General features: G+C 41.8%; 1 protein-coding gene across 2 annotated transcripts; it reads left to right on the top strand.

The window, feature by feature from the left end:
* The first annotated feature begins 38828 nt into the window (after positions 1–38828).
* ddhd1a (DDHD domain containing 1a) lies at positions 38829–62440 on the top strand. Of its 2 annotated transcripts, XM_020638697.3 has the most exons (15): positions 38829–38941; positions 39353–40132; positions 41961–42137; positions 47453–47554; positions 50880–51008; positions 51763–51910; positions 54450–54559; positions 55321–55427; positions 55513–55775; positions 56394–56469; positions 57495–57644; positions 57944–58008; positions 58111–58283; positions 58913–59110; positions 59207–62440. In XM_020638697.3, exons 1-15 carry the CDS (start codon positions 38905–38907, stop codon positions 59392–59394), a joined length of 2703 nt encoding a protein of 900 aa, XP_020494353.1. In that variant the 5' UTR covers positions 38829–38904; the 3' UTR covers positions 59395–62440. The 2 variants fall into 2 exon arrangements, with proteins under 2 accessions (XP_020494353.1, XP_020494355.1); XM_020638699.3 differs by lacking the exon at positions 47453–47554 and having other exon boundaries at positions 38831–38941.
* Positions 62441–63529: the final 1089 nt, after the last annotated feature.

Below are 63529 nucleotides of genomic sequence, written 5' to 3'. Positions count from 1 at the left end.
CAGGGAGCAGCTTTGGTAAACAGTCCCATTAAGCTCCCGTTGTTTTAGGAGCACCTGCTACGCCATGGAGAGCGGTCAGGCTGCAGTATTTATTTGCTAAGGCACACACGCACGCACACTCACCAAAACACACGTACAGAAACATGTAAACAAATACCCACAATCGTCCTACCACTGCTCCACAATCTGGCTTGTGTTTGCTTTTCTGCATTTTTTCACGGGGTGGAAATATTTAGCCCTGATGAAACATGCATTTATCTAGCTTTACTTTCCCCCCCCCCCCTTCCACAACCACAACCTCTAAAATCAAATAAACGAGGGAGCGCTATTCTTTTTTTCTTTTTTCTCCACTCCATAAAACCCCATCAAGAGGAATGCTGGGTAATCCATGTCAACTCCTCCATCATGCCTTGTTCCTCTCATTACCAGCCACGTTGTTCCTATTACGCCTCAACATCCTCGGCCTTTATCAAGATAAATGCGCTGAGATATCATTTCATCTTCCCCAGTTTAGCTCATTGGCTGCCATTGGCTGCCCAAACACAGAGCACAGGTTCACTGCCCTGAACTAATTTGCTGCATGGTTGTGGTGTAGGAGGGTTTTTTTTCTCTCTCTCTCTCTCTCTGTGAAAGCTTTCCTGCTAACTTTCCTGGCTGCTCCAATCCTTTTTTTTTTCATCTTTAACATAAGGAGATGTTTACTTGGCTCATGTTAAAGATGGAACACAAGCTGCAGAGATTTAAATGAGACCCACTTACTCTCTCTACCTGCATGCAGGGTTAGAAAGAGTACTAAGTAGAGTAAAAAGTACAGTCAAAACAGCCTGAAGAAGGTGCAAGCTGCTACAGGTTAATGTTTTTAAAATGTTTCTAATCTTTGGAATTCAAGGCCTTAAAACCATCCTGAGTGTCTGGAGCTGGATCTTTTAAACCTATGTTTTTAGGGATTTAAGTTTTCCTCCATTTTTTAAAAAAGTAGTCCCTGTCATGAGCACTGGAGGTTAAAGGGATACCAGAAGCGCTCCTGTTTTCTCTCTTTTTCAATAAAATTTCACTCTCAAGTACATTTAAAATAATTAGTCTATGAATCTGTTCGAGCAAAAGTAAAAAGTAATTCATTCTAATTTCACTTCACTGTGTGTGTGCTGAGTTCTTATTTTTTACCTAAGGGGAGGGTGATGGGGGGGGGCGGGGTTAAAAATTAGATATATCTCTTTTCCTGTCAGTGCAATAAAGGACGAGAGGATATGAATCTCATACCAGGTCGTGATTTAAATAAATACCTTTAATACATCAAATGCAATGCCACAGCAAATGTTGGATGTAATGAGGAGTCATCTGGCAAACGGAAAAATAGTCCCTAAGTGTTACATCCATTTTTTTTCTGACCAGTTTACTCTGGACTTGCTGTGCACCTGAAGCCAAACTGGTCGCTGGTCAGAGATTCAATTTTAATGTTCTTTGAAGTTCGATTTCGACTTTTCCAGGGCTTCTAGCTCGGACTTCATTTAGGTCTGGCTATTCCTCTTCCAGCGTTCATGTTGCGATAATAGTGTGAGCATGGGTTTTCTTCTTCTCCGTCAGGTGTCTGTTCATGAAGGTCAGGTTGTAGACGTCAGCCAATCAGCAGGCCAGTTTCACACAGCGGGTAAACTTTGATTCTTTTGGCTTTTCTTTTTCTTTACAACTCAGTAACAGATGCTTTAGGCTGCAGTTAAGTAAAATAGCCAACTTGTCAAGTAAATGTAAAATGACTGAATTTAAAAACGACCAGAAAAGTTCACTTCAGTTTCTCTCTGTTCCATGCACACACCTTAAGAGACATGCTGATAGAGCTTTCTGGGCCATAGCTCTTTAAAATTTGCATTTTAAAAGATCAGTTAAAGACACACCTGTTTAAACAGGCATCTGGATAATTATCCATCATCGTTTAAGGTACTTTATTCTTAACTGTTTGTTGTAGGGTTAGGGTTAGGGTTAGGCTGTGGCTCATGTGACAGTCTTGTCTTCTCTTCATTGCTGCTGTTGTTGTTGTGGCCATTGAATTATTCTTACTATTTATATTTTCTGTATGTTGTGTCCTCGTAAGGTACTTTGTGGCTGATATCTGTGAAAAGTTCTCTATAAATAATCTTGACTTACTTCCTTTATTGACACAAAAAAAGCTCCTCACTTATAGAAACTTGTGAATATTTGTTACTTTCCACCCCTGCTTGCTCGATCATCACAAAAAAAACAAAAAAAACATCAAGGAACAGCTCAGTGTCCATGCATGTTCATGATTCTATACTAAATCTAACCCAGGATTTAGATCTGGATTAGGTATGTTTGCTTGTGTGTCTATTCTATGTTTTTTTTTTTTTTTTAAATCTACCATATTTTCTGATCTTCCACATCTGGCCTCAGGGGGGCTGCCTTCATGCTCCATCAATACATACAGTGGACACATCACTGCCGTTCTTGTGCATGGAAAAACGGACCCATACTCCTATTGCCCTTTATAAACCTTTTCTGATGCAAAGATGGAGCTGGATCTGAAGGGGAAAAAAAGGTGCAGCTTCCATGTGAGCTGGCCTTGTTACAGATATGTGTTTGGTAAAGGTTGCTAAAACAGAAAAAAATTACATAATCATCATTTTCTGTCTTTTTTTTAAATTACAGTCACTGTCTAGACAAATTAAACACCTGGATTAAACCACATCTCATCCAGTTAAGCAAGATTCTGTTGAAAGAGTTCATGTTGAATCAGATTTTCTGACTCCTCGTATAAAACCAGAGACATCCAGTTTCTCTTCAGCTTTCTGCTTTTTTTTCTAAGCTTTTTTTTTTTTTCCCTCTCCGCACAAACTGCAGACGTGAGAGAGAGGACGAGACACAAATATAGACTGAGAGGGAGAGAGAGAGAGAGAGAGTACAATTAGCCAGTGTGTGAACAAGCTCTTGTTTATTGACTTTCAGGGAGAAACTTTATTAACCTGCCCCGCGCTGAATGGGAGACACCTGCTGTTGGCACTTAGGCTGTCATTACTCTGTTGGAGAACCACAGGGAGGCTCCTCGCCATGCCCAGCGCCGCCTGCTGCTCCATTGTCCAGCACCCCATCATCCTGCAATTGAGTGCTACAACGTTTACAATGAGATTGCCCTTTGTTGGGTATCGTCACTAAGCTGACAGACCTTTTTTCCCCTCTCTTGTCAGCAATCAAATTATGTCGGACGGACCCACCGACTCAGGTTTTGTTCCTTTTGTCTGACGGTAGAAATATGCGCTGCCCTTGATTGACTGTTTTGTTGAGGTTGCCGTTGGTGAAGTAGGTGATTGTGAAAGAATTAAATTCACTACAATGCTGGAAAAAAAAAACAGTTGGGATGGATAAAGAGGCTAAGTGTGAGACGCTGAGTCATTGTCAGCTAGAAGTGAGCCGATGTGGACACAACAGTTAAGACCTGACCGTCTGGTATCACACACTCTGCTGTCAAACAAGGAATTAAAACTCACTGCAGCGCCTGTCATTTACAGTTTCTCTGTCAAGAGCAGCTGTATGAAGCTGATCTATTACACAAACAGTCATATTTATATATTTATCTCCTCTTTAATGATAACTTTTTACTCCCTGAAGTACCTCCTAACATTTCAGGGTTATCGGCATTGCTCCAAAGACACGGAGTAGGGCAAAAAAACAAAACAATGGTCAGATATGCTGCAAAGAATTTACCAAGATTATCATAGTGGCAAAGAAATTGCTCAGAAATGATACTACAGAAAGTATACTTGTAGCATTCTATTGTATTCTTTTTTTTTCTTTTCTATTTGCCTTTATTTTTCACCTCCAAACACGTTGAATAGCCTTGACAGTAAGTTTGAAACCTGCATGACCATCTGATACCTTTTCTAAATGTCTAAATTACATGAAGGTAAAGTGAATGATTATCTTCTTACATTGCACAGTGTGCGTTTACTGTAAGTGAAAGTACTTTCTCATCATCTTGCACCTTCCTGCACAGGCTGCACAACTCTTCCAGGACACTTATTGTACAGATTGAATATTATATTGATTTACATTTATTTTATTTCTTTCATTTCATTTCGGTTACACAAAATGGACTTGGTAAAATGGTGACTGGACTTGAGCTTGTATATCGCTTTTCTAGTCTTCTGACTACTCAGAGCTCTTTTACACTGCAGGTCACACCTACACATTCACACACTGATGGTAGAGGTTTCTATATAAAGTGACCATCAGAAGTAACTAATCCCATTCATACACATTCATTCATCGCTCAGCGGGAGCAATTCAGGGTTAAGTGTCTTGCCCAAGGACACATCGGATATGTTACTGCAGGAGCTGGGGATCGAACCCCCAAACCTTTCATTTGGGAAACAAGTGACTCTACCAACTGAGCCACAGCCCACAAATCTCAGCTGTCTTTCATTTGGTGATCATGGCATGACACATGCCAACTTAAACCTCAGTATTGAACTTAAAAAATATACAACAAAAAAGTAAAACAACTCAGATATCAGAGGTTTTCACAGTTTCATCCCCGTTCCCACTTTGTCATTTTAGCCATCGTAGCCAACATTAAGAGGAAAATGAATTATTTCCTCATGCCTCTTCAAAGGGATCTGTATCCTTCCTAGAGGACATACAAGTGGGCCAGAACTCGGGAGGCAGTTGTTGTCCTCTCAATATTTATTTCTCCTCATATTAACTTCCAAAATCATCAAAGACGTTGAATCTGATTCTGATTTTGATGCTTGCCTTAAACCTCAGACTTCTTTAAAATGAGGCACCGTGTAGCAGCTAACCAAGTTTGATTCCATTATTACACAAAGGGAAAATGAAAAAAACAACATTAAAAAAATAGTTGGATTCGTAGTCTGACACCACAGATTTCCTTCAGCATCTGTTTGGTAGAAACTGAACAAGCTGAGTTCCTGATCCACTCCAAGAGCCCATAATCAAATATGACACAGAGTATAGAAAGTTGCAGCGATCGTAAAAGATTTAATAGCAGTGGCTATCAATACGACTGTGTCTGCATGATGTCTTTATGTTGCTGAAGTCGCTCCAGGAAAGGGGGAAGTAACGGTCATGTGGAGATGAGATGGACAGATGGGTCCTCCTACTGAGTGATACTTCCTCTAAAGTGCATGGTGTCAATGGCTGACTTTCAGCAGAGCAGATAAAACTGTGCTATCCTGGCTTTTATCGTCCTTCCCGGGCTCAGGGAGCACTGATACCGCCCATTACAAGGACAGCCGTGAGGCGAGCATGGATGCGTGGGCTTCGGTATGTCTGCAGCTAAAAGGAGTATCTGTGTGTGTGTGTGTACGTGTGTGTGTGTGCTCATCTAAAAAGTGAAGTGTATTTAAAAAAAAAGACGTTGGGGAAGTAGAACTATGGCGATAAAACCAGAGTGCATCTAAAGTCTGTTTTTGTGAGTCGGTATTTATTTATTTGTTCTCATTCAGGATATTAGGTAACTGGAAACCAAGAGCAGTTTACAACCAAACATCCACAAATATACAAGCTGTGTGCATCCCACTGTTTAACCTTACAGGGGCCAGCATGTACTCTGTGGACTCCTCAGGCAAACATTATGTTCGTGATCGCAGTTCAACAAAAATAATGTTACAAATTCAGCTATTGACTTGTCCTTCCGTTCTCCCCACGCTCGGCAACAAACTATTCCATTTGTTTATACAATGTTGGGAGGGGGAAAAAAAAAACCCTGATAGCAGACATCGAGTTTCCGGCTTTTGCTTCTTTGTGTGCGACTCGCTCTCATTCCTGTCAACTGGCCCACAGCTCTGAGTATGTTACGAGGTGATTAGCTGTTGCAAATTCCCAAGGATTACCAGTCAACCAACAGTTACAGGTCAGCCCTGCCTGCCTGCCTGCCTGCCTGCCTGCAGAAATACCAAAAGTATAAACAAGTCAAAGCATGACATAAGCACTTGTTTTGGTCCGGTTTTGCATTCTACTGTAACCCTCAAACACTCCGCTGTATGATTTTAAGTTCAGAAAACGCATTGTGTTGTAAAATGAGGTGAGATGTGTGGAGAGTGTTAATTAGGTGTGGAATGATGACCTTTGCCTGGCCTAAAGGCACCTTTTATGCAGAGCAGCCGCGATGAGATTAATAGATATTGCTAGGCAACATGACCAAGAGGTCTGCACATTCTGCCTCCAGTCATTAAAAACACTTCATTTGGCTGTTGCCGACACTAAAAACTCTGCGTTTAGGTGTGGACTTCAAGGCGATGATTTAAGCCATGAAAATGATCTTAATTATTTTTTTTGCTGATGCTAGGTTACCAGGGATAAGTGACATCTCACTGTTGCTCGTGGCTTCTTTGTGACTAATTTGCTTCCCAAAAGGTCGCTGCATGTTAAACAATGCTAAGATGACAGAGGCAATTTGCGCTTTTGTTCATTGTTTTCTCACTTAGCCTCACGCTCATTATGTCATATATCTCTGAAGCAGGGGAAGGCTGATTGTTGTCTGTGAATAGAAATGTATTGTCATCTTGGAAAGGCATGCATTTTGCGTCTCCCAAATCCTCCATTCCATCCTTCTGCAAAAGCCCGCTGCTCCTTTACCCGACTCCTCTCCTGCTTTTTCAACCCTTTTGGGATTAAGAGCAGGAGGATACTGCATTTAAAATGGATTTTGTAGCATGAAAAGCCAGGCCACTTTCTCTATTTGTCATGGCTCTTTCTATCTGCTCCCCCTTATGCATTTGAGTGCTGCTGAAGCCACTTTTTGTGGCGCTTTTCAAGAGGAACCCCTTCGAGAGGCAGCTCCTCGGGGACTGGGGACAGGCAGTCGGCCAGCTTCCAGAGTAAACATATAATCATCCCTCGGACAGCTATAATTATATCTGGGACGTGAAGGAACAGAAGGGAGCGAGAGGCAGGCAGATACACAGTAGCTGGGGTAGAAGCAGAAAGCCGTGCTCTTAATTTCTGTTTTCTGTCGTGAAATAAAGCTCAAGTTGTGTTCGGGGGTTGATGGAAAAGTAAAAAAGGTTTGTGGCTTTTTTTTTTTTTTGGTGGGGAGTTTTGAGTTTCATTCTGGGCCGTGGCCGTTTTTTTGCGAAAGCGTGCATACACAGATGTTGACGTCTGACGTTAAGACACGTCTGCATCCACACACCTTGCTTGCACATCTCCACCCACAAACAGTGGAACCGCTCAAGACACAGTGGGTGGTTTCAGGGCTCCCCCGAGGCCTGTTCTTTAATCCAACATCCCTTAAACAGAGCTACTTTAATGCGGTCTGCTAACTTGTAGGCTTTGCGGTCGACTTCCATTCAACCTAGCCACGCTGAAGAGAATTTGATTACAGCCCCCATCTGGACTTTAAATTCCAGGATTTTTTTTTTTTTTCTGTAATTAAAAATGAATTTGTCTCTTTTTCTGAGCAGAAGAAAATGAACCCAGCCGATACCTGTTTTCCTTTGCATCACCTGACTCAGTTTGAAAGCAGCCAAGCCTTCGTCTTTTATGTGAAAGTTCCCCTCTAATTTTCCTTGTCTATGGTGCCCTGAGGCGGGTTGGGTGTATGGGGGTGGGGAAGGGTGACATCACACCATTTAGGCAAATTCCATATGAAAGAAAAAAAAGGATTGGTCGAAGCTGTTCGCCATAAAACAGTGGAAACACTATAAAGTTATAGGAAGCGATTAGCTGATAATTAAGCAACCTAAACAAACCCCCCCACTGTTCTTACACATCATTACTGCCTCAGAAGAAGAGCACATGTGCGAGGAAACACACACACATATATACACACACACACTCACACACTGTTGAGGGAGGGTGTCTCCAGGGCTGCAGGTTCAGGCATCAGGAGCAGCAGGGACCGTGGAGGGAGGGCCGAGGGAGCGTGCTGCAGCTGGGGTCAGGAGAAGGCACGTTAATCACCGCTATCCTGTCAACAACAAAGAGCAGGCCTCACCCAAATCCTCCACTCGGTAGCCATAATAACACCACCTAGGTATCACTGTGAGTCAGGCGGAGGTGTCACCAGAGGGCCGAGAAGAAGGAAGTGAAGACATGGTGTGATGATGCAATTACAGGAGAGAAAAAAGCAGGAGAAGGGAGGTACAGAAACAGCAGAAAAAAAATTGGAAAATTATCTAAGTGGTTTCTTTTTTCGTGCCCAAGTATCACTTTCAAACACAGAGGGATCTCACACAACCATTAACACCCAATTTAAAATCTTCTAAATTGGCATCATTAGCTGGCGTCTGATGTGAATTATTTCTTGTATGCCGACTTGTCCCAACAAAAACAAAAATACAGCTATTCTCCTCTTCCACACAAAGCAAGCTTGACGTGAATGTCAAACTTAGAACTTGGATGTGTTTTAGAGCAGCAGAGAATAACTGATTTCTAGTCATTTATCACGCTTTAATTCCAAAGACTAACAGTGCAGTGCGAAGAGAATGCAACATTAGTCAGAGCGACTCAGACAAAAGCAGTCTCGAGTGAAAACGGTTGTTTCTCTGCTGCTCGGTGGACACAACAGGTTCAGAGCATAGACTGTAAAGAATGATCATTGCTGCTCCGCCTTCCCCTCTTCTACAAAAATGAAGCCAGAATACCCCCTTCAAAGGGAGCCGACGTTTGCACGGTTGGTTATGTCATTTGGAGCCAGTGTTGCACGGTGAAGAACTCTGATGCAGTTTCTGTTTCTGTGCAACGTCCACAAATCAAAACACACGTTTAATGATGTTCATTTCCTCTCGTGGTTTCCGCTTTACTACGATGATCCTTTTCACACAGCATCGCAGCAGCTGCATTCCTCAACAGAGCTGTCAATCATGGCATTTTATACTTTTTGATGTTATTAAATAACTCATTATAAAGAAGTGTCTTAACAAAAAGATTGATTGAATATAAATCTGTGTAAGAAAGACAATCGTAACTAAATTGAGTTTGAGAAATATTTCTATGATGTGTATTCTGATTTTATAGTTTGACCTATAAGCCATCTTTTAACATGAAGGATGCAGGGTTTATGACCTCTGCCAGTTAGCAGAGGGAGCTCTAAATAATTGGGCTTGTGAAGAGTTCTGCTGACCGTTTCATTATACAGTCTGTGGTCCGGAGGAGCTGCGTACCCGTGTGCTGTTAAAGGTAGCTTTGTTGTTCCTGAGGTTTTTAATGGGAGCCGAACTACAGACCCCTCCTACTATCCAAGTCGAACTGATCCAGTAATGAAAACTGAAAACCGGCAGCATTGTGAACCAAGCAGCAACCTCAGTTCTTGAAAAAATGAAGCCTAATGCGGAAGTGCAAAATCCTTCAGTTTGTCGAGGGTCCGCTTGACCGGACCAAAAGTCACAAACACACCACATTCAAAAAAGCCAGATTTTAAAACAGAAATTAATATGTTTACAGCCTGGTACAAAAAAACAAAATAGACCTGATGTTGTCCTCATGGGAACACACTGTGCAGGTTAGACTTTTTTAAAAATCCATCCGTTTGATTTTATGAACGATATGAGACGCGTAGCTGACCTGATTGACCGGTGGGGATGATGTAATGGTTTGTCACAAGGGCTTAAAACCCCGCCTCCGCTCCAGCTCTCAGCCTGTTGTAGGTTGACTGAAAGTCAGACTGAGACAGGATTTCCATCATGGCGGCTGTCTCCGATGAGCCTCAGAGCCCCCTGCAGCAACAGATGGCTGACGTCACTCATGCTTCGTCCATTAATATTTACAGCCTATAGTGATGACGTTCAATATTATAATCAAGGCTTTTAGTATTCAGGTTATAGTCTGTTTTGTAATGAGACATGATAATGAAAGAAAACACTGACATACTCTTTGTCTCGCTCATCAACAGAAAAACATTTTAGTGGTTAATTATTTCAGTCTCCATTGCAGCTACGATCTCAAAGTCTGAGAGGCAAAATAATCAGTTTATTCATTTAAAATGAGATGAGCATGTATGAGGAGAATCGTCACATTCTTGTAGGTTTTTGCTGCAAAGTGTGAGTTTCATTCCGTGTCAACATTTTAGGTCCCATGTCATGTGATACTCGCTGCGTGCATGAGACCACAGAGAGATGTTTCTAAGCCACTGTGTGTTCAGTTCACGAGACCAAAGACAGAATGTTTACTGTCCCACTTGTTTCTTTAGCACTAGAGTCTGTTATCTTTAGGAGTATTCATCTTAAATATGTTTCATAAGACCTCACTCGCATGTAAACTCTTAAGCCCAGCGAATGTGTTGTTTCAAGCCTCGGCGATTGAAATCCAAGCCTTTCCTGCAGTGACCAGACTGCGACCCCACACGGGGTCACATTACTGAGCGATGGACATGTTTAGATTTTTCACTCCAAAAGAAAACATCATTAGGATCAGAGAGTGGATTTCACTTTTCCCTCATGTCCGCAGCTCAGAGGTAAACTCTGCCTCCCTCCCCCTTAGCAAGGACTGTGGCCTTAGACCTGACCTACAACCTACTGGCCCTCCACAGTACACAAATACAAACACACACAGACTACACATTTCTGCATTTTGGATTTTAAAACTGCATTTCCACTCACTGAAGTGCAAACTGTCTCCAATAGGTTTTCTCTCTCTCTCTCTCTCTCTCTCTCTCTCTCTCTCTCTTCCATCTGGACTGTCTCTGCTCCAGCAGTTGTCTGATCTGACACTCAGCCTGATAATAGGGTCGGGCCCAAGTGAAACCAGAAACAATTTGTTTTGGTCTGAGCTATCATTCCATTTCCCATAAGCCATGCCTCTCCCTTTCTCTCCTCTCAGCCCCGCTTTGTATCTCCTGCCAAGAATTAAAAGGAATGACTTTAGACACAGTTACAAAAAGCAGCTGCTGAGTAACTTTCCTCTCAGAAACACACTTCCAGATTTACATATCTTATTCCAAAATCACAAACTGCATGACTTTTTCAGAGCGAGCCCCGAGGCCGAGAAACGAGGCCTTCTGCTCGCTCGCTCGGATGGATGGAGCAGCCTCTCCTCTGGATTGAATAAGGGAGGAAGTGGAGAGGCCATGTTCCCCCCCCTCAGGCAGGAAGTGACATACGCTCGGTGACGCTGGGCAGCAGTTGTTTTGAATCTTGTGAGACAAAAAGAGCGTTCTTAAGAGCGAAGTGGAAAAGGAAAAAAAGGTAATTTGATTAGAGTCGTAGCCTACAGCAGCATTTTCAATTCTAAACATGTCCGTCCCGAACGCGCTGATGTAAACACGGCATGCTCTCTGACCTTTGTGATAAACATCTGCGCGGGGGATAGGCTTTCACCCGCACTCCAGCACTGCCTGACATGGCATTGATGAATACGCTTTTAATCACCAAAAGCAACACATAAAATGAATCTTCATTATCTACTTAAGCAAAAAGTAAACACTGCTTTCTTGTGAGGAGCAGAGCCACAAGTAAAGCTGTGCAAGCAAGCTTTATTGATACAACACAACGGACATTTCAAGCTAATCCGTGTGGGTTTACGCAAAGTTTTTAAGCTACAAGTCTTTCATATCAAATCAGTTTGGGTTGAAGAGTGTCAAACGTATTTGTTCAGGACTAACTCCACTTAATCAGTCCCAACCACATCAGAAATTAGCCCTCTATCTGTCCTCAGTCTCATCCAACAGAATGCGCTCCTCATGTTTGTGCCGTTTATCTGAAAACGGAGACGATTTGAGTTTCTTTCCTGGGGAGATAGACGGACACTCCTTGGGAGAAAAGGGAAGACCCTTGAGAGGGCGAGCAGCAGTCGATGGGTCCGGGGCCTATAGGCCTCATAAATAGAGTCGCAGCCGGCTCGGCCGAAGGTGCAGGAAGGAGGCAATTAAAGGAGCTGCAAGTGGCCGGAGCGCTATAACCCTTGCAGCTGACTTTTATCGTTTCATGGAATAACTACACAGAGAAGCAACAGCGAAGATGGAGCGACATCGAAGAAATATAGAAGTTGAGGTGCAGGTTGATGGGCAGCGTGTTGGCGGGGTTGGAGGCTCACAGGCCTGGCCGGACCACCGCTGAGAAAAGGGGCAGGCTATCAAGACAGACGACTTCCTACTGGAGTTTGATTACCCCCCTGAGGCCTAGGGAGAGCCCTATAAAAGCCTCCTCATTAAGACGGGACCTTTTATAGACGACTTAATGAGTCTAGGCCACTAAGAGAATAGAGGGAACGAGGGACTGATAAAGAGAGTGTCCACTTACTGCTTTGGGGTTCCTGTCTCTGCACCTCCCTGCCCTCAGAGGACTGGTACAAAAAAAAAAAAAACCACAACAACAACACCAGGAGGAGATCAGACCAAAGGAGAGTAGAGGCAGATTTTAGAAACTATATTTATTTGTGGTCCACTTGGTTCTAAGATCATCCTCATCCTTGCAGAATGAACGCTGCTGAATGATGATTTTGGGAAGAATCTTAATCATTTACCATATTGAAGAGAAACTGGTAGTCATTCTTTGTTTGGCAGTGTCTCTAACTTGTTTTCTATTTTTCTTTTTTCAATTCTTTAATGTGAAGACTGATGTCTTGTACGTTTCTGTGGTTTTATTTTACCTTTCATATGTCCTCTGGGTGTGGTTTAAGCTGTTGACAGGTTCCTACCACACCCACACACGTGCTCTTATATTTTCTTAATGTGCCCTGTATTTATATTCCAGTGTTCTGAATAGTTGATTAAATAATCAAACTGTTGTGATCTCAGTTTAAAATACTACTTAAAACAGCCTAATGACTGATTTAAAGAGATTTTTTTTACCAGTGTGACTCTCTGAAGATGAACCACTCAAACCAGGTTCTGTTTGGGAACAAGTGGGGAGCACTCTGATCTCAGATATTCATATAAAAACCTTTGAGAGATAGAATAGTGAAATATGGAGGAAGAACCATGGAAAGTGAATAGATTTAGATTTAGGCAGAGTGTAGTGTAGATTTGCAAATAGACATCATGTTATTCCTTTTTATTCAGTTTATAAACAAACAGTTTTTTCATAAACTGAGGCCGTGATTTTGAAGAAGTAAAGGTCATGAGGTTTTTATGTCATAAGTGTGTGAGTGCTTAAATCTGTCTGCTGTGCTTCCGTTCAAACCTAAAGTGTTGGAATGCACCTAGACCGCCCCCCATGACCTTTAATACGATTAAGAAGGATAAATGTGCTACTTCGGTACACACTGGTCTCTTATATAGAATCCATACTATGGTGTGCAACAGGTTGATGCCGTTTCCCCCGTCTATCTTGAAGACACTCACTTTTCATTTTGATCAATCCTTCTCCAAAGAGCCAGCACAACAATCCCCCTCTGAGGCTAAAAAACTCAACTCGAACAAAGTGACCGCATGGGCCTTCAGCATCTGATAAGTCCTCCAGTGCAAACAGAGGGGTGACCTCCTAAAGGTCATTCGTCACACCACTCCCCCCCTCCAGCTCCGTGCATCCTGGTCACCGCCCTCCACCAGTGATAAACCCCACTGATGCTATCTGTCACTATGAGAACAGCAAATGCTACATCTTGACACTTTTAAAGTCACTGTGAACACACATGTTTAATGCACAAACTCACACACTCCAGAACGACACTCTGCTGTAAGCTTAATTCGAACCTAAGGCGTCTAAGTAAGAGTTTTCAATTTCAACAAAGTGAAAAAGAGAAAAATAACATTCTCATTCACGCCTTATCCGACACCATCCTCGAGAGCACATCCCATCTGAAATCCCTGTCAGACTTATTGTGAAACACTTGTAATAGTACAATGCCCATAAAAAAAAAAGTGCAATAAAAGTGCTGGCAGTAGTCCTGGAATCCTTTCACAGTGCATTTCTAATAAGTGCAGATGGCTCCGCCTCTCTGGGTCTTCAGTTTTGCTCGGTGGCACACTGGGTGTTATTCTCCCCCTCAGGCATAAAGAGGCATGTTGTTCGCTCAGAGAACAGCTATGGGGTGGTATCAGTGCGCCACTTTGTGCCAACGCAGAGCAAGAAAAAAAACATATAAGGAAGAGTGTGTGATTGATGGGCAATGGGCAGCCAGGGAGGGATGAGGCGCTGCGGTTTAAAAGAGACGATGATCAGAATCCGGCAATTTTAATTAGATAGTTCCCCTCCTGTGGATCCCTTTAGCATTTGAATTCGGGGCACGCCATAATCTCGCGCCACCTCTGTGAAAGGGATATCGTGAAGAGAAAATAGTGTCAGACAATCAGAGAAGAGCTGGACTCAAGAGACCTTCTTTTTTTTTTTTTTTTTTCCTTTTCAGCCAAACCGGGAAGCACCTTGGAGCATGAAATGTGGCTCCAATTGTTTCTCTGTGTGTGTATCCACCCAGAGCGCTGCGGCAGGGTTATTGGCAGGCAAGAGGAGGGGAGTTTCGGGAGGGGATGCTGAGCTGAGAATGCCAGGAATGTCCAGCCCTGTTTACAGCCCGGGCCGGTTCACACCTGCAGGTCAGGGTGCTATCACCAGTCCCCCCCCCCCCCCACCCCCCACCTCCACCTCCAACCCCCCCCCCCCCTCCTCCTCTCCCTTCTGCCCTCCTCATTACAAGAGGGTCAAGCTCAGAGGTGACCTAATTAGAAGCTCATTACATCACAGACAATCTCCATTAGCATGCCAAGCTGGCCTGTTAATCCATTAGCACCACAGAGGCCCCCCAGGGCAGCCTTTACATTCCTGCCCCTGTGGCCCTCAGTCAGGGCCCCGCGCCACACACACACACACACCCCGTCACACACACACACCCATATCTGGTTTGATGGGAGACACCAAAATGATGCTAATGCTCTAGTAAAACAAACGTGCTAAGACAGTGTTAGCTTTAGCCTTATCAATAACCTTTTTTTTTTTGTACCACTTAGCATTAAAGTATTAACCTGATGACTTGTTTGTCAATGTGCATAAAGGTTAGCTCCTGTAAAAGGTCAGTCACTTGATTGGTGTTTCAACACATTCATAAAATTCCTGGGAAAAAATGTCCCAACATTTTTGTGGTGAGTTTGAGTGAACTGAAACGTCAGACTTTTCACCTGTTCCTCTGACACTGGGAAAAACTTTCTGTCAATGTAGGATCAGACTCTTTCCCTTCGTTCCACCATCTTGGAATTCTTGCAGCATATTTTTTGCCCCTGCAAACGTCAAACTCTGGGGGACATGTGTAAATTAGCATCTCAGGGGCTGTCCTGACATTTTCCTGAAACTATCAGGAGTCCATGTGCGAATATAACATGTTATGAAAATGCTAAATATGTTTTATTGTTTTCTTATAAATCATGTATTTTCAGAAGGTAATATTTAGGTTCTGGGGGTCATCGGAGGAGATGGACTGCACGGCCTTCTGAATGAGTTGAGGCAGAGGGTGGGGAAATTTTTTTTTTTTTTTTTTTTTTTACGCTTGTTTGGCTACTCAGAGAAATGAATGATGAAATGCACATCTGATATTTTAACATGTCGGCATGCAGATTTGTTGGATTGGTTTGTGGCCCACAGCAATTTATCTCACACCACGATACACACAATACGCCTGTAGCCAATCACGGGGCTTGGGGTCTGTGTCATTCGGACGCATATTTAAGACGGGCAGAGGATGGGGAGTAGTGTCAGATATGATTTTTTTTTGTTTTATTTTTTCTAGGCAGGACAATAGAGTCAGAGATCAGGGACAGAGAGTGTGCGATCACATGCAGGAAAGGAGCCACAGGTCTGATTCAAACCCAGGCCACACGCTTGGAGGACTAGAGCACCAACCATTGAGCTAGCAGCGCCATCCCCCCCCCCCCCCCCCCCCTACTTCTAAGTTTCTGAGAGTTTTGGCTGATGATGGACTCTTTTTAAATCTCTGAAGAAAATGTGCAGCTCCAAGATAAATCCTCTCCGCCCCCCCTCCCCCCTCCCCCTTTGACCATTAGAGAAAAATGAAAACCGAAAGTCATATTTCAGCAAGCTGTTTTTTGGCACTGAGGTTGCAAAGTTACAACCCTCTAAATACTTGAGTGTATTTGCCCAGGGTCTGCTTGTCATTATCCTACACTAAAGTTTTAAAGAAGTCAAAAATTACAGATCCTCTCACAGGAAGGTGCCGAGGTGGAGTCAAGCATGTGTCAACGTATTTCCCTGCTCCCTTTTCCCACTGTTTACCCCCATAAATGAACTTCCCCCTCAATGTCTTTGTTGGCCTTTAAAGCACCGGGTGCAGCTGTGGGGTTGTGGCCCAGCGCTGAGTACTGAAAGAGTTGGTATCTTTCTCCTCACTGGGGACCTGGGAGACACTGAGCCCCACTGAGCCCCGCTAGCTTCCCTTTGAAACCTCTCCCCTCTGGTGACTGGCAGACCATACAGCGCTCTGAGCTTTGTAAGTGACTCCATTGTCAGGGGCAGATTGAGAGGAAAAAAAGGGGGCTAGCCCTGGGGATAGAAAAGCAAGGTGAAACAAAAAGGTCTAGCTCTGTGGTCTGAAGAGGGCAGGACTGGATCAAAGGGCCGGGTGCTGACCTGCGGCCTTTGTCCACCAGACAGCCCTGGCTTCATTTAACCTCTCCTTGGAGGCCGGCAAAGCCCACTGGGATATCGTGCTACACAGAAGCCGTGCCCCATGGGGACATCTCAGTGCCTCCACTGCAACCCCTCCACCCCCCTCCACCTGGGACAATATCACAGGTGAAAGTGGATGGGAGGGGCTGCTCTGTGCTTCGCCCCAACCTGTCAGGGATCCACCACAAAAGGGAGCTGAGCCCTTCTCTCCGGATGCCCGGCGGCCAAGTCTTACCTTACTACACAGCGTTCACATGGCCCTGCTGCCTCCCTGCCTCCGCTCCGCTGGGAGAGCCGAGGAGGCACGGAGGGAGTCAGAACAGAGAGGAGCTCTCAGCCGCTCACCTGGGGATGGTAAACCTCAGCTATGTGGCAGACAAAGGTGAACTTAGTGGATATCTGCGGCATTGTTTAGTCAGGGAAACTTAAATCTTCTAGCCTTAATGAACTGTTGAATAGAGAGGATTTTCTTTGGTTCAAGGGGCCATGTGTGACTTTTAAAAACCTGTCTGTCATGCTTTCTATAGGTGCGGGCCTATCATGCACGCTGTTCATAAAAAAACATTCTCGGATCTGCTCTAAAGAGTCAATTTAAATGGGAAGCTGCTGCACCAGAAGTGACCTGTTTGTTTTGAGTGAGCACCTGCTCATCGCACATGTTTTAAAAATACTTGGAGGCTAAAAATAGGTGTCTTTGTCTAAGTAAAAGACATGTTCAATATAACTGCATCATTCTGCCATGAAAGGGATCCCTGTGATCAAGGTGTGGAACAGTTCAATCAGTCAATTCATTTTTATTTATAACACAGCGAAATTATCTCATGTTAATTTACATAAAACAGGAAGTACAGATGGTACTCTTTTTTTTATTTATTTACAGAAATAACATGAATCCACCTTGAGCAAGTAATGAGCAACAGTAGCAAGAAAAAAACATTATTTTAACAGACACAAACCTCGAGCAGAACCAGACTCATTGGTGAACAGCCATGTGCCGTGAGAATTCAAATTTCAAGAATTTCCTTTGGGAATAATACAATTCTATTTGAACTTAATTCAGACAATCTAGACAGCTTTATAAATGAACAACATATAGGTAACAGCATTCAAAGGGGCAGAATGAGAGGGTCGGGTTATGACAGACTGACAGACGGACATGAAGACACAGACAAGAATAATACAGACTAAATGATAATAATTGAAATATGACTAGTATTAGCAATAACAACTTTACTGAAGATGGGAATGGATGTTAATAATTGTAGCGACGGGACCTGAGCAGATCCATTGTAGCAGGCGGTCCACAGCTGAAGATGGAGAAGGAAGCAGGGGATGGGAGACAAATGGCAGCGGAAGAAGTACCTGCGCTGAAACGGGGATGGGGGGTCTAACTATGTTGGGAACGAAAGCGGCCAAATCGTCCTGCTTTCATTAGCGCGCTGAGTGAAGCCTCTGCCGAGGCCTCGATTCCCAAGACTCTCAGATAACAAGTGGCTTCCCACACTGAGGCTTTCTGTTTTCTGTTTCCTCTCCAATAAAACCAGTCGGCGAGCGAGAGAGGGTTAGAGAGAGAGAGAGTGAAAGACGGGGGAGCAGGAGTGATAGACGGATGGGGAAAGGAGAGAGGGGACCCCCTTGGTCTGCTGTTATCTGTCTAACCCAGTCATTTGGGGGCGGGGGGCAGTTTGGTTTATTTTCCCCAAGCCCAATGAATGGCTGCCGACAAGGCATTTCTGATGGCTGTGATAAGATATCCCACCCCCGGTGTCCAGCCCTTCTAGCCCCCGACCAGACCTCCATCCATGGCCTTTCAAGTAACCAGGTTAGCTGTCCTTCCAAGAGCTGGTACTGACAGATAAAGTCAGGTGGTCTCTCGCTGAAATGCACAAACGTAGCAGACTGAGTGAAAGCGGAAAGGAAATGAGTGGAGGTCACTTATATGACCTCCCACACACAGTAAAGCACAAGACAAAAGCATTCCTGTGCAATGCCAGCCATCCTGTTAGTGATAGGCTCTAGATAGGATCCATACAGGACTCTAGTCCACACAGCTGGCTGCTGGATTCAGGGAATGTTGTGTTTGTCTGAGGCCCAGCCGTGGTCTTATGGATGCAAACATGATGGATGTTCAGAGGTCAGCACCAGTCACTGTTTAATCAGCTGTCAGGTGCTATCAAACCGTACCATCAGTGTGTGTTCTGTATGTGCAGCAGAAAGAGGAATGTAAGCCATTAATGCATCTGTTGTTTGCATCTCTTATTATTTATTATATTGCTGCATGGACCATGTGAAAGCTGATCTTTTGCACAGGAGTTACATTTCCATCCACATTTCCTTGGAGGGTTACCGCTAAAACATCCCCATGGTTCATAACAAAACCGAATTAACATGACACAAGTCACATAATGCACACATGTCCTGCTATGTTATGCCATTATTTTAATCGTAATGCAAGTCTTATCAAGGCTAAAGTTTAAACAGAAACTGCTAAGACTTGCATGAATGAAAAAAAAACAATATTTGTATATATGGTACAGGTGCAGCTACATGGACGCAGCGTTTCCTCTGCTCTGTTGAGTAATCCTGTTTGAGGCCACATGGCCATGAAGGGAGGGCAGATATGAAATCCAGCAGGGGCAGTATTGTTACTTTCTATCATATACACTATCATTCAGCTGCTCTTATAAATGGTATGGATGAGGGAATAGTCAAATACAAATTCATATCAAATTAAATGAAGTGTGAATAGACACACACATACTCAGTCAGAGACACCAGTTCAAGTCAATTCAGTATTTTTTTACTGACATGGATGTTGTCCATATGATTTCAAAAAAGTCAAATTAAAAACAGATTATAAGGAAAATACATTGAACAGCAGCAACATGTGTAATCCATATTCTTTGATTGTTTTTGAAGTTTCTACAGTTTATGTGTTCAAAGTTGGTATGTTGTCTATTTATGTGTCTCTTTATGTGTGTATTTCATTTTGTATTAAATGTTCACTATAATTTTCACGTCCATGTTTCTTCACAGACAAAAAGCAACTATTAAGGGCTGAAAGCAATAACTTTTTTTTTTTACTTCTTGGCAGTAGCATCAAGTGTACAAAGGGGGATAAAAAACACAAAAAAAAAACACGCTGAGCATGAGCACAGAAGCTGAACACATGTACGCTAAAACACACAAACACACGGCCACAGCACACTAAGCCAAGCTGCTTCTCATTAAGAGGTTCCACTGCAGAGCATGCACAGTGCACACCACCAAATGGTCCTAATCGAACTCCCCTCACTGATAGCAACGGGAGGAGGAGGAGGAGGAGGAGGAGGAGGAGGGAGGGACAGCATACGGGGTGTTTGTGTTGGAGAGGTAGGGTGGCAGGGGTGATAAACTGTGACCTCCTACTCAAACTGCAACATGCCTAATGGCCGCTCTGAGTGCTTCAGCTCAAGGTGTCTGAGCGTCTAAATGGAGGGGTATTTTTATCCACACACACACACACACACACACACTAACTCACATATTAGCAAACAACGTGAATTGGTTGTGTGTAGCTGTAGCTGACGTCCGGGTGCACCGCAGGGTGAGCTAGGGGCTGGTGAGTTGGCACGCAGCGCTGGCAGTACTCAAGTTCCTGATAGCTTTCAGGGGCCCCTTTGATGTTCTTTGCATCCCACCACTCCATCCCCCCCAGGCCTCCCCCTCGCAGGAAATTGCATTCTGTCCGCTGCCATAGCAGATAAATGAGGCAGGAGAGGGGCTGCACACTGTCACCAGCCGACCTGGCCTGTCTCACACAGCAACCTGCGGTCTGTTAGCCGCGTGTGCTGCTATCTGGCCTCGGGGCAGAGCGAACGCATGTGCACATACATGTAAACACACACACAAGGCAAACACACAGGCATGCTAAAAATTAAAACAATGACACCGTGTTACAATCTCATGTTATTTCTCTCCTGTGAGCTTGGAACTCTAGATGCTAGAAAGTGTTTTTCCAAAAGTTCAGCACCATACATGAATAAAATAATGCAGATGGTTAGCATGAACTACACACTCGATATATGAAGCAAACACTGCCCCTTTAATATCAATGCATCCATAGAAACTCTGGGTTAACTTATTAGGTTCACAACATGCTTCATGTTTAATGTTTAGCATGATCCGTGCATGTTGAGGCCCCAGAATGGTTCATTTCTATAATAAAGTTTCTGTAATCTATGTGTCTATTTTTGTTTCTGGTCTCTTTTGGTCAATAATGGTGTCTGGTGAGGCTGTTTTAATTTATTCATGACGAAATCAAATTCAAATAGCCAGTGATCATACAACATAAATCCTCCCTTTATCTCTGTTATTAGCTGTAGTATCAGACAATGAAAACAACACCTTTCACGCTCGCAGCTAGCGTGTCACATCTGATTACATCATGGTGAGATTCCTGCGATCCCTCCACGGACATTGTCTGGGAATGTCGAGGAATAATACTGCTAAAAAGGACTGCTCACGCAATGGGGACCCCAGTGGTACTTACGGGCATGGAGGCGACTAGAAATTTACGGGACGTTGCCTATGAGCATGTGATTGTATGTGCATGTGTGAGATCATGCTTTTTCGGTGTTTGAGATTGTGTGTAAAGCGTGCACATGTGTGGCTAAAGACATTTCTGACATCATGGGCGTCTGTGCGAGCCACTAGCCTCAGCCAACAAGTATGTTTGATTAGTGTTGCACTACATGCAGCAGGGTCCGCTGCAGCGAAATGAGTTACAGCTACAAGGTGATGTCAGTCCTGTTGGAACCCAACAAAACAACCCCACCCTGTATGCTATAGGCCTGCAGCATTTATACTAGGGGACCACTGTGTCTGAATGCTGAAAACTAAACTGGTGTTTTAAAAAATGCATCAAATATTTGAATCAAATTCAATTTCCAAGTCTTAGTAATGTTATGTACAACTGCTGACCTTATCACGTATTTTTCCTCAAGATAAAGATGCTCTCTAAACTTAAGAGGGCACTTCTATATATTGCCAGATGTTATGTTTTGTATGACTCATAGAAGCCATGAGAATTAGTTAGGACTGTCTTTCCTCCTCTTCCTCTTGTGGCCCTTTTCCTTTGCCATGTTCAAATTGTAAAAAATGTTTGATGCCATGATGAATCTCTTCTTCCCCAACCTTTGATAGACAAGGCCTTGTTACTACATGTTGTAAAAAAAAACACAGCTGAGACCTAATTTAACTCTTTCAATATAGCCAAACACACCAAAGAAGTTTCCTTTTAACTGACCCTTCTCTTTATCATAGGTCAAAAAGGCTACCTTTCAAAATAAAACCAGATACCTATTATACTGTGCCTGCATGTTAGACCTCATTTAAAACTTTAATCTTATCCCTTATATTATTTTATGTATTAATAGAATGAATCCATTAAAAAACTTTCATGCAAATTTCTAAAGAAATTTGTAAAAGAAAACACCAAACTATTGATTTCCATCATTTACCTTTTAGGTAAAAAAGAATGTGCCAACATGACATGAAAATTAACGCATTCTTCAAACATAATATATATGTTGTAGTCATTTCCCACTGTTTTCCACCTAAAATATCATACATAAAAATGTTTTTATCAAGGGCTGATTGGTGACATAGATGTGCACCTGCAACGACTTTCCTCTTCTGCAAGCACATTGTTCTTTAGTTTATTTTCTTTTATTTTGCACAATGCAAACAGCCCTTTTTTAATGGTTGAGCTGGAAGCAATATCAAGACATTTTGTTAATTCGTCTACGTGCCTTCTCTTTTTTTTGATGCAGCAGTATTAGTTGTTTCATTTTTGTTTTTGCAATTTTTTCAGCTAATCTTCCCACCTAGTTTACAGCATTTTTACCTTCCTTTATTTTTTTTTTCAAAGTTCTTAAAGATTCAAAAAAGTTTTCAGAATACATATATTTTTTAGTATATCCACTCCGGACTGTGTTTCAGCTGGAGTTTTACAAGCCAATGAAGAAAAAAAATAAATATGCATTTTAATTGCAAATACCACCGGTACCTCCTGTACCCTCTTCTCCCCTTCATTTCTTATAAGCAGCAACACCCCCTTCCTTCCAACACTCTTCTGTTGATGGGAATGATCCTGCATGTGGTGAGTGAGCAGAGCAAGGACACCATGTGGTTCTCTCCTGTGTAACAACCACACACCGCATGCACGTACACACATTCATGTACACACTGATCCCATTACCCAGCAGCACCACCTCCGCAGCTGCCCCACATGACCCTTCATCCTCTCCTGAGCTGTAGCAGAGCGCCCCTACACATCAGCGGGCTTCTGACTGACAGGCCGTGAAGATACACCAACATGGTCTCCATTTAGCTCAAGTACCACACAGCCATCACCTCAAACCCCCCACCCGCCCGCCCTCCTCTCCACGTCCCAGGAGAAAACACACTTGAGCCAAAGTGTTTCAGAGCAGGATGTTTCCTGGGGAGAAAAGGTTTCGTCTCGGGTCAACGTGCACCGCTGCGATGGAGGGTGCTTTTTCACGAGGGTGTGGGAGGGGGGGGTGGAGGGGGGGGGGGCGTCAGCCTATGGTGAGAGGATGGAGGGAAAACCAAGAACAGGAGGGGGAGTGGGCAAAAAGATGGAAAGAAGGCGTATGGATGTTTGAAGAAGTGAACCCTGGCATCGGAAGGTTGGCAAGAGTGTGTATGCGAGTGTGTGTGTTTTAAGGTGGAAGTAGGATGAGTGTGTGGTGGTGTAAAGGGGTGTCTTGGGGTTAGAGAGTTTGGAGAGGTGAGGTGGCGGAGGGGGTGCCGAGGGTGTTTGGTCCTGAGAGGAAACATTAGCAAAGCGAGGAGGAAAAGCTGCCAAATTAACTTCTCACCCTTTCAATCACACCCCTGAGAGTTCCTGCCCCACTTTACTTCTGACGATCTGGCTCCACTTCTTGGATGAAGAGGTTGTTTCTTTTTGTATCCTTTTTCTTTTTTTTTTGGACCGGCACACACTAACACTACTCCAAGTACAACCTTTTGACTGTCTACACTTTTCCCTATTGATAGGGGACCCCAGAAAGAGAAGTTTCCACTTGTGGGAAATGGGGATGACATTTTAAGGTTGTAAGATATAAACGTTAGAAATCTGATACATTGCTATCATTAAGATGTGTCTAAACTGATCTGCAACTACAAAAAGTATGGCTTGTGACCATCCAGGGGGACTTAAGACCATATCAAATAAAAACAACATAGCCTATTTGAAACTGGGTACCCTAAAACAACCAACATTAACATTCCACTACTTCCTAGCTAAATCGAGTGTTAGCCAAGAAGTTGCTGAATGCTATATATTACCTTTTGAAAGAGTTGAGCGTTGTGATAGGAAAGACCTCAATAGACTTTATTTGTTTAAAACTCATTAGCAGCCAACCAAAACCAAGCTAATATTGTTGTTAGGGAATTTAAGCCTTTCATATTGTACCTACAATAGAAAAGGGAACGTTGCATGGCTACTGTCAGACTAAAACCATTGTTTAACAACCGCCAAGCAAATATTAACGCTAGCTAGGAACTTATTCCTATTTCTATAGCATAATACAATAAAAGGTAATGCTAGCATACAGACACTTCCAAGGTTACAGTAGCCTAACAAATGCTAACTTTTAAGAAGTGTTGTGGGATGACGTAAAATACATAAAAGACTAAACTTTGTAAAACAACACGTTATTACCCATCAGATACTTTCTGGCAACAGCTAACTTAGCACTGAACTAATTCAGAGGTATAAGTTTAAACCTTTCGTATTGTGCAGTAGATTACAACACTATTAAAAAGTAATTTAAGGATACAGACACTGATATTATTAAGTAAGAAACTTAATGCTAACTTTAGTTTTTTCTGAGCATATAGCTACAGCTTTCTTCCACACTAGAATACTCATCACTGTATCATTATATCTGCATGTGACTTTCCCACTATTCAGGTATGTAAGAGGGAAATGCATGGTTACCATGTGAACGGAGTGACTGCATCTTATCCCTCCCATTGTACCCCTATGTCACCTATGGGCAAAAACCAAACCAAATATGAGTTCTACAGCCAATCAGTTTGCAGGACCTTCCTCTTTCTTTCCTGAACTCCAGGAAAGTCGACATACATGACATGTAAACAAAAGCGTCAGGAGCTGCACATATACACACACTAAGCCATGCACACACAAAAACTGTTCTGCCCACCTAGCTCCACTGTTACACATGCCACGTCTCCCCCTGTAATGCCTCTGTTACCTCCGCTGGCGCATCAAAGGGCGGAACGACTTTGCCCCATCATTCCCCATCATCAATCCGCCTTCAAGCTTTAGGTTACACATTGCAGATGAGGCGTAACAGGGTAAATATACCGCCTTGACTGGCAATATGTAAGCAACATGGCTTCAACGTGCCAATCCAAAATCATAGTATTGTAGGCCTATAAGAAATATCAGTCATACCTTGTTAAATCCAAACAATCTCAAACTGTAGCCCACAAAACCAATCAAGCTTTGTGGAAAAGATAAAATCCCCTAAAGTATCATATCGGCCAAAGAAGAGAAAAAAGGGCATTAACGTGAGTTAAAAAGATCAGTAAAAGAGTGGAGCAGATGGTCTTTCATGACTGGTGCTTTTGTCAAGACATCCATGTGCATTCAGCTCAACCCGCTCCAGCCTGAGCAACATGGTTTGTAGTGTGGTTAAACAGTTCAGACCTCCTCTCTGCCCGCCCTCCCTGACATTCCTACACCGAACCATTCTGGCCTAATTTGTTTGTGTTTGTGCATTTTTTCCCGCTTTCCCCACTTTGCCTGCTTTCTGTCCTTGCTCGCAGTCTATCACGGAGCAGATTATGTGGTTGGTTCCTCCTCTTTAGTTTCCCTTCAGTCTAAAATAGATGATTAGAGTCATTCTGCAAGACAAATTCAACTTTTCTGGACACTCTAAATCTGTTTAGGCACATTTAATAGTGTCAATTATTGAGGGGCCAGACAGGGGACTCGGGCCTTTCTGTAGTCAGGGCCCTTAATAACATTGGTTACAATGAGAAGCAGATGCTGACCTGCTTGGTCCCTTTGAAAAAAGACATTTGAGTAGCTCTGCTTCTAATTTATGAGCCCTCCTCCACATCTGGAATTCTTTATAATTAAAACATAAACCCCAAAGTTCTACTTCCACCTGTCAAACGTTGAGAAGATGAACATAGTAATGGGCTTCTCCTGCATCAGTGGAGAGATGGAGAGACTGCTTTTGCTTATTCTTTTTTTTATGGGAGGGGAAAGGGGCAATAAGGGGGTGCAAATAGAGTCCTTCTTTTGTGATCTTTTTTTTTTTTTTGCTTCATGGAAATGGCTGTTGCACTGTGTGACTCTCTTTGCAAGTTTACCCAAGATGCACACATACATTCCCTCAAGTGAGATTTAAGTAGGGAAAGCTGAACCCACAGATTGGTTGTGGAAGTGACCAAATCCATATTCAAAGTCTAATCCTTTCTGGGTCAATTAAGGGTGAGAAAAAAAAAAAGAAAAGAAAAATGTCCTTTGTTTCTTCTGAAGTCTCTTTTTAAGCTACAAAGCGATGCGAAACAAAAGCGTTGTAACGAGACAGAAACAAAGATTTCCGATCACACACTCGAACAGGAAGCATCACGTTTAAGATTTCCCTTTCCTTTGTATTAGCGAGAAATTAAAGCTAAGAAATGGATTTACCATGTCTGGCAAACAACATAATTGGCCTTAATAGGGATTGTTCCAATAGATCAATAGGACCTACATGAGTGTGTACGTGCCTGCAAAGGTGTGTGAGCACAAAGCCTCTCAGACTTAAAGCCCCCTTCATTAAATCGAATTAAGATCCTGCACCCAGCAGATTAATTTTTTTTTGGTCTTCTTTTTCTTCTCCTTTCTCCCCCTCCTAACACCCTCCGTCTTTTGAGGGCAGCTGTGAAAGGGGGGGGGGGGAGGTTGGAGAGTGCAGCTCGTGCAGTTGATCCTGCTGTGAGTATGGCCATGAGGACAGCATTCCTTTCTTTTTTTCTCTGCTATTACCAGATCATCGCAATTAAGTCTTTAGTGTTAACGGAGCGACAAGGTCCAAGCAGGGAGTTGATCCACACCCTGCCTCCTGTGGCTACTGCTGGAAATGGGGGGGGGCAGATACATGTATTCCCAAATGCACACCTGTAACACCTGCAATAAGACTCATGGATATATGAGCCCACATAAAAATGCATCCAGACACATAGTTTTTATCCCTGAGTGAGGGTTCAGTATCCTGTAGGTATCATGCGCCTAACGGGGGTCCTCGCAAATCTTCCTCAAGCCTCTCCTGAAGAAGACAGCACTCTCTTGCTGCTGCTGTCAACTCGTACTCTCAGCTGTGATGAAGAGGGGCAACGTTTTCTGCAGGTGTGAGGCCGTTAAAACCAGACCAAAGTAGTTCCCAACATGAAATAAAACACAAAGCCTCAAAGGTGATGTATGCAGGTGTTTTTTTTTTTAAAAGGGAGGATTGTTGTCCTGAGGGGGACAAAAAGAGAACAGTGTTGGACAGATTTGCAAGGAAAAAAACTGGCTGAGTAACAGGTAAACGAGGCGTAAAGAGAAGAACAGGGTGTACTTTTGGGTTGTGTGCATAAAAAAGGGTTCTAAAATAAGAAAAGCAGGGTGAGAGAAGGCAAAGACAAGAGCAAAAAGAAGTGAAGGGGACGCTACCAGGAGGTGGAGGGAGACCGAGCGGGACAGAGGAGGGCCTCTTTGTGGATCATTGACAGATAATGGGCTCATTAGGCCAGACGTAGCTTAAAAAGGCTGCCGCTCTCTAAACAAACAGAGCGGGCGTTGAGGAGACGGACGTGAGGGCCAGGCATGGAGAGAGATATAATGAGGCCCTCTGCCCGGGTCCTGGAAGGCAAAGGGAAGCCTACCAAGCTGCGGCCTGTTCAAAAACATTTATGATCAGCCAACCTGCTACAACCCCAGAAACCCTCTTGTCCTAAAAAAAAAAAAAAAATCTATAAACTCAAATCCTCTTTAAAACATCGTCTGTGTTTAGCTTTATAATTTATGTCTCTTTTGATTTGTTGACAGACGGTCTTCCACTTTAAAAATATTTTTTTTACTCTTTAAAAACCCTCTGTTAGCACTACCATTTTCAAAAATAGTTTGAGGAAAGTGCTTCGTCATGGTTGGGGTTAGGCCTCGGGTTAGGTTCACGGTTAGGCGTTGCAGAGATAACTGGTTGGAGTTGGGATAGGGTTAGGTCGAGGCTAACCGTCACTGAAAATGACTGGTTGGGGTTAGTGATATATTTGGACTCAGGTTAAGGTAAAGGGAATTAAATTGATGGGGAGAATAGACAGCAATTAAATGCTTTATTGGGTAAAGGAAGGGCCATGACCAAGTGCAAAAAGAGACCCATCTTGTGTCGTTATTTGTGGAAACTTTCTCCCCAACTTTATTCCAGATGTTGGACATGGGGCTCAGTTTTCTAGAGGAATGAGAATAAGCAAGTTTTTTTTTCTTGTTTATGGTATTGCAGTGCAGATAGAAATATTTCCCAAAAAATGAGTCTGGATACACACGTTGTTTTGACTATGCTATTTTTGGTGATTAGCCTCAAATACAAACACTTTCCAACTCCCCTCGCTCCACTTAGTGGCCTGGCCCACACACCAGCCTTTACTCACTGACTGTAAGCACGTCTGTTTGTTGATGATGGGGAAATACTCATTTTGACTCATGCATTAAACTGAATCTCCACCACGAAACACCTGGTGTTATTTATTTTTTCAACTTATAAACAGCAAGTCAACATCATTTTGTACACTACCATGCTTTGTTATTCAGTCGTTGGCCTTAGAGACCCAACACTCATCCTCGTCCTCATCTTCTCTAAGGAGCAATATTACAAAGAAGTAATGCAAATAAAATGTTCCTGAGAAGGAGGAAGAAATGTGAGCTGCAGTGTTTAATGCTTGTGGTAAAAGGATGCCGTTCCAACAAAGGAGTTTGTGGGGAACTTGAATTCCTCTTTAGCAACTGGGATGTGAGCTGCAATGCCAGAAGGGGGACGGCCTTCACTCAGATGCCACTTACGGTAAAGAACCATCTCCATGCAGCGGATGCTTTGATGAATAAGAAATTCCTTTAGAGGTCTAAATTGACATTGTATGACAGCGCTGTAGCATACTATTAGGTACCCTGGCTGTAAGCAATAACAGAGCAGTTTGCCTCAAACTCCTTTGTAATCAACTCGGGGAAATGTTAACACAAGGCACGACAATCCAACCATTCGAGCTGCCACGAGATTTATAGTGAGAAGAAGTAAAGAGGCTGCAGTCTGGTTCTCCAGGAAACCAGAATATCTTCCTCTCCTCTCCCATTACAGAATGTTTGCCTTTGTTTGCCTTTATTAATACCAATATATTACACTGGGGGGGGGGAGGCAGGAGAGCATTACTTGGAAGGAGAGCATAAGAAATGGAGGTATTGTGAGGGAGGCCCGGGCGGTTTCTGTTCATCTCCAGCTGCTTCCCTGCTCATCACGCTGAGAACTAACATGAAACACACTCACGCTACGGCCTCCTCTCACACACATCTGACATCCATTAAGGACACTGATGGAGGACCAAGCCTCTGAGGGGACTTGCGGTCCCATCTCTCAGCTCCTCTCAAAGAAAAGAAAAGAAGGGATGGGGGAGGCAAACGAGACTGAGAAGGGGGATATTTTTGATGGCTAAAAACTGATCCACACTTGGGCTGTATGGTATTGTTTTTTTCTTCTGTTTACACTTCCCCAGATGAGCACCAAACAGCTTTATCATATGCATTCCTTTTTAAACCATGGCCATATGATAAGACAGCTTCAATGTTTTAGCAACTTTTTATAGAACAAAAAACATATTTTAACATGTTTTTCTGACTGCCACTGATAATTCCTCAACACCTATTTCTATAATTGCCAGATCAAATCAATTCGACACTGCATAATGAACTTTCAGGGCACAGGATGAAGCATAAACAGGAAAGGTTAAGGTATTCTTAACAGATGGGGTACAATAATATGTTACTTTACAAGCGACTATGGCATGTAACCAAACATCACATTGCCCTTTTAAAAATACTGAAGAGACAATAAACATAATGGAACAATGGAAAACAAACACATGCACCACTGAAACTGCTCATAACAAACAGACAACAGACTAATAGATGCATGCAGTATATATATATAAATGTCTTGCCCATTTTAACAAAGCAGCAATACTGCAGAATATAGAGCCAACCTGTCTTTGAGGGTCCCCGGGCCATTCTGTAAAAACATTCCTTAGCTGTCTGTGGGACATGTCTATTCCCTGGGATCTTTTCCCCACTCCGATAAGTCAACCCTGACAGTGTGAAACATCATCTGAAAACACAGAGGATCGGCCCAACACATGTAGGTCTCCGAGCAGGGCCACAGAGGTCCTAAGGGCAGAGCACTCACCTTGTAAACGACAGGCAGATCTTACAGAGAAAATGTACTCACAGACAGTGAATTAGTGTGTCGCCTTTGTGCTCCTATAGGGATTGTCTTTCCTCACTGGGGGTGAGACAAGGCAGCAGTTAGATATCACTCCCATATATGCCCGTTGAATAACTTAGCTCAGTTTAAACCTGAAAACAGGAAAAAGGGCTGGCCTAGCTCCCATAAAGTACCAAATCCACCTACATGTAACTCTTAAGATTAATACTGAAAGCATCTGGAAATTTGGCTTGAAATTGTGAAGTAGAATCTTTAAGCATCCACTTGAATTTAAGTGAAAATATAAACTCTGAACTACAACAAAACTTAGTTAAAAAAAAGTATTTTTTTCTGTTCAGATGATTTCTCAGGAGTAATGGGTGATCACCGTTGTGTTGACATTCAACATAATCATCAACAGCACATGTGACAGTCAGTCAGAATACAACAGCCAGAAAACAGTAAAACTATTTTCACTTACACATTTACAAATTTCAGGACAGCTTGCCCCTGAAATTTTTCCAAAGACATGTCCCCTGACAGTTTAATGTTTTCCCTGCGGACAGGAAGTGGGGAAGTTCAGAAGTTAGGATATGACTCAAAACTGTGTTGAGAGAGTAAAGTTTACAAAATATCCAAGATGGCAGGCAAAGCAAAGTCAGACGCCATTAGACAGTTTTTGCCTTTATATCAATTCTACATGGTAATGGCTGTATCCAAGAATCAAAAACACTTGACTAAGGGGCTGGCAGTAAAAATGTAGGATAAACTTTTTTTTCCATTTGCATTCATGCTTAAAGGTCAACCTGAATGATTTTGGGAAATTTTAGCATCTGATGACTAATTCTGTCAAATTGACCAAGAATGGTGAGTATAGCTCTAAATGCAGTGCTTTATGGAAGTTATGTAGAGTTGACTAGTGCAGTATTGTTACGTAACCAAACTCCCCAACCCCTGCTGACGCTCAACATTGACTCAACAACCCAAACCAAACTCCCTGAGCCAAAAATGGACAACTACAACATACACTCCTTTCTTAGCCTGGTGATGGTTAACAACAGCTGAATGACTACCAAGGGAATTGTTAAATGATCAGAAGAATGCAGAATTAGTCATGTAATGAAAAGTCCCAGCAAAACCCAACTTGAAACTTGAACTACGATATAATGACTTTGGAATGAGCTGTTTTTAAACACTTAGTTATGAATATAAGACCCACAAAGGTACAAGGCAATTGCAGGTTTTCTCTTCTCTATATGCCTGACAATTTCTTTGTGAGGTTCTGATTTTCTGACATTAAAGACAACATAAGACTACGACAATCAAGGTCATCACTGGGTCCAGCCAAGAAATACCCCCACCCCCCTGTGTCCTATCTTAATGCTAACCTTAAGCTAACAGACTGCAGTCTTATGATTAGTTGACATACTAGATGAGTTGTGCTAATATTCTCAATTGATTCTTAGACAAACAGAAGTTGAAGGTGGTTTCCAATAAGTGAAACTTTGACTACTTCTGACAGAGTTAAGCAGGGTAAAAAAAAAAAAAGTTAGCTAGCTACGTTAGTGTGTAAATTGACGAGGCTAGCATTGGGAGAAAATGAGCCGAGCGAGGGTGTTTGTCCAAACAAGGTAACACTAGCTCCCTGTTTGATGTGTACAGAGCTGAGTGAGAGGAACATCACCCTGCTGTCTCATCTGTGTGTTTACTTCAGCATGTTACCCCATCGAGCCGCCTCAAACGTATCCCCACACACATCGCACCGACAGCCCGCTCGCACAAACAGAGGGATAAAGAGAGGGATGGTGTGAAACAGAGGAAAGACACACCTCATTAATCTTCCAGGCACTTTCCACTCCGCGGCTCTCTGTTTTACCAGCAAGTTTACTTTTATGTGGAGGTGAAAGTGACTGATACCCAAACGGCTGACCTGAAATCCAAAGTGTTCAATATCACCCACAGGTAATAATTTACACAGTTTGTAATTTGCACACCTTTCTATTTTCTGAACTCAAACATGCCCTTTGCGTTGCTCTTGTATCTCAAAGTTCTGAATATGTTTGGACAAACACTTTCTCCTCCAGGCTGCCATGATTAGGAGTGAGACTAGTCTATTATGACGTGCTGGAGCAAGTAAATCAAAACTTACATGTACAGGTTCTGAGTATTCAAGATTAGTTTCATTGTCTAAAAAGGCCCTTTGTGCAGTGCTATGAATTACTCACAGCAAGTTATTTTTACTCAAGGGTGGGGACTTCTGTCTGCAGACGCATAAGGGCAGGGTGCCACTTGTCCACCGTGTGTAAAGCCTAACTCATCTTATTGTTCTAAAAACACAAAAAAACCCAGATCTTTTCAGGAAGTGATGGTGTTTAAAGAAGTGTTACACAACATTTTTGAGAATATGCTTCCTCATTTGCAGCAGGTAAAATGAGAAGTTTGCACCGACTCCCTTTACTATTTCTGGACTAACGGGAGGTTTTCATGCAACCGGAGCAGAAATCCAAGAAATTACTGTTTCCGACCAAGACATAGTCTGACATGTAACATTTATTAAAACCGCAACATGTCATTTGAACACTGTGGGATTTATTAAACAAGATATGACATGTTGATAATCACACTTAATATGTACAGGTAGAACCAGGCAAACTGTATCCTCTGGTTTCTAGTCTTTATGCTAAGCTGAGCTATTAATCTAATGGTCCAGCTTCAATCATCATCCTGTGTTGCATCAATCGTTCCATCCTATTCGCTACAACAACAAAAAAGGAAATACCAAGTACTTCATAAAATGGCATGCTGTTGCTTTAACATTGCTTGTGTGCTTTCTTACAGGCGTATGCTTAGCACACTTTCATGTCTTATATAAAGGAGCAGCATTTCCTTTTGTTCTTTAAAGAAATATTTCGGTTAAGTGTTGGTCTGGTAGTGGGTTATGTGTTTCCCTGACGTTTTGGGAAATATGGTTAGAAATATGTCCCTTTCATATTTTCAGTCCTTATTATGAGGCTTCCAGGTAATTAGCAGAAATCCAAGATGTCACTGCTCATGGACAAGAATAAGTCTGGCACATGTTATTTATTTTGTCAACTTGCTTTTCAGTGGAGTAAATGAATGAGATACCACATATATATGTATATATATATATATATCTATATATATACCACATGTTAATTGTTGAGCTTTGAATATGAAGGCAGGTAGAAGAGCCTTGCAAGTCCTCATGCTAAGCTACGTTAACACGCTCCAGGTCCCAGCTTTAAACTGAATGCATTACTCAGGGCTTGTATCACTCGCTTGAGAATTTTTAAAAACTTTTCAACAACATAGGCAGGGAAAAACAACAACGGATTTGATTTTGAAGAGATCTCTCCTGTAAGAACAGATTGTAATGAGATAATCACCACATATAAAGACGTATTAGTCTTGACAGGCTCACATTCCACCACACAAACAAATGTGGGGACAGCAGTCAATCAGTCTGCTGTCCCCACATCAGGCCAGGCCAGGCTCCAGAGCGGAGGGATATCAGACTTGTGAATTGTAGCGAGGAGCCTGAATGACAAAGAGTCTGGTAGCCCTGGAGGAGATCGTTATGTGCAGTGGGACCAGCAAACGGCTGCCGTGTGCTGGAGTCAACAGCCCCAATCACCCACCTGGAACCTGGAGCCCAGACAACCGAGGGGGGGGGAGGTGGAGACGTTGGCCTTACATCGGCTACAGGCTGCAAGGACAGAGGAGCCCCCATCCCAGACATATCCACCACGTCTGTGATGGCTTTGGCCCCACCCTATTGGTGTCCTGCTTTTGCAACCCCCCTCCATTATATTTGCCCCAAACCAGCCTTGTTAAATCCCCAACTTCTCCTATTCCGCACCCTTTGACCACACCCAATCTATCTCCACCTAAAACTGGTGTGCTCCAGTTTAATCACCCCTGGATGTGGGTGGAGGCTGAGGCAAAAACCAAACATTACATCATGTATTTACTTATCCAGGGTAGCTAGCGAGTGACATGGAGAGTGGAGCTCGGGGTGAAAGGTGAAGGATTCAGGAGTAAATGAGTCATGACCAAAACCAAAGGGTTGGAGTCTGGGGGACAAGGTTGCTTAAACACCAAAAGGAACACAACACCTCTACAAAGACACTTACATATCTGTGGTTGGAGCGCAGAAGTCTAAACCTTTTCACCTGATGGGGTTCATGTGATTGCTGCAGACAAATTTCTAAACTAATCCTCGGAGGTTTGCCAGATGTACACGTCTTGAACATAACCCTATAATGTTTCCCAGAATACAGAGTAAGCACTTTAAGATTATTTGCTATTAATGAAAACAATTAGGGGCTCAGGCTTTTTGGTCGCCAGCCAACTACTGTTTCAACATTTTTTCCTTCCTTGCAAGTGGAATTTGAACTCACTAAATTGCTTCCCTTTGGTAACAATGCAGTAAACACCCTCCAATCCCCTCTAAACCATCTGCCTATGGTCAACGTCACCTCAGTAAGTGCTAGTGACATGTGCCGCAGATTGGCCTTGTAGTGCGTCCAACTACCCCACCTTAGCGAGGTGGTGCAGCTCGCAGAAACCAAGCAGACCTGGTGAAGTCAATCTGCAGCTTGTTTCACTTACAGAGTGGGATTTATTTATTTTTTCAATGGTGAAATACTACATCCTGAGAAAATCTGTGGCCAAGACGGGAGGAATTACAGGTAAAAAGAAAAATGGAATCAAAGGAAGAAAAATGAAAATACATAAAAAAAATTAAAAAAAACAGAATGGAAAAAAAACACAAGAGTGGAGATGTCTGGATGGACCTCCACTAATTCATCTCCCATGTCCAAGCAATCCTCGCCTGTCTGTTGGAGCGGCAATGGCCCGCGCGGAGACATCAAGCACATTCCAAGGGTCGGCCCAATTACGGGCAGATGAGGGGCAGTTCTCTTTGTTTAAGAACAAAGCCAGAAGTGACACAACTGGTCTTTAAAGGGAGCTCTCACAGCCATGGCTTTGGGAGGGGAGAGGGGGGGGGGGCATAGTGGGTGGAAGGGTTGGGGTGGGTGGGGGTGGGGGGGTGACCAGCTGGTTATAAATATCTATTTGGTCAGTTACTGGAAGGAAAATTTGCAGTTTGTTTGTCATCCACTCATCCAGGTGGTGGGCCTGGTGGTTGCAAAACATCAGAGGAGAGAGAGGGAGAAAGAGGCCAACCTGTCCGAGCTCTGACTGCCAGAAAAAGAGGAATTTGACTAATTCATATATGAAAGCCACATGTCATCCTCAAGTGTAAACCTGCAATGAGCGAAAGTTCCTGGCAGGATTTCACTGCATATTTAACCCAGTCATTGTGCTGCTCTCACAAATTAGAAATTACATCAATGTGAATTAGTCTTGGACTCATATTGGCAAAACAATAAATCATTTTAATGACAATCACCTGGCAAATACTAATATTACAACATGCATGTTGAATTGTTTGGGATGCGTAACTTTCTCCACAAGCAACATATAACTAGTAGTAACAAATTAATTAGATCCAACATGTTGTTATTCCTAGTTTTGGGCCTCAGACTGTTCTGTTCTACTCTTACAATGATGAAATACAATCTTAAGTTTGCAGGCACTGCTTTTGATTAGACTTTTTTTATAAGAAACACTCACTCCCCATGGGTCAGAAAGGTACTGGTTAAATGTTTCTTTGTTTTGCAGAGCTTTTAATTTAATCCAGGACAAAGGTTTCCAAATGTGACAAGTTTTATGGTGTGCAAAACATAAAGGGAAGCATCCATAAGGAATGCAGAACTATCCGCTTATTGTCTGTCCGTGTATAAAGCTACTACGTTCCATACACTCACTGGTTTTCAAAAGTAGAGCATTATTTACTGCTAACACATTGCACTATTGCCCTCAAAATCCAAAGATTCCTGGGGAAGACATGTCCTTCTTTTGAAAGCCAACATTTTTTACAACCACTTTTAAAGCCTGCAGGGGGTGCAAATTTGATACTAAAAAGACTGATTTTGGGTGGAGTAACACTTTAATAAAGCACATTGTGCAAGTGGTTGTTGATGGCAAGAAGCATGGAGTTTTGGACTGCAGAGGGGCGGGACGAGTTTAAAGTTTAATTCCCACTCTGCAGTAAATTAGAACACAGCAGGGTAATGTCTGTTTATCCCAAATACAGCTGCCTGGGCCTCTCTGCTATCCCTCTCCTTCTCTCCCCACAGACCACACCAGGAACCCCAGGATCACCTGGACACAGCAGTTCACACACACACACACACACACACACACACACACACACACACACACACACACACACACACACACACACACACACACACACACACACACACACACACACAAATGGGGCTACACAAAACATGCATTATTCAAACACATGCACTTGCATAAACAAACATACCAGCACATGCATTCATAAACACAAAGATACAAACAGAAACTCACACTAGACTCCTGCACTCACACACGAAGCTGTAAACACATTGATGGATCCCAAATAGATTCTGGAGTTCGGTGACACAACTGACTTGTATGCTGACCTCTAACTGGAATGCAAGTAGTTTTGAGGTACTTGCCGTATTTTGTTTTCAATTATAGGAAAAATCAGTATCTAAAATTGTAAATCTATTTAATAGTCTATAAATCATACATCAACTATGTAAAAATATTATTGGTGAAAAAGTCTATGAGTAGGCATTTGTTTTGAGACTGTCTCAGACTGGTGTTTGGTCAGCTTTTAATAAAGTTTTGAGAGATGTTTTTGGTCTGTTTCAGTTGTTTTGTTTCCCTTTTAACCGTGATTTAGAAGGTGAACTCTTTGAATTCCTGCAAAAGAAGGCCAGCTGTGACTTTGGATTTCTTTTTTTAAATAAGTTGACTACTGCTGCCCTCTCGTGACAGGTCAAGATACTGCAACTTGAGCACTCAAAACATTTTAAAGTTCTCCCACGTACACCTTTATATTTCTTAAAACAGCTCACATATGCAGGGTAACACTAAATTAACATAATAAAAGGCTGTCACAAACCCACAACTTTCCCTTATGTATTACAATGAAGGTTGAGAGTTAACAAATGAGTCATTGTAACCATGCCAGTTTGTTACCGTAAATCCAATGTGGAAAAAAATATTTAGAAAAGTGTTTGACTCACTGCAGTTAATGAAAGTGTGTTCTCACCAAACAGTCTTGTTTATCAAGTTTTAATCTTCAAAATAGCTAAACCTTTCCCCCCACCTTTTTTTCCTGAAGCTGCCATTGGGTCTCAGGTCTCTAGCTGAATGTTCACCTGATGTAGGTTTCAAGAGTCCAAGGTTATAGATTAAGTTTTTGTAAATCAGCCTTTCTCATATCACTTTATATTAAAGCGGTCTAGACTGTACCTTACCAGTTTCACATAGGAATAAGAACAATTAAAGTTTCATGTTAAGAGAGGAAGAATGAGAATTCAAAGTACAGAGAACAAAAACATAGTTTATTACAACCAAAATACGACAGTAGAAAATAAACTTAGGCCTTTAAAAAAAAGTGTTTCTTTCACTTTATTTAAATGGCCATAAACAAATTAAATCAAGTTTGTTTGTACAGCACATTTTAAAACAGCTTCTTCTGACCAAAGTGCTTTACAGGCAATGCGTAAAAGCAAGAAATAAAAAATGTATCTATACATATGCACATACATTCATATATATACACATATACATACACGTACATACACATAATACACACACACAAATATATATATATATATATATGCACATACATATATAGGCTACATGCAGCATACATACATATCACAAGCACATACATACCCTCATACCTACATGCACATGCATACATACAGATACATACCTAAGCTAAATATATGGGGTCTGTTTCAAAACAGTTATCATTCAAGACAGTTACCACTTCAGAATGCATTTCAATTGTTTGCATATATCTCTTTAAAAAAAATGAAGAACACTACCAAAAGGCACATAAAGTGAAGTTAAATGAAGTTAAATTAGAAAGAAAAAAGTACAAGTTGTCATAATAAAAGGGGGTGGTAGAGGTTAGAATCGCTCGTGGGCCACAGGTTGGTTTTTTTTAAAATATAGTTGAAAAAATCGTAAAGCTTTGTAGATCAGAATCAAAAGGCTCGCTAAAGAAACCCTTTAATAAAAGATAAATCAAATATTTTGATTTCTTCGTTCTACTTTATTTGTTTTTTTTTCTCAGAATCAAGCCTGTAACGTGGTTCATTTTTTTTTTTTTTGGAAAAGCTTTCTGCATTTAGCTCAGGTCATTAAATGGTTAAACAACAGTCCGCTTGTTTGCAAAAACTTTGCATACGTTTTTTTTCATAGTTTACAAAGAAAATGTGAAAAATAGTCAAAGCTGTAGATTTAAAAAAAAAAACCCAACATTTTCTATTTTAGGAATATTGTTCAGCCCTTGTTAACATGAAAAATAAGATAATGTGCCAATCTTAATCAAGGCCTCGGGCCAAAATCTTCTGATTCTTCATTTGAAGTCACAAAAAAATCCCCTCAAGGACCCACAAATGGCCCTCGGGCCGCACTTTTGGACACCCCTGTCTTAAAGCCAAAAACCATCGGTTGCTATTTGTCCCCATCTAGTGGACGACAAGAAGACTCCTTTTCATGAATGTGACGGACAGAGGGGGAAAAAAAACTGTCGTCATGTTCGCGCAATTTCTACGTGCGCGTTCACGATGAATCCTGTGATTTATGCGTCAGTTGTCAAGTCACGCGCACGCGCACGCACACGCACCCGCGGACGGTGCGGTGCTGTCTCTAAGCAAAGATTTTTGTTTGGACCCGGGCAACGAATGACTCGGAAATACCACAGAGACCGGAACACTCAAAGTATGGTGACTGCACTAGCACTCTCATCGAGCTGGACTACTCAGTATCGAGAAGGTGGTTCGACGCAGGTTTATGTCAGTTAAGTGAGAATGAGGAAAGCTAGGGGGGGGGAAATAGGTTTTCCAGTTTGAACGGTGCAGTGTGTTGCTAGTCGGCTAGTTCTCAAACCGGCTTCAGTGGCTTAGCTAGCAAGCTAATGTAGCTGCGGATCACTGAAGGAAATGCGTTGGAAGTTTGTCTGAAGGTCTTCAATATTGTTTATATTTGTATTCGACCCATGTCGTGTGTTATATGTTTGATAGCTGTTACTAAGTAGTGAGGGGTGGGTTTTTTTTTGTTGTTGTTGTGGAGCGACACAGGAGGAAGTAGTGAGGTTGGTTTGTGTAGTTATGACCAGTTTTAATATTTCAGCCAAAACCTCATCGTTGAAATCGTCACTGGGCATCGACGGTGCAGTTTCACCCGTCAGCGTCGACATCACCAACAACAACAAGGAGTGGGATTACGGTGGTGATGTGTTTGCGTGCTGTCACGAGATGAGTCCGATGGACGACGCGATGCAGGCGGGGATGTCCTCCGTGCAGTCGGGACTGGACGGACACCTGCCTCTCCTGCACGCCAGACACCGCGGCGCCCAGGACGGGCTGATGCTGGACCTGAGCTCCCCGACTGCCTACCTCGACAGCAGCTCGCTGGAGTACAGCGACAGCGACGGGAACAACGCGGGTCCGTTGTTCGAGAGGAGGAAGAGGTCGCGGTCCAACAGCTCCAGGCACCGCTTCAACGAGGTGGTGACGGAGCTGGGTCCGGAGGAGGTGCGCTGGTTTTACAAGGAGGACAAGAAAACGTGGAAAGCCTTTGTGGGACACGACTCGCTGAAAATCGAGCGTGTGTTTCGGAAATACTGTGAGCTGAACCCCCCCGGTGCTGCGGGCTCCCAGGACGGCGTCGGAGCGGAAGAGTGCGGTAATAACGGCGTGGAGAGCAGGGGGCTGAACGGTGGAGCAGTGCCCGTGGAAACCAGGACCAGCAGTGTGCACGGAGGTCGGGGGTCCCTGGACACATCCACCGTGTCCTCAGAGGAGAGGGACCCTGACTGCATTGAAATCAACGTTGAGCCTGTTTGTGTCCGGGGAGGGCTGTATGAGGTGGACATAAAAGAAAAGGAATGCAACCCTGTGTACTGGAAACGTGAGTATTGTAAACATATGATTAAAGAGTGTGAAATAAGTCCCCCCCCCCCCCCCCCCCTGCACTACACCACTTGCACATGTAGGTCCTTGTGGCATGTAATTCCTGTTGGGTGCATGTACTTCATACTTGTAATAAAGACGTTTGTATTGCTGCCACAGTGTATACAGAAAACGGCTCCAACATGCATAATGAGTTAACATTTTTTATGCAAACAGAAGAGAAAAATGTAATTTTTATTGCATTTATCACCTGTCATCAAACATACGAGCACTACTGTTTGTAAAAAGAATCATATTGATGTAATGCAACCCTGTGTACTGGAAACGTGAGTATTGTAAACATATGATTAATGAGTGTGAAATAAGTTCCCCCCCCCCCTGCACTACACCACTTACACATGTAGGTCCTTGTGGCATGTATCATCAAACTAATGTTTTAGGCACAAATTCCTGTCGGGTGCATATACTTCGTTTGTATTGCTGCCACAGTGTGTAAAGAAAACAGCTCCAACATGCATAAAATAAGTTAACCTTTTTATGCAAACAGAAGCGTAAAATGCCATTTTTATTGCATTTATCACCTGTCGTCAAACATACGAGCACTACTGTTTGTAAGAAGAATCATAATGGTTTGAAAAGTATTCATTCATCATTCATACTTTCTCACTTTCCCACTTTCTGTTCTGCTGTATCATTGCTGACAGCACTCAAGATTAAAGACCTCAAGCCACTCACAAGTCAATTCCAGCATCCATCTCGTGTCCCATAAATTATACAAACAAGCAACTGTTTATTTATTTCTAGCTGACACTCCGGAGTCCTGCATTGTTTTGCTCTTTTTTTTTTTAGTTCATTGAAATATTCCCGGAAAAAGCTAGAGAACAAATGAAGATGGTCACTAGAGAAGGCTCGCTCAAACCTGACAACGATGAAAGGGTTCATGGGTAGCTGGGTTTTTTTTAACGTTAATGCGAAGGGACACGTAGACAAGCAGTTATTTTACTGAATGTTCATCATGCTGTAGATGTAGGTCCTTTGTAGTCCACTCAGCCCTTGCCTGTGCCTTTTCAGCCTGGTGTAAATGCCTTATTGGGGATGGGGGTGTTATGTTTTTATTCTGTATAAAGACGCTGTTTTAGCTTTATCTTTTAACATTAAGATTTAACAGAAAGGTGAAATGGTCACTTTTACTTTAATGGGAACTTGAAACAATGTGTTATTTATTTGAAGCATACAGGTTTATCTTCTCTGACCAGACATGAACCACCTTTTCAAATGAGTGAATAGTATATCTACTGCCTCCACCAGTGAGCTCTTCTTGTGTGTCTATCTTTAGACACACAAGCTGTAGCGTTGTGGTGGGCCTCTTTATCTGTAAACACAAGTTTGCTCTTGTGTTTTTATTTTTACAGATGATCAGTCTTACTCTGTACAGGAAGGGGCCTGACTTCTAAAGAGTCGGCCAACATTCAGAACTGCTTGTACATACTTATTCACCAAGAGAACTCTGTTAATAATGTAGAGCAAGACTGTAATCAAAACTGGCCTCATTCCATAAGCCACTGAGACCTGGCCCTCCTGGATTTGGCAGACTTGTTGAGTTGAATGGAAATTATTTAATGTCAAAGGCAAAGCACTTGGTTTGTAGAAAGTGAGTGTTGTAGTACTGTTATTGTGATGGATTTTTACTTAAAGTGACATTAGAAATACACCAAAACCTAGATTCATATCACTTTAAGTTCAGTCTCCCCGCCCCATAATGTCCATCCCCATATCTTAGCCATTCTTTTGTATCTAAATCCATTCTGTTTTGGACTGTCTTTCAGAACAAGACCACATTCCAGTCATGAGAGGTCAGTGGTTCATTGACGGTACCTGGCTCCCGTTGGAGGAAGAGGAAAGTGACCTCATCGAGCAGGAGCACCTGAACCATTTCCGTGGGCAACAAGTGCAGGACACCTTCGAGACGGATTTGGTGGTGAAGACTGTCGATAGCAAAGATGGTGAGAGACAGGTGGTGGGAATTTCAGAAATCACTGTATTTACAGGGCAGACATTAAACCCTGACTTCATGGGCAGGCTTGGTAAATCAAATGCAGTTATTTTGTAATGTAATGTTTAAATGTACTGAATCTAACATTATCATTCCTCCACTTCTGACCAACGGGTTATCAAATATGTCTTTTTACCTTTCCAGCCTGGTGTCCCTCTGAAATCTCCCTTAAATGCTCTTTTAACTTGCTAACTTGCAATCGGGAAGTGGTGAAATCATTTCCAAATTCCTTCATTTAACAAATAACAACCTTGAACACAACAGAATGACATTTTGTATAACATCTGAGCTTCCTAGCTTGAGCTTGATGTCAAACAATCAGCTGTGTGAATATGGTTCATGAATTGCTGAAAGCCTTAAATCTAGAAAGCTAAAAACTGTATAAGATCTTGTAGTCAACAAAACGATGACTACTCCATAAACATATTTACAATGTCACTCTTAACAACATTTGATGGTGTACAGTATGTTGTCATGGAGTCATAGTATACTTTAGGGTTAAAACAGAAAGTCAAATCATTATATTATATACTTTTATGCTTCTGAATTCACCCAGCATGCAGTCTTTTTATTCCAGTTAGGCAGCATGTTGCAAAAGATTACTCTTTTTGTGCTGTATTGGAGCCATGAGGAGATGAAGTGCTCCCTTGGGTGTCATAAGAGATACATTCTATTAAAAAGTAAAGTAATGGTCTTCACAATAACGCCAGAACAACAGCATGGTGAGTCAAAAACGGAGCATGATGTGACAGCCCTGCCTGCTCTGGTATCAATCCTCAGTTGAGAGAAATGAATGGAGCAGGTGTCTCTATTCATGTGCGTGTAGGTTTTGTCATGTCATGCTCCCAATGTAAAGCAGGTGCAGCTCGTACATTCTGGCACAAACTCTCTCCCGGAGAGCTGGCTCGGGCAAAATGTAGCAGGCTTTAGTTGTGACAGGCAGTGAGAAAGAGGTCCTTTGATTCAGCAGTCTCCTTAAGGCAGTCAGAATCTACAGGACCTTCACTGCTGATGAATGTGTGTGGGTGGGTGTTTGAAAGTGGCAGATAAATAGAAAGAAGCAGAGAGAAAAAAGATACAGACCACTTCTTAAAATAGTGTGAAATGTGTTAAGCATTAATTATAAAAACAGAGCAAATATGCAAGACAGACTAAATCATGCAGCAAAAACATACTAAACCGAATCCAGACCTAATGACTCTATAATCTGTGCTAAATTACTAATAATCGCACAAAGTGTCAATCCTGCCTTGTGTCTGTTTCACTGCTCTGTTGCTGGAACGTCACAAGTCACCCCCTTCCCCTTTTCAGGATTTATTAAGCCAAATAAAGACACGTACAGAGCAGAGGAAAGTGATTACAGTAGGTTGGCCTTTGTGTCATGTTCTCGTAGCTTCCAGCACTTCCCCAAAGTGAATCAGAGAAGCTTTTAGGACAAAACGGGAAGGTCACTGCTGGTCTGTATGCATTCATTTACATGTAAACATGGTCACTAAAAAAAATCTGTATATGGAAACAGGCATCTGTATATGGAGGCAGGCATATAAACATTCACAGAGGACAGAAGACCATAGACAAGATTAAATGAAAGCCATACAGTATGTGTGAAATATAAAGCAAGCCAAGGGCAAACAAATTGGTTGTGTGACACTTGGAGGCCCCCAGCTCTGCACAGCACATAGATCATGTGACCTTAGCTTGTCCATTCAGCGAGCTATATTAACGCAAGGCAGAATAGTGCAGTAAAATTCATATTTCCTTGGACAGTATGTGTTATTAAAAGTACACGCTTGCTACATTTTTACTTTTTTGCGACGTTTTTATTACCTCCTTCAATGCATTGACATTGAAACAGTGAGCATGTGTTTGAAACCCTCCTGCTGCCTTTTGTTGGCACATTGTCTCCCACTCCTATATTTAGCAGCGCGTCAAAGCAAGGGATATAGCCTGCTAATTCACACCATGCTGTTTGTTTTGTTTCAGTTTCAGAGAGCCTTTACAGTAGACTGTTTTATCAAGGATCTAATAATCTGAAGCAATTGGAGCCATAAGAAGGCTGCATTACGTTTGATTAATGGACCATAAAGCCAGCGAGCCATGCTCTGACATTACTGCAGTACATACATTTCTCCTGCTATCTATCCTCTTCCCTATCTCCACTCTCATCCTCTTTTCTCCTTGTATCTGAGACTAAAGGTTAGCAAAGCAGAAGTCATATGGTAGACATACCGGGTGCTATGCAGGCATGAAACTGCATGTGGGCAGGACTACTGCTGCGTTCAAAAAGGACATGAATGTTCTGATCTCTCGTGATACGAATGTACTTTTCTGCTAATTCCTTATAAAACGTAAAGGAGGGAGGGCAAACAGTAAATGGCTTATTGATACAGAGGATTAGCCAGTTTAAGTGCTGAAGTAATGAACAACAGCAGTTGTTTTCACAGTAGTTCTTTCACAATCTCAGATTTATTAAGAAGTCATTTGATGGCTTTGGTGAACTTAAAAAAAGCACTGCATAGTTTGATTTAAGGTGTATACGATTATAAAAGTCTTGAGTTACTTCTTGCATTATAACTTATACATTTTTGTAGTTTTTTTCTGTTTAACCCTTAACTGTAAAGAGAGCGTGCTGCCATTTGGTCAATGTTGACTGTTGACACGTATTGTTATTTTAGGCAGTCTCATGGGCATGGGTACTCATGGCGTTAATTCAGTTATTGAGGATGAAAATACACACCCACTAGAACATTTGAGTTCATTGATTTAATGAATTCTGTCTCTTTATTGTTTTGATTTTTATAATCAAGAAAATCAAAACAAAATTTGATTAACTTATAAATTGTTATTACTAAAACAAAAGGAATTTAAAAAATGTATCAGGAGAGGATCTGTCCATTCACTTTAAGCTTCCCTGAGTTGTGTGTGTATGGGTGTAGTGCAGTGAGTCTATGGTTGCAAGAAACTGTAGGGTGTGTCCCAGTCTGTCTGGCTTCTAAGACGTCAAGGAAAAATAAATCCAGCGGGCTGGGCCACAGGGTCATCTGTCAGCATAACACTTTGATATTTTTTAGGTAGGCAAGGCCCACATGTTTGTTTGTGTTCACTACACTTTGAGCTGAGTATTTATTCAAACCACTAGATGAGGCTGGGAACACACTGAATGATTAATGACAAATGCTTCAAGAGAATTGGACATTTGTCATCTAATGACTGGCTCTCAGGGTTTTAAAAACATGTTTATTTCTTGCCAGAAGTCTGTTAAATGTTTTTGTCATCTGTGCTAAATAGAACAGATATGGTTGAAATGATCATCATTTGGGATTGTCATTTACTTATAAATGATTATATTTCCTAAGGATATGGCTCACAGTGACAACAGTAGCTACAATTCTTTCTCCTGATTTCGAAAAAAGTTCCAATGGTGCCTTTGGATGACTTAAAATCATTTAGTGTTGAACTAAACTGAAAGTATGCCCTCTCACTTCAAACTTCCACACAATTGAATTGACTCTAGGTACTGTACACCCTTATGAGGATTGTGTGCATAGTAGAGATTCTAGTCATAAGGGAATTCCTATTTATGGATGGCTCCATCAGTGCTCTAATGCCCAAATGGACTTTACTAATAGCTTTTAAAGCAAACAAACTTCCTGTGCACTCAGCAGCTCTCTCCTATTTGTCGTCCTGCTCAGCCTTTCACCCCTGCTGAAGGACACTCTGCTGACATTTGCAAGTCTGATGTCTGTGTCTTCACAGGATGAATGATTTAGTCAGATGTGAGTCTTGTGACGTCTGCTGATTTGATAAACAAATGCAAAGATGGACTTTTTAAAACGCCTGCTCAAGACATCAATATAAAGCAGATTTACTTTTATTTTAAACTAGTATATAATTTTAAATATGTTTTGACATATGATTGTACCTATTCAGTAAAATAATTAATCACCAATAATGATGTATTCAAAAACATTATTTTTACTCTCCGCTCATAAGTGGTTTTAAGGGTTTATAACAGCATAGCACACGTATTGTTTGACAATTTTGGACTACCAATCATTTATTTCAACACAATAATGCAATTTGTTTATGGCTGCTGAACTGAACCCATACATCACAAGGAATTAACCGCCAGTATCAATATCAGAGGTGTAGTCCAGATAAATACTGTATGATTATTTCAGTGGTAACTAATCTGTTGGTCGATGGAAAATATATCATCCCGGTTTAAAATAAATGTACTGCCACTTAAATCCTAAGTAGTGCATGTATGCACCATAGAGAGTCGCTGTACAAATATGTAGGACTATTCAGCCTTTTTAAATGTATTTAGAATAATAATTCCCAGACTTTAACACAGAAACTGGTTGTAAAGTGTTGATATTTCAGGTTGCTTTGTTTCCAACGCTGCTTCAATGTGCCTGGGGTTTTTCACGCAGGTATCAGCTGGTGTCTGCGTATAACACCAATCAAAAAACCTCACGTTCATAACCTAATGTAACAGCCTGCTGAAGTCTGTAGCTGCAAACTTAAACAAGCTCTGATACAGAGCGTTGTGTTCACTCCACAGACTGAAGAATGGATGGTGTGTGTTTGTTACGTGTTCACATTGTCAAAGTTCCTATCGCATCATTCTGTGGGAATCACTGAATAATATAAATTACTTTTTAACTGAAATTGAAACATAAGCACTCCTTACTGCTGTCAGGTATCTGTGAGGTTTTGTGTTATTTGTCCTTTTTTTGCAATAAGTTTTGAAATGTTAACAGGTTTGCAGTCTTGTGCCACCTTCTACAGTATACCGTATTATTGCTACTTTATTTCAGTCATGTGTACACAATACATGACTCAAGTAAGGACAATTTCAACTTTCAACTATATTTAAGCATTTCACAATCATGATATTTTTCTCACCATTCTGCTAAGTTTGTATTACACGTACACAAATCTTCAGGATTTTAAAGAAATAAGGGTAAACTTTGTAAAACAGATACTATCTCAGTCATCTTAGGCAAATGTGAAGCAGCGCTGCAACTTCAGCTGTAGGCTCCTCTGTTTCCCAAACTACTACCAAGTCATTGTTTGGGGATATATTCATGATCCAGGCTTTCAGTTTCTGTCAGTAACCATTACAAGAACTGTGTCCCGGGCCTTGAACCTGATAGCAGCACTGCTTGATAGATTGCCTTGTTCAAGAATGATGACAGCGGTAGTCTCTGTGATTGACTCAAGGGTAATGGTAATTACTCATTCTCTCTTGGTTGTTAGTTCTCTCCCACCTGCCCCCTTTCTACCTCCCTTTTCTGTTCAAATGGAGTGGATATCAGACGAGTGCTAAAACTACATGTCACAAGCGCAAACGCTGCCAAGGTACTGTAAAATGCCAAGTTCCTTTTTTTTTCTTTACCTCTGCTGTATTAGATCTGCTAGCTTGAACCCTCTCTCCTAGTAGATCCTAGGTCCTTATGGAACTAGATCATCCTCTTTGTTGTGGTGAACACCTGTTCAATCTTCTGTTTAGGGCTAGGCTCTGTTTGAAATGGTTGTATTAAAATGGATCTATGCTGCTCTCCCAGTTCTCCATTGCAGCCTTAACTGGGCCTAGTTTCTAGAACTTCCCCCTTTGTGCCGTGACCCAGAGTTTGGTAGAACTGCTATCATTGCTTTTTGAGGAAGCATTTTGTGCCTCTTATCTTCTTGCTGAGATAGTGAGCCAAAAAACTCTGCGGAAAGACCCCTTAAACCAGAGGATAAATAAGTTAGTCCTCAAAAACCCACCCTTTGTTTTACCCTTTTTCCCTCTAGCCTCGACTCCCACTTTCTCTCTCATCTCTTTCTGTCTCTCATTCCTTGTGGCAGTATGACCATCATTAATGAACCACCAACTCCAGCTCTCGCTCTGAGAGCAATGAACAAAGCTCTCTGTTGAGAGCCAGGCATAAGTGATGAGCTGAACAGAGGAGCCATTGTGGCTGTTTACTACGGCCCCCTAACCAGTTGTCGAGTGGTCAAACACTGTCCTAGATCTGAGTTTATTGACCCTCATTGTAAAAACTGCTCAACAGAGAGATTTCCTGATAACTAGAGAGACTAATTATTGTCCTGCCTAACATACATTATTACAAAACATGATGTAGAATTTATTTTTTGTATATTACATCAATAAACTACAAGTTTTGGGTTTGAATCATCAGTCCAAAGGACCACTTATTCACAAGACTTTTACAGCAGAAGTCCCTACTAGCGCTAGCTTTTACCCAAATTGATTTCTATCAGATTTAACTTTTAATAATTGGTGTCCTACCTACACCATCCAGAAGCACCTTTTAAGCCGCAAGACGAGCTACAGCTAACTTTGGTGTGAATATTTTAGTTTCTGGCTTAAAGTGCATCTTACATGAATAACATGAGACTTGTATAGGTCGTTGGTTTGGCACTAAACTGAAAAAAAAAGAAAATAATTAGTAGTCTGTGTTTTGTAATTGACAACCACTCCAAACAACACACTGTGTCCTGAATGGGGTACAGTACGATACGTAACATTACACCAGTGTTCTGTTTGTACAAGACATGCAAAACCTTATTAAAGTATTTTATTTAGCTATAGCCAAGAAAAGGTTCTAGAGTGACTGCTACCTCACCACTCTTACAACTTAATAGTTCAAGTCCAGTATCCTTGTGTTTCCCAAATCCAGCACCCAATTTCCTTGTTTCCCATGTATCTCAACAGTATAACCAGTACCCCCTCACTTTACTGTTCATATTATTGTCCCTGATCTCTTACCTTTCAACCCTATTCTTCTTCCTGTGCCCCACAGTAATTCATTTCTGCAGTGTTACAGAAGTCCCTCAGTAGATTCTTTAATACTCTAGGTTGACAGCCAGCTCCTCCGTCCACTTTGATCCCCATTCTCTCCCCTTCTTTCACAATGCATCGTCTTCCATTGTAAAACAGGAAGTGTCCAAAAGCATCGCACCATCATACTTTATGTTTTTCAAACAAAATCACATTTAATTATTATTACATAAAAGCAATGTAACTGGAAAAGTTCAGGCAATTCTGTGTTCTAGCTGGACAAAAACAACTCCTGTTTTACAGTGCTATTTGCAACAAGTTCAGCTCAACAATCTGAAGTGGCTTCACCCTCCTCCCTATGGAGACAGTGTGTAGGTCTTGTGACACCTACCACCATTCTCTTCTCCTTTGTCCTCACTAGTAAGTTAATAAACTCGATGAGGAAAGGAGGCCACTTTAAACTGATTGAGTTGAAGCCAACATAGCGAGTGAACGTTTCTCTTCTTGGAGCTGTTGGTTGTTTCCTTATGCTGCTGCTGTCTTATAGTGGGTTAGTGATTTTCTATGTGGTGGTAGTTGTAAGCATAGGATTGCTTTGCCTGGGAGTGGGTTAATTTCAATATCTGCCGACATAAATGGAAACATGTGACAGAAGAAACTGTTAACAACTAAGTCCCTACGTCCCATTCTACAGAACATGAGCTTTATTGTTTTATCTGGATTAAAAAAAATAATGTCCTCCCCTTTGTGATTACAAATTTAGCTTATTCCCTTCACTCCAACACTTCTGTTCCTTGATACAGTATGTTAACGGAAGTGTTAAAACTGCTTGTCCTCACATTACCCAACGATGCAATCATGCTGGTTGGATGTAGAAATGAGCCTGCCTGCAGCAGAGACCCAGCTTAGGTCCACCACGTGACACACATGAGACTTGGTGGAAATAACCCATGTCTACCTTATATTTCCCTGTAGACATAGATAGGGCATTACCAAGATTACTCCTCCCTTTTTTGAGTATTAGTATTAGGTTTTCAGTGTGCTTTCTCAACATCCAAGGTAATACATTAATAACACGTCTTGTAGCATTTCATTTTGGACTGTTTATGTGACTATATCGGCCCAGATTGTAAGATTGCGAAAAAGGTCATTTGGAACATTTTATTGCACCAAGTTCCTTACATTTGGCAGGCTTAATCCCCAGATTGGTTCAGACCAGTATAAGGAGCCATGACTGTGCACTGGACCTGTGCCAAAGTCTTCCGCCTATTTTATCCACATGAACTTGACTGCACAGGACATTTTAAAGGGCACGCTGCAGAGACATGAATAAATCCCTCAAGTCAACCAGTTTCATTTATCACTCCTAGTTTCTGTAGCAAACGGCCTCTCCTCTATAGCCATACCTCTGCTCTCACTTGCTCTTGTCACTGCATTTCACTGTGTAGCATCAACATAGAGAAAATTTGAACTGAATTTGTAAATGAGCTGATAAAATGTCAGACTGATTACATGTGAGCAGGACAGACAAGCAAGAGCTGAACTATGCAATCACGGTGAGATAGTTTGACGTGTTTTCTTTCCAACTGCAGATCAATGCTCCAGAGTGAGTTTGATTGAGCTGTGTGAATAGATTGATGCTAGTTTTAGCGTTTTTGTGCTGCATTTATCACAACTGGGTGTAATTCTGACAGTTTCTTAAATCTCTCTCCCTCTGCTCTTGCTCCGAAGTGTGTAATCACACTTTTGTGTCAGTGAACCTTTCTCCCCTTCCCCTCTTTCCCTGGTTCTCTGCCCCTTTTTCTTTGCTCTATTTCCCCACACCATCTGCCAATGCCCTCGTCTTTTTGGCTCTGTCCATTCATTCTCTCACTCCTCTCTCCCTGCCCTCCCATACAGCCATCCACAGCCTGAAGCTGAGTCGGACCCACGTGGATTGGCACAGCGTGGATGAGGTGTACCTCTACAGCGACGCCACCACATCCAAAATAGCACGCACAGTCACACAGAAACTGGGCTTTTCAAAAGGTCTGTATGTGCAAAATGTCACTGCCATTCCATTTATTAATACATCGACCAGTTAAGATATTTCAGGCTATACCAAAGTGAACTGGCTGACAATGAGACCTAGTTAGAGCTGCTGTAAGTAACCTTTGCCCAGTTCCTGCACATCTAAGGCACCTGTTACATACAGCTGCATTCACAGTGTGCCGCCATTTTTTTTAAATTGGATTATCTTAGAAAATCACGCAATGTCCATGTGCTATTTTCAGGGACTAGGCTTGATTAAAGGGCCCAAGTGTAACCAATATGGCATTTGCTCTTTAGCCTCCTGACCCGCATGTCTGATTTATTGAATTGTTGTAATCTAATTTAGTCTCATATAACTTCGGTAGCTTTTCATCTCCTGCTCAAAGATTATGAGAGGAGTTGCTATCAGGCTGCTATCAGCTGGCTGCACTGCACATGACTGTGTGTCCCTATATATAATCTATAGTCTTGTGCACTTAGCCCTCCAGGCACAATACAAGTGTTGCCAAAGAGTCTTAGTCATGGGCTTTGTGTCTCACCTACTGGCCCCTTTGGACTCAGAACAGCATGTACTTAAATACCATCAATTAGATATTTATAGCCCTCAGGTGAACTCAGTGGCCGTGTGTATATTTGGCAATACAGTACAAAGAACATAGTGCAAGGTGTAAAAATGTCCCTTTCTTTCAAACGGAAAGGGAACCAAACGGCTAGGCACAAGCGTCCAACCATGTTTTCTGTCTTCTTGCAGCCTCCAGCAGTGGAACGCGGCTCCATCGAGGTTTTGTTGAGGAGGCCTCGCCTGAGGACAGACCCCCTCAGACTACGCACATTGTCTTTGTGGTTCATGGGATAGGACAGAAGATGGACCAGGGTCGCATAATTAAAAACACTGGAATGTGAGTCACTTGCTTGTATGTTGTTGTTGTTGTTTTTTTTTTTTATGCCAGTGATGCTGGGTTCAGACTAGATCCTGTTTCTCTGTTAAGGTGCTTAATGTGTCAGATGAAGCTATTATAGAGTCATGATGTCATCCCATGACTGTTTCAAGAGGAATGACAGACATCATCTCAAGAGAATGCAAACCATTCAGATAGGTCGTTTGACGACTTGTGCGATACGACTTGTCTATGTGGCAGAATGTAATCTGGCAGATTTCATGTAGTATGAAACCAGCACAGATTTTTTAGATCTTTTTAAAAGGGCTTAAGCCTGGCCAGCAATAAAGGTTTTCAAAATTTGGACTGATGTTGACATTGTGAGGGACCCCACACATGAGGGCAAATAATGATAGATTTAACAGTTTTGTTCCTATGGTGTTTGGAGAGTAACGATATGACTAATGACTTCAACGGCACACCACAAACTCACAGGTTCTATTTACGAACAACCAATTTTAGAGAAAACAACCATAGGTTAGTTAATTCCAGATATTTCTTGGTCAGGACCAGGACAAATGGCATATTACTTAAACTAAATCAGCAATCACTGTTATTCTTTCTCTGTATTTACCTTAAGCAACCCGTAATTACAACAGTTGAAGTTATTTCAAGCGTTTCCCTTGATAACACAGCACCTGTTCACCTCCCCTCCACATTTTCCCACTCTTTGTCTTCTCCTGCTGTTCTTCTACTTTGTGTATGAAATTGCCTGCAGTAAGCCAAGGGAGCAGAATGCACCGAAACCTGAGTAAACACAAGGGAGCGTTTACTAAGGCTTAGCTGCATGGGAAAATACAAAAACTGTGCCATATGAGTCCAAACCAGCTAAGAAAAACATTCCAGGGAAATACAAAACCTGTTTACATCCTAATTTTGCGTAAAAATCTACATAAAAAGATATCAACTTTAACTGATGTTATCTTTGAGTTAAAACTTAAACTGCAGCCAACAAGGATCAATCCCATCCCAGACCCTTTGTCAACGTCATCTCCTCTCTTTTCTCCTTGTATTCCCTGGCTCTCTTTAGCACTCTTATCCAATTAAAAGCAATCTTGGCCAAAACAAGCCATTACAACATCATCTGTTGTGATGATCCATATGCCAAAAAAAATCAAAATCTACATTTTAGATGTTCCAAGCAGCACAAACATCATTTTATTACCTCCCAATTTATGCAACTGCTGTTGATGCATTTTTTTAGTACCTCACAGCCTTTGAGAATCAAATCAAAACAAATCCACTGGCTATTTATTACCGTCCCCGTTTGTCTTGGGAAGCAGCAGTTCCAGGGTGTTACAGTTACATCCGCCTTTTAAAACATGATAAAGCAAATCCTTACAGTGTTGTTCAGACACCTGTGAAGTGGATACAATTTGAATTATCACCTGAGCTTAGTTCAGTCCCTTCCCTTTCTGTGTGTTCACTGTTCATGTGATGGGCTGTGCAACGACATTATCTGACCGTAAATGACATTTCTTTACGCACTGGCCCTGGACCAAGACCATTACAGGAAGCAGTGAACCGGGGCCGTGTGTGTCTCTGTGTCACATAGTTAGCGTGAGGCTATGCCGGCAGCTTAGTTCAGCTAAGCAGGTAAAGTAGACCATGTCAGGCTGCAGAGCACCTTAAGCTTCACTCCCAGCTCCCTCTGGATTACAGCATATATGCTTTTCTTAGCCAGGAAGAAAAGATCAACCTGACATGTCTAGCCTGTTCATTGTTTTTTTTAGGGTTGTTTTTAGAACGTGAATTAGTTTTTCAGCTCTGTGCATTTTATACGTGTCATCAAAAGATGTAAAAGAAATGCAGGGTCTTAGGGCATTTGAAGTTTGGCAACAAGACCTGTCTCTGCTAAACCATTGTGGGTGCAGCACAGAAAGCTCCTAAATGCTTGGCACCATCTTGTGAGCATTTAGGCTCTCCTGCAGACGCCCAAGACTTCTTACAGTCCTGTCAAAACCTGCATTAGGTTTAGGTTCCCCACCCACTATCAAACCAGCGTCCTAAAAGCCTCTCTCAGCCATCCATTAACCCAAGTCAACACCCTTCTCCCCCCCCGACTTTCTCTTTGTGTATTAAGTATATCCTGTGAGCTAATGCTGCCCCATATACCACCAGTAGAATTGCAGCCTTTGCGTGTGTGTGTGTGTGTGTGTGTGTGTGTGTGTGTGTGTGTGTGAGTGCTGCGTGAGTGAAGCTGCTGCATCATTGAGCAGCAAAATAGGCGCCTTTCCTTTTTTTTTCCAGACAGTCATTAAGGTCTTCCAGAGAACGAATGCAAACACAGACTCTTAAGTCAGTCTGCCCCAGGACCAACTGAACATAAAGGATGTTTAGCAAACATTTAATATAATCGACTGCTGCCCAACTATGGGATGTTGAAATAATATCTGAAAGTTCTGGCCGACATTTACCCAATACACTCTTAAAGAAACAGAGCTGTGTTGCAGCATTATCCTCATATGCTCTATGGTCCATTTGCTTTGTGTTGATCCAGGCTGAGGGAGGGTGTGAGGAAGATGGAGGAGAAGCACTTTTCAGAGCACAACGAAGAGCACGTGGAGTTCCTGCCTGTCGAGTGGCGCTCCAAACTTGCACTGGACGGAGGTCAGTCTGCCATTTTTAGGGTTTACTACTATTTGTCTTCTGTGTTTGCTTAAGTGTGGGCGCTTTAGATTTATTTAGTTAATTATGTACTAGGTCTGTTTATTTCTTGTGTGTAGTTCTCAATAAAGCATTACAGCAGTCACAGTCCCAACAGAACTGTGAGTGTGTGGACAGCAGGTAACGGAAACCTCATGACCTGCACATGTCCTAACTATCTTCATTTCCTGAATATTGATGGAGGAGCATATTGAGATCAGATCAGAACATATTTGATAAAATGTTGTGTTTACTCAGTACTAGTACTACAAATAATTTGAATTGTCTGTTTATAATTATCTTATTTTCTTGAGTAAGCCCTGAGCTATAACTCAGCCTCAGTATAGCAAGCTTCATTCACAATTATAAACACGTTAATAATACTCAACAGTGTTGTTCAAATCAGAACTCTACCAAAAAATAGATAAAGAATGGACACCTTCTTCAAGACAGGATCCAAAGAAAATACCGGAGCACACAAATCACTTTAATTTTAATTCAGATTTTAATAAAAATGCAACGGACTAATGTTTCGACACAGTTCGTCTTCCTCATAGTCATCAAAACCTCAAATTTACCAACTTTGTAAATGTAGAATATGACTGATGGGGGTAAGATTATATTTTATACTTGACTGAGTGGAAACTGATTTTATAAATACAGGCACTTTCATGTGTAATTGAATTTGTTTTTATTTCTGTGGTATTGGTGCTTTGTTTTTGTAGATACGGTAGACTCAATAACACCAGACAAAGTGAGAGGACTGAGGGATCTTCTTAACAGCAGTGCCATGGACATCATGTACTACAACAGTCCACTTTACCGGGATGAGGTGAGAGTCCCACATTTCTATAAACCAGAAACAGAAACTCTTTGTGAATCCTTTTAACTTCCCTTAAACTCTTTTTTCCCTCCAGATTACCAAGGGCCTAACACAGGAGCTTAACAGACTGTACTCACTTTTCTGCTCCCGGAACCCTGAGTTTGAGGAGCAAGGTGGTAAAGTGTCCATCGTGTCGCACTCCCTCGGCTGCGTCATCACCTATGACATCATGACGGGATGGGATCCTGTGCGCTTCTGTCTGCAGGAGCATCACGCTGTGGAGGAGGAGCTCGACCTGCGTTGGATGTCCTACGAGGAGCGACATCTTCTAGAGCAGCTACGGCACACAAGGAATAGGTATATTGCCTACGTACCGGTAGATATTTTGTGACTCCTTGCAAGGCCTCATTTATAGCTGTGAGAATTCTCCATAGATGACTTCTGATTAACTGTATTTCTTTTAGTATTTTTTTTTATGTGGTAGGGAATATGAGTTCATGTAGCAGCAGAATACAAAAAAGAAACAGGCTGAATGTTTAGAACCCTAAACCACCAAGCCTTTCTTTCTTTCTTTCTTTTTGGCACACTTTATACAGTGTGTGTGCTGCAAGCTGCTCATTAACTCCATTGTCAGGTGGCAAGTTGTGTTTGCTTTTTGGTTTTTTGTGAGGCAGCTGGGTATACAAAGGGAGGGGAAGAGGCTTTTAATATCTCCTCTGCCTCGCCCAACAGATCCCTGTGTATTTAGTATCATTTAGTGTGTGCAAGATTACATTTGCTTAATAAGAAGCAGCTGGAAGAGATGTTTATGTTGCTGACTTGAAGACTGATATTTTCCATGTCTATGTAACTAGATGTTTCATAATTCAGTAAGGTGATTTTAAAAATGAGTGTGATAGGCCTGATTTGAAAGCATCAGAGAAGCTTTTCATACTCTAGTTAATTGACGCTGATTTTTTTCCCTGCTTCTAACAGGTTAAGAGAACTGGAAACACAGCTCCAAACACTTGAGGCCTCTAAACCGTCAGCACCACCAGCCCTCAGATTTAAGGTATTATACAATCTTATGAGAACTTTACTGTATGTGTACCATAAACTGTATAAAGAATAGACAGCACAAGAGAGAGAATGAGAGAGAAGTGAATCCAAAAGATTTAGAGCTGCCCCTACTGACTGGCTACTGTATAGGTAATTAAACCACATCTCCTCCATGTGGACAGATAGAATATGAGGCAAACTTTAAAATTAAAAATATACAATTTTTTTTGTCTTCATAGTTAGTTGTTATCATGCTGATATATATATATATATATATATATATATATATATATATATACACAGTAATCACTTCTTGACAGTTTTACTTAAAATGTGTTTTTTGATTTGAAAAAGATCGGATGTAATGTCTTGATTGAAAGCTCTGTTGACAAATGCAGTGTTTCTTTTTACCAGATTAGCATTAGAGTAGAGAAAGAACAGTGAGAGGAAACATGAACACAAGAGTCATTAAACTATCTGTGAGTGTCTGCTTCAAATTGACACAAGAATCTATGCTGTGTGGACTGTACCAACTTCAGGGATCTTTGCTGTTTTTATCAGTAAGCTTTGTTGGAGGAAGAGGCGGGGCTTAAATTCCACAGCTCCACCAGCCAGATCCTTTCTGCGCATGTCTTGGCTCCAAATGAAATGATATCACTGGTATTATATGTCAGTGCCCTTCATGGTGTATTTTGGCTTCAATTTTGTACAACTAAAGGAAATGGAGACGTGTCGTCCATATTTATTTACAATCTATGATGGGTACAATCACAATATAAAGATAAGAAATTGTTTAAGTTAGAAATTGTGCTAAAAAGACTGAACAACTTCAATTACCGCCAAAACACTAAATCTTGCATCGTTGCTCATGTAAATGTTTACCAAAGTAATTTGTACTTTGTTATCAAAAAGATAAAATAGAAAAACATATTGGCTTCTGTTGCATTGCTGCCTCTAGCTTTGAAGATGTGCTAACTTTGTCAAAACCAAAGACACCCTGTGGGACATTTTAGCATCTTTGCACCTCGTGTCTCTCAGGTGGAAAACTTTTTCTGCATGGGTTCTCCTCTGGCGGTGTTCTTGGCCCTGAGGGGGATCCGACCCGGTTCCAGCTGCCACCAGGACCACATCCTGCCCACCTCCATCTGCAGCAGGCTCTTCAATGTCTTCCATCCTACAGATCCTGTGGTCAGTCTACCTCATTTGCCCCGGCCCATACAAATGCTCTCTCTCCCTCTTACTCAGGGTTATGACAACAGTTGAAGACTTTTTGTATTGTTTTCTTAACTCTTTTTGAATCAGACCACACACATTTAGGGTGTGATATAAGTAGGTTTCTGCTGTTTTTCTGGACTTTCCTTTTTCCATTGTGCACTGCTAATAGCAACTAGCCAGATGTTTGAATTAATAATGTGCAGACAGCACTTAAAAACTTCATTTGTAATGTGTTTGTACTGTAAGCTAACTGTATATATCACTGTGTGCAGGCCTACAGATTGGAGCCCCTCATCCTTAAACACTACAGCAATATTGCTCCTGTTCAGATACACTGGTAAGAACGTAATTCTAATAACATTTGAGCTTACCCTTTGATGGTACACAATGTTTTAGGGTTTCTTTGTTCTAAATATCTGTGGTTTATTTTCTCCTTTAGGTTTAGTGCCACTAACCCAACATCCTATGAAGAGGTCCGGCCGACCTTCTTGAACCCAGTCAAAGACCCCACATCTGACACTGAGAGCATCCCCAGCCCGAGCACTTCTCCAGTCTTGGCACGCAGGCACTATGGAGAGTCCATCACAAACCTGGGCAAGGCCAGCATACTGGGTGAGACACTGCTGTTCCTTTTTGAAAATACATTCGATAAGCTTGCATCTACGTGGCTCAAATAATTTTTTTAATTTTTGTAAAAGGTTTTAAATCTACTCTCATTTTGAGGAACAGTTCCTCAAGATATTGCGACTAAAACTGTTTTAATACATTTATTATTGGATCATAATGTTAACTTTCAACAAATGTGTGAGTAAGACTTCTTTAGAGAGGTGAGTTATTTGACTTTAAACGGGCAGTCTTTTTACGTTTTCTTTTAAAGCCTACTTAGGGAAATACAAAGAGTTCAGACAGCAAAGAGAAGCTCAGAGAGAGAACTGAGCTAATTAAAATTTCACTCTGGAGATGGCACTTAGTCTGTAGGTGAAAGGCCCTCTCTCCTGTGAGGTTCGATATTTTTAAGTAATGCAAGATGCTCTCATGGACTGAAGAACTATGACAACAGTGCCACCATGTGGAGAGTTTGGAAATGGGCTCATACACTGTCTATTCTTCTCTTTGAAATATTTAAATCAAAACATAAAGCAAAGCATTCAGACTATTCTTTTTTGACTTGTTAAGCACCACATCCTTCCTGAAGTATTTTTTTTTTTTTTTTTAATGTCTCCCTTCCTCACTTGATGTAGGAGCGGCAAGCATAGGGAAAGGCATCGGAGGCATCCTCTTCTCCCGTTTCTCCCGATCCAACAGCCAGCCCTCCGTGTCTTTAGGCCTTGAAGGAATTGCAAACCCTGAGGAAGAGGAGCAGAAGCGAACAGAAAGCCAGTCGGCGTATGGCCTCTCCACTCTGACACGGCCAACCTCACCCACAGCTGACACATCATGTTAGTTCCCTTCACCTCTGACAATGTTAAAGAGAGAGTCTCAATTGCGTTGTTTCATTGGCAGGATGTTGAAATACCTCGTTTTCTGTCTTCCAGTGGAGCTGGAGCGACGGATCGACTTTGAGCTGCGAGAAGGTCTGGTGGAGAGTCGCTATTGGTCAGCAGTGACGTCACACACGGGCTACTGGTGCTCACACGACATCGCACTCTTCTTGTTGACCTTCATATACAAGCAGAAGATGAATCCCTCTGACCCAGAAGAGGATGCTCCAGATCCCGACTGAGGCAGCACATTCATGACAACACGTAAACACTTGAAAGGTGTCTTATGACTCCTAAAGGGGCGGGGTCACGAAAGACACAAAAATAAACCTCTTTAATTAACTTGCACACAAACTGCTAAAGTCAAGTCATCATCTATATTTTTTTCCTACATCTCCCTGTAATTCAGCTCCTTGAAAACTTGGGAATCATTACTAACCGACCTCATTCCAAGACGTGCATTCTTCTGTTTTTTTTTTTGTGTGTGTGTGTGTTTGTCGTTAGGACACAATTGTGCACCCTAAGGGTGATCGTGTTGGACCAAGAACCCCTAAGGAGGTGCACCCTTTTGCCAGACCACAGGATACATATGTTCCTGGAGTAGGAGATTTATAAGTTTGATGCACCCAGGGTCTAATTTCATTCCCGAGTTTTGACCTTAAACAGCTGTAGCCTGTTGATGAAGTTCCCATACAGTTCTTGTCGTTACAATCAAGCCTCCCCCTCCTGTAGATCCAGTCTGGAGCCTGCTGATACTCCCATGACCCTCTGTAACCACGGCTTTCTGTCCTGTGTCTGTGCTTTTAAACTCTTTTTTTTTATTTATATATATATATATATGAGGGAGAGAGATATATATTTGTCAGAAAAATACTTTTATCTTTACATCAAACGTTTCGTTATTCCATCTGAAAAAGTTGCTAACAAACAAACTGCAATGCCTTTAAAAAATGTAAGCCAAACTCGTACCGATTCTTTCTGTTTAGCTTTCCAAACAGTTTTAGGGCATTATCCCTTTAATAGTCGAAGTATGAAGAAGAAAAAATCACCTCTTTTATTTGTTATATATTGTATAAATTCACCTCCTTTATATTATAGTTTGACACTCAACATAGATCCACACCCTTTAAATCACGAGCAAAGCTTCACTTTTATATCCTGCATAATCAACTTAAAGATCATTTTCTCTTGAGTTTAGATTTCTCCATCTTAACTGCACCAGAGACAAAATGTCTTCTACTAACAAAACAATTAAGCTGAACATCCCACTGGATCATTAGTGAGACCCTCCCGGGGTTTAAAAACACGTCAGATGTGACGTTTATATTAACTTTCTTAAACGCGGTTTGGCTTTAAAGTCTCTTAACGATGTCATCAGTTGAGAGGTTTCATAAAAGTAATCCATTCAATCAGACTCGTTTCCATGCTTCTACACTGAGGATGACTGACGGGGAGAATTTATTTCTGAGCTATATCTTTATTTTAATATGTAGATGAAATCAGTCAAGAAGATGTATTTTGTCTTAAAAAAAATAACAAAAGAAATATTTTTCCTAGAAAAAATCTTTTAGGCTCTTGAATAAAACCCAGATCTCACATTAGGGAATGGGCGAGTCAAACTTGCAGCCAAATAACATTTATGTCTCTTGCTTGTTAGCTGCTTGGCCTTAGCATTCCTCATGCTAAATCGAACTAAAAAATAACTTGATGAAAGTAGCTTGATTTTTTTATTTGGAGGCTTTTGTGATACATTGCACATGAAATGAACTATCTTCTTTGCCTTTTTTTGTGACCAATCAACACTTTTCCCATTTGGATATGTCATTTTGTCTTCTTTTTTTTTTTTTCACAAGTGTTGAAAAAAATAATTTTCCAGCCACTAAGCATGTGTCAACACCTAACCGACACAACTTACAACTTAACTGGAAATGTGGATTGGATAACTGGAGACGGCAAATTGTGATTTTTGTTGTCTAAAAAGGAGACTTCTGCTGCGTATCATGACTGTTGCCTTCGGTTTGTCCTCAGCAGCTATAAAAAGAAAAATGACTCCTGTTGTGATGAATCATATGCCTGTCAGATGTGGTCCTTTTTTTAGAGACACACCCAGTTCTAAGTATGCAGAAGTTACAAAAACGTAGTCCTGTTGCATGGCGTCATTTTAAAATAGTTAATGAAACAAGAAGACATCGCAGAGAGTGCCAACAAACATCTTAAGAAAATGCTTTGTGTTCTTTATTAAGGAGAAAACCACTCGTGATTGTTTATGGGTTTCTATTTAAATCATTCAGAGGACATTTGCCATGGATGAAGTAATGGAAGAACCCTCAGATCTAATGTTTACAGGGTTAGTTATATATGACAGGCTTGATTACTGTCAGAGTCTTTGTGTCCTGCTTGTTACAATGTTAGCAAAGCGCTTGTTTTCATTTGCAGACGCTTTGCTGTTGCACACAATCAAAAGCTGTTGCTGACTGGTCCACCACTTAAAGACAACACATACATACATACTGGCATTAATGTGTGTTTTTTTATGCAAAGGCTTACTGACTGAAACCTGGCTGCCTTTCAGATGACAAGCCAGGTGGCTAGGTGAGATAAATTAGAAGCATGGAAAAAAATAAGGGAGAGGGATATGAATGACATTTTATTTCATGGTATAATCAGCTATGAATTGCACAGAATTTACGAAATCAACATCCCATTTCTATTTTTTCTAATTAATTTCCTGAGCCTGTTACATTTTCTTAACGCAACTCTGGCAGCGAGCATGCACGTTACCTTGGGAGATCTTAGACATGTAATGCAAACACAAAGTTCAATTGTTGCCTCTGCATTTGGAATCACTCAGTGGGGGCTCAGACGCAGCAAATATGTAATGAAGAGTGTCGATGGACTCCTCTGCCAGTGTCTGTGGTCGTCACTGTTTCTCCAAAATATTCTTGATTCAAGCACAGATTTACAACGGTATCCACTCTGCCTGCTATCAAGGAAAAACTAGCAACTGGACTGGAGGACTTTAAAAATTACATTGTACTTAATGAGCATTTAATGCACAGCATTTTTGAATGATGACAGTATATATTTTTTTCTTGTTAAAGGCACCACAATCATCAGGGAAATATCTACTGTTCAATATTTTGTAGATTCAACACCATTGTTGACACCAGTTTGAAGCCATTGAGTTGAAGAATCTGGATGTTTTTCGTCAGACTTTAAAAATGTTTCTCGGTTTATAAGAGAGTTCCTGCAGCCACGTTAACGGTCACTTGGTGGGAGAGAGAGAGGGGGGAAAAAGCGTTGAAATTAACCTGGGATGTGATGAACGAGACGTGACATTTGTGTCAGGTACCACTGTTACTCTAACTTCGAATGGATGTCTGAAAAAGTGTTTTTGTCTGTCCTTAGAGCTGTGCAATAACCCATGCCTGTAATGGATTCTAACTGCCATCCAAAGCACTGTATTTATTTCCTTTTATTAAAGCATTTTCTTTTTTTGGACACAATGACTGCTTCTTGAATCTCTCACTTCCCACAGATGATGGCAGGGAAAAAAAATTATTGAACTTGGATTCTGTTTCTCGCTCCTGCTGCTGCGTAGGAGAATAAAGGAGGTTGATATTTCCAGAGGAAGATGGTCTCATTGCTCATTTCCAGACTGATTTTGTTGGACAATGAAGCGGTTTGTTCATCTGAAACGGAGATTCTTTCCACGGCAGCAAGCCCCCCTGATGTGAATAACAAAGCTGATTTATAGATCATGAATAGGCCACATTGTAATCCACAAGCAGGCATGGCTTCCACGTGAGTTACTCAGGCTTTAATGCTGTGGAGCAGCATCTGCAGAGGCATAGAGCCACAGATGGGAGCGGTTGGATCAGAGGTGACTCTCTTAAATAATGCATTTGGGTCTGCTGTACTGCGTTTGGCCAGGAGAGGTCAGTCATCTATAGGTAATGCCTGAACAAAGACCCCCATTGACCATCTGTTGTCCTGTGACCTTTCTGCTTTCCTGCTTCTGTTTATTGCCCTAAACTCAATGAGCTATTTTGACAGTTGTTAACACTCTCTTTTCATTGTGTGACCTTTTTTTTAAATTATTGTTTTAAATTAGAATCATTGATATAGACTGGCTTTGGTTGCAGAGACCAAATGGCTTTCATTTTAAAAAACTGGATTAATTTTGAAGATGGCTCATGCACACAATGTAAACTTCTTGAAACCCTCCCCTCCTCCTCCTCCTCCTCCTCCCTCTCCATCCACATCATCACCAGTCAGCCAGTTCACTATCTGCCTCTCCTGCTCTGCATCTGACCGACTCCAATGTTTACTCTGCAATTAAAACACAGCCTATAAAAGGCAACAGGTTCGAGTGCC

Source organism: Labrus bergylta, chromosome 18 (genome assembly GCF_963930695.1).
Source record: "Labrus bergylta chromosome 18, fLabBer1.1, whole genome shotgun sequence".
Taxonomy (NCBI): domain Eukaryota; kingdom Metazoa; phylum Chordata; class Actinopteri; order Labriformes; family Labridae; genus Labrus; species Labrus bergylta.
The sequence above is the reverse complement of the archived record's forward strand: the minus strand, read 5'-3'. Positions and strand labels throughout refer to the sequence as shown.

What these genes read in the sequence shown, in the direction of transcription:
- ddhd1a (XM_020638697.3), top strand. Translation starts at nt 38,905, where the DNA reads ATGACTCGGAAATACCACAGAGACCGGAACACTCAAA. An exon ending in CAGAGACCGGAACACTCAAA is followed by an intron (nt 38,942 to 39,352) that starts GTATGGTGACTG and finishes TTAATATTTCAG; the next exon opens with CCAAAACCTCATCGTTGAAA. An exon ending in GTCCACTTTACCGGGATGAG is followed by an intron (nt 55,428 to 55,512) that starts GTGAGAGTCCCA and finishes TTTTCCCTCCAG; the next exon opens with ATTACCAAGGGCCTAACACA.